Here is a 71551-nt window from a genome sequence, read left to right on the forward strand (position 1 = left end):
ACAACAGGTCTACATAGGGTGGAGGGGAGAGAGGACGGAGAGAGGTCAACCAAGCAGCCATGAACAACAGGTCTACATAGGGTGGAGGGAGAGAGGATGGAGAGAGGTCAACCAAGCAGCCATGAACAACAGGTCTACATAGGGTGGAGGGGAGAGAGGACGGAGAGGGTCAACCAAGCAGCCATGAACAACAGGTCTACATAGGGTGGAGGGGGAGAGAGGACGGAGAGAGGTCAACCAAGCAGCCATGAACAACAGGTCTACATAGGGTGGAGGGAGAGAGGACGGAGAGGGGTCAACCAAGCAGCCATGAACAACAGGTCTACATAGGGTGGAGGGGAGAGAGGACGGATAGGGGTCAACCAAGCAGCCATGAACAACAGGTCTACATAGGGTGGAGGGAAGAGAGGACTGAGAGAGGTCAACCAAGCAGCCATGAACAACAGGTCTACATAGGGTGGAGGGGAGAGAGGACGGATAGGGGTCAACCAAGCAGCCATGAACAACAGGTCTACATAGGGTGGAGGGGAGAGAGGACGGAGAGGGGTCAACCAAGCAGCCATGAACGATAGGATTACACAGTAACTACATCAGCCCATCGGAACTGAACTTTGGATATTGAGCTCATAGAACTATAGTTGAACCACCCTGACCTCTAGTGGAGACAGAGGAAAGATACAACTGGAGTCTGAGCAACAGTCTTCATCCAAGCTCTTCCCTGGTCCTGTTTCAGTTCAAATATTTCTTACTAAAAGTAGATACTCACCCCTCCATCTGAACCAGCCCCCTCTCTACCAACCTAATAGAGTAGATAGATACGTGACAGAAAGAGAGAGAGAGGTGTGAGAGTGGGAGTTAGGAGGTGAGGGATTCTGAACTGAGGGCCATGGCCTCCTACCTGGTCACTGAGTTGTCTGTATGAGGAGTGCATCCTGGGAGGGGAAAGAGTATCTTACATCAGCTGCAACATCCCAGTAGAAACTTATTTTTTTATTATTATATATATTTTAAACTTCCGCCTGCCTGTTCATCTTTGTTCAAATCACCACTAGAGGGAAGCCAATGCACAGGAATGGCAGAGCAGTTACCGTGGCAAGAAGAAGTATGTGAACCCTTTGGATTTACCTGGATTTCTGCAGAAATTGGTCATCAAATTTGATCAAATCTTTATCTAAGTCACAACAGACAAACATAGTGTGCTTAAACTAAAAATGGCACAGCACACCAACATCAAAACCTCATCCCAACTGTAAAGTATGGTGGAGGGAGTGTCATGGCTTGGGGCTGCTGTACTGCATCAGGGCCTAGACAGCTTGCTATCATCGATGGGAAAATGATTTCCCAAGTTTATCAAGACATTTTCCAGGAGATTGTATGGTTCTGTCTGCCAATTGAAGCTCAACAGAAGTTGGTTGATGCAACAGGACAACGACCCAAAACACAGAGGGAAATCAACAACAGGATGGCTTCAACAGAAGAAATACACATTCTGGAGTGGCCCAATCAGAGTCCTGACCTCAACCCAATTGAGATGCTGTGGCATGACCTCAAGAGAGCAGTTTTATAAAGGCTTTCAATTACAAAAAGAAAATGCAATTGAAAACATTCCTGAAAGGTCAGGTAAATGAATCCACAAATGTTGCATATTTGAATGAACATATTCATAGAGTACCAGGGTGTTATTCTATATGGCGAATGCATCTAATTCATCATTTACATATTGTGGCTTCAATACAAAACTGTTGTTTTAAACCCACCTGGGTAGCGTTTGTAGTTCTCATAGTCCTCAGAACACTCTACAGTGTAGACCCTGGGCTGAAACACCTCAGCATGTCTGACCAGGGTCTCTATGACATAAGGCCAGGTCGAGCCAGGTGAGGGTCCCCAACACAGCCAGGGCTGCCACCGTCACTACTAGCAGAGAGCCTAGTGGTTAGAGCGTTGGACTAGTAACCGAAAGGTTGCAAGATCGAATCCCCGAGCTGCCAAGGTAAAAATCCGTCATTCTGTCCCTGAACAAGGTCCAGCACCTCAATCTGTTTACATTGATATGTGTGTCTGCTGCAAGTCATTTGAGGATTGTAGCCGGGGGGGGTGAGTTCATAGCTGGTCCTTGTATCAACTTTCAAATGTGTTAGTAGCAAACTTGATAACGGATAAAGGCTTCTTCCATGGTTGACCAGTGAATCATTTATAGAACACAAATGATTTCATGATTATCAAAAAGCTAATTTAATTCCCTTTCATTTTTTTTTTACAAAAAAAAATGCACAAATAAATGTATGAAAGTTTTTCTTTTAAAAGAAGGTAAATCAGTACCTGCAGTCATCCAGCAGGAACTGGACACATAAAACAACGTTTAAACCTACAAATCTCTCAGTCATCGTCTTTCTTTCAAGCAACACAAGGCATCGTCACTCACCTTCCTCTCATTAACAGACACAGTAGTTATTACCGTCCATATGCAATGTAATACAGCATTCCTGTCAAATATACACATTATTACTAACACATTACAGTCTATGGACAGGAATGTTACCTGAGACAATCTGTAGCGTTCTCTATGAATATTAAACCATGTCAGATTATATGGAGATATTTTTAAGATGTATCGTCCTTCCCGGATTCTGTTCGGCCCTAGCAATAAGACCTATGAATGCTGACAGACACATGAACATGCAAGTATTGACATTTATAAATATTCTTAACTTGATCCCTGGAAATTATTCATGCTTGATTATAGTTTATGGTCACATGCATTCAGATGGATGGTTGTAGTGAGCAGAGTCATGCTCTTGGGTGGTCTCAAACACACCAATGTGTTGCCTATCCTGTTGGCATGTCAGAAGTTTTGAGTTTTTCCACACAAATAATGATTACATTTAAATAAAAAGGCACTGTAACTATAAGGATAGGTGTGTAACGCAGATACTATACAGTAATGATAATTTGTTTTTTTTAAGAACAGGCCAGACACCAAACTATGATTTAGTTTAAATCTTCTGTGGAAAACAACCACTCAAGAGAGTACTTCAGGCCATTTACAGTATCAGGGATAATACTACGAAATGCTGTAAAATATGTTTGTGTGCATTTCAAGTCTACAGTGGCTTCCTCTCCTCATCACTACCGCACTGAGGGTTCAAAGTCCCCCTCTTCTTCTGAGTCAGTGCTGGGGTCATCTTCCTCATCTTCCTCCTCTTCCTCTTCCTCCTGCTCCCAGTGACTCTGCAGCTCCTCCAGACCCAGGAAACGCTTGAGCAACGAAGCCACCGCCTCCACATCACTGACAAAGAGGGAGAAATAAAACGATCAAACAACAAGTTGTGATCAAGAATAGACAGCGTGGCTGATTATACTTCTGCTCCATACCCTTCTTGGAATATTCTACAATATTCTCCTATCCTGGGAAACCTGTGTTCTGATCCTTTAACACAGCATCTTCCATGTTAGATCTATTACAAGACCCTATGTCTTCCCCCTCCAGAACCCAGTCGTACCTGCGTCCCCCCATGGTGGCGCTCTGTGTGAGGGGGTAGGAGAAACCGGTTGTCAGCCGCAGCACCAGCAGGTAACCCTTTCCCAGGTAGCGCACCTTCTCCTCCTGAACACACACGGCACGCAGGTGCCTCATGTCCAGCACCACTGAAAGATAGAGACAGGATGAGGGGATGGGATGGGAGGGAGAGGCAGGGGAAGGGACAGTGGTGGGAGGAGGCAGAGGGGATGGGAGGAAGCAGGGAGGGAGAAGGGAGGAGGGAGATGGGAGGAGGGAGATGGGAGGAGGGAGGAGGGGAAGAGGCGGGAGGAGGTGGAGGGGATGGGGTCAGGAGGGGAGAGGGGATGGAAGGAGACGGGAGGAGGGGATGGGGGAGGGGATGGAAGGAGACGGGAGGAGGGGATGGGGAGGGGATGGAAGGAGATGGGGGAGGGATGGGGGGGAGGGGATGGGGAGGAGGGGGGATGGAAGGAGGGGATGGGGGAGGGGATGGAAGGATTGGGAGGGGGGTTGGGAGGGACGGGAGGAGGGGATGAGGGGATGGGGGAAGAGATGGAGACGGGAGGAGGGGAGGGGGATGGGATGGAGATGGAAGGAGGGGAGGGGATGGGAGGGAGAGGTGGCAGAGGGAATGGGAGGAAGGGGAGGGAGAGATGGAAGGAGGGGAGGGAGACGGCAGAGGGGATGGGAGGGAGACAGGAGGGGATGGGAGGGAGACGGGAGGGGATGGGAGGGAGACGGGAGGGGATGGGAGGGAGACGGGAGGGGATGGGAGGGAGACAGGAGACAGTAGGAGGGATAAGAGATGGAGATGGGAGGAGGGGACGGAGACAGGAGGAGGGGGAGGGGACGGAAACGGGAGAAGGGGATGGAGACGGGAGGACGGGGAAGAGATCGAGATGGAGACAGGAGGAATGAGAAGAGATGGAGATGGAGACAGGAGGAGGGAGAAGAGATGGAGATGGAGACAGGAGGAGGGGAAGAGATGGAGATGGATACAGGGAGGGGATGGAGATGGAGACAGGAGGAGGGAGAAGAGATGGAGATGGAGACAGGAGGAGGGGAAGAGATGGAGATGGGAGGAAGAGATGGAGACAGAAGGAGGGGGAAGAGATGGAGACAGAAGGAGGGGGGGAAGAGATGGAGAAGGGGAGGGATGGAGATGGGGGAAGGGATGGAGGCAGAAGGAGGGGGAAGAGATGGAGATGGAGACAGGATGGGACAGAAATGGGAGAAGGGGAGGGGATGGAGATGGGAGGACGGGGGTAGGGGATGGAGGCAGAGGAGGAGGGGGAAGAGATGGAGATGGGAGGAGGGGAGGGGATGGAGGCAGAAAGGGGGAAGAGATGGAGATGGGAGGAGGGGGAGGGGATGGAGGCAGGAGGGGGAAGAGATGGAGATGGGATGAGGGGGAGGGGATGGAGGCAGAAGGAGGGGGAAGAGATGGAGATGGGAGGAGGGGGAGGGGATGGAGGCAGGAGGAGGGGGAAGAGATGGAGATGGAGACAGAAGGAGGGGAGGGAAGGCAGACGGGAGGAGGGGGAAGAGATGGAGATGGGAGGGAGGGGAGGGATGGAGATGGAGAAGGAGGGGGAAGAGATGGAGATGGGAGGAGGGGGAAGAGATGGGATGGAGGCAGGAGGAGGGAAGAGATGGAGATGGAGACAGGAGGAGGGGGAGGGAACGGAGGGAGGAGGGGATGTGACAGATGGGAGGAGGGGAGGGAGGAAGACGGGATGGAGATGGGAGGAGGGGGAGGGGATGGAGGCAGAAGGAGGGGGAAGAGATGGAGATGGGAGGAGGGGATGGAGGCAGAAGGAGGGGGAAGAGATGGAGATGGGAGGAGGGGATGGAGGCAGAAGGAGGGGGAAGAGATGGAGATGGGAGGAGGGGATGGAGGCAGAAGGAGGGGGAAGAGATGGAGATGGGAGGAGGGGGAGGGGATGGAGGCAGAAGGAGGGGGAAGGGATGGAGATGGGAGGAGGGGATGGAGGCAGAAGGAGGGGGAAGAGATGGAGATGGGAGGAGGGGAGGGGATGGAGGCAGAAGGGGGAAGAGATGGAGATGGGAGGAGGGGATGGAGGCAGAAGGAGGGGGAAGAGATGGAGATGGGAGGAGGGGATGGAGGCAGAAGGAGGGGGAAGAGATGGAGATGGGAGGAGGGGGGAGGGGACAGAAATGGGAGAGGGGGAAGGGATGGAGATGGGAGGAGGGGTTGGGACAGAAATGGGAGAAGGGGGGGGGATGGAGATGGGAGGAGGGGTTGGGATGGATGGGAGAAGGGGGAAGAGATGGAGATGGGAGGAGGGGTTGGGGATGGAGCAGGGGGGGGATGGGATGGGAGGAGGGGTTGGGGCAGAAATGGGAGAAGGGGGATGGGATGGAGATGGGAGGAGGGGATGGGACAGAAATGGGAGAAGGGGGAGGGGATGGAGATGGGAGGAGGGGATGGGACAGAAATGGGAGAAGGGGGAGGGGATGGAGATGGGAGGAGGGGTTGGGAGGGAGACAGGAGGAGAGGGAGGGGGATGGGAGGGAGACGGGAAGAGAGAGGGCGAGTTTGTGAAGCAAAATTCCTATAGATCTCCAAGAGCAGGGTTGAAGACCTCTGGGTTTACCAGATCTGGAAAGTCATCCCATCATCCTACCCATATTGTTAAAGGAGAGTGATAGTACAGGACACATTACGTGATGATGTTACTCACCTTTCTCCTGGCCTCTCCTCCACATGGTGAGAATCACAGTGTACAGACTGAAGGTCTTCAGCTCTATCACATTCTTGGTTTTATCAAACACTGCCTCCTCCCACTCCTCCATGTTCTGCATGGCCACAAACAGACAGCCCGTCACGTAGAACAGCTTCCACAGGATACTGTCTGGAAAGACAAGAAAACAGAGGGGTGAGAGACAGGCAGGAAATCTGTCTTAATTATGTCAATGATGACTGGCCTAGGTACCAGACTGTTTCTGTATTCAACTAAAGCAGTGAGAGGCTGACACTGTAAATTGGGTTATATCTGATCTGTAGTATGGTGATGCCTGTAAATTGGGTTATATCTGATCTGTAGTATGGTGATGCCTGTAAATTGGGTTATAGGGGGATCTGTAGTATGGTGATGCCTGTAAATTGGGTTATATCTGATCTGTAGTATGGTGATGCCTGTAAATTGGGTTATATCTGATCTGTAGTATGGTGGTGCCTGTAAATTGGGTTATATCTGATCTGTAGTATGGTGATGCCTGTAAATTGGGTTATATCTGAGATCTGTAGTAGTGGATGCCTGTAAATCTGGGTTATATCTGATCTGTAGTATGGTGATGCCTGTAAATCCTGGGTTATATCTGATCTAAGTATGGTGATGCCTGTAAATTGGGTTATATCTGATCTGTAGTATGTGGATGCCTGTAAATTGGGTTATATCTGATCTGTAGTATGGTGATGCCTGTAAATCAGGGTATATCTGATCTGTAGTATGGTGATGCCTGTAAATTGGGTTATATCTGATCTGTGGTATGTGGATCTGTAAATTGGGTTATATCTGATCTGTGGTATGGTGATGCCTGTAAATTGGGTTATATCTGATCTGTAGTATGGTGATGCCTGTAAATTGGGTTATATCTGATCTGTAGTATGGTGATGCCTGTAAAGTTATAATCTGAGGGGTGATGCCTGTAAATTGGGTTATATCTGTCTAGTATGTCTGTAAATGATGATCTGTAGTATGGTGATGCCTGTAAATTGGGTTATATCTGATCTGTAGTATGTGAATGCCTGTAAATTGGGTTATATCTGATCTGTAGTATGGTGATGCCTGTAAATTGGGTTATATCTGATCTGTAGTATGGTGATGCCTGTAAATTGGGTTATATCTGATCTGTAGTATGGTGATGCCTGTAAATTGGGTTATATCTGATCTGTAGTATGGTGATGCCTGTAAATTGGGTTATATCTGATCTGTAGTATGGTGATGCCTGTAAATTGGGTTATATCTGATCTGTAGTATGGTGGTGCCTGTAAATTGGGTTATATCTGATCTGTAGTATGGTGGTGCCTGTAAATTGGGTTATATCTGATCTGTAGTATGGTGGTGCCTGTAAATTGGGTTATATCTGATCTGTAGTATGGTGATGCCTGTAAATTGGGTTATATCTGATCTGTAGTATGGTGATGCCTGTAAATTGGGTTATATCTGATCTGTAGTATGGTGATGCCTGTAAATTGGGTTATATCTGATCTGTAGTATGGTGATGCCTGTAAATTGGGTTATATCTGATCTGTAGTATGGTGGTGCCTGTAAATTGGGTTATATCTGATCTGTAGTATGGTGGTGCCTGTAAATTGGGTTATATCTGATCTGTAGTATGGTGATGCCTGTAAATTGGGTTATATCTGATCTGTAGTATGGTGATGCCTGTAAATTGGGTTATATCTGATCTGTAGTATGGTGATGCCTGTAAATTGGGTTATATCTGATCTGTAGTATGGTGATGCCTGTAAATTGGGTTATATCTGATCTGTAGTATGGTGATGCCTGTAAATTGGGTTATATCTGATCTGTAGTATGGTGATGCCTGTAAATTGGGTTATATCTGATCTGTAGTATGGTGATGCCTGTAAATTGGGTTATATCTGATCTGTAGTATGGTGATGCCTGTAAATTGGGTTATATCTGATCTGTAGTATGGTGATGCCTGTAAATTGGGTTGTACCTGAAGTGTAGTACGCAGCAGCCAGGCCAATGGACGCAATACCTGGTATCAGAAAAATGACCAAATGCTGGGTCACTTTATTTCATTACATTGCATTCAAACAAATAAATAAATCCATATTTACACACACAGAATGTCCACACACACACACACACACACACACACACACACACACACACACACACACACACACACACACACACACACTACCTACCTACAAGCAGCGACCAGGAGCGGATGCCAGGTGACCTTTTCAGATGTAACATGTTGGAATTGTGCTCCTCTACCTGCATATACCCCATCTGCCAGACAGACATTACAGTTGTAAACAGGAAGGATAGGCAAAAGCTATGTGATATAGAAGAGCCGTTGCTTACACTTGAATATCTATGATAGGTCAGTGGTTACTTCAAGGAAACAGGGAGAAGGGAGGATGTCTGTCAGGAGTAGGGCTTTTTGTACTTCAGATCTGCTTCCACATTCAGTCATCTCTAACTATTTCCCGGTTCAAACATCCGGCATTGCATTCATCCGTAACCATAACTTATTATTAATATTAAACCTACATCCCCAGCGGATATGTTTTTTTGCTGTTGTTGTGCCAAAGCCCCTAAAAGACAATCCTACCCCAGAGCATTGAAGAACGGTATGGTACACTATTTACGATCACTCATAATCTCGCCTATATGATACTTTGAATTAAATCATGTGTGCCATACATATTAATTGTTGTCTTACCTTACTTACACTCTTCAACGAAATTCCCGAAAATGATACGCACCGGAAACAATGTAACAAATCGGATTGATGATAGTGAAATTTACATTTACAATTTTTAGAGAAGTTTCAATTCATTTCATTTTACAGCAACAACACACGGTGGGTGGGGTGTTGCTTCCTTCCGGGGTAAGTCTTCACTGATTGGATGATGACATGAGCAGTTTAACGTTGTTGCAATGAGGGGATTCGATTAGTGTTTCGCGGGTGCCCGGGTAGGCGTGTCTGAAAGATGATTGGATTCGTTATGGAGCTGAGCTGCCTCCCGGGCGTGAGCCAGGTGCCCGATTCAATGTGAAGGCGAAATAAACCCATAACAAAATGTACGTAATTAAGCACGTGGAGTAATGAGTATGATTATGTGTTTTCTGGTGCAAAATGTATTGCTTATGATAAAAACAAACTATTTGACTGCCATCTCAGTAAAACTAGAAAATTCTAACATATATTTTATTGAAAAGATACGTATCTTGCCGAACAGTGCACGATGCTGTGGTGTTGACAACACGACTGAGCAGGGGAGATTACTGTTGCATTTCAGACGGGCGCTCTCAGACAGTACAGTATGGAGATAGGCTAAAACTGCTTCTCCAATCACACTTGTAGGGGACGTTGGCAAACTGAACTCTTGCGTCGGACATCTACACGTTTAACAGTCGTCTCAGGCCAAAGTGCGCATGTGCAGGCCTTCCAACGAAAAAGGCACTCTTTCATAAAATGTTGTTTTCGACAACAACAAATGAAAACGTGTAAGTGTATTACTTTCACGAGACCCGAGTAATAACATGTTCAACTATTTAAGACATTAGCTCGAATCTAGGTCGTGCCTTTAGATTTTGAGAAAATTAACTAAGGAATATATTTTTTCTCTCATAGATTTGTCAAAGGCGAAAAACCAGGCACGGTCTGTTTGGTTTGTTTCACAAGCGTTCCCGGAAGTCTCGCAATATTGCACCTCTGGGTTTGAAACTGTGTCGCTCCTCCCTCGCCGCTTTTGCCAGTGACGTCACGCGCCATAGACCGTCGCACAGTAACATAATCGAATCAAACAAAGTTGAAGAGATTATAGAGTCTATCAAACATCTAAAGAACAATAAATCACCAGGTGTTGATGGAATTACATCAGAATTTTACAAATTATTTTCTGAACAAGTAGCTCCCTTCCTATTTGAAGTCTTTTTAGAGAGTATTAAAAACAATGTTCTCCCTCCTACAATGAGTCAGGGGTTAATAACACTGATACCTAAGCCTAAAAAAGAAGTGCTGCTCATCGATAACTGGCGTCCAATTTGTCTTCTTAATAATGACTATAAGATATTAGCCTCACTAGCAAAAATAATTAAAGAAGTTCTGGATGCAATCATTGATGAAACACAGTCTGGCTTCATGAGGAACAGACATATTTCTAACAATGGCAGACTAGTATTAGACGTACTTGACTACTCAGACCTAATAACTGGGGATAGCTTCATATTATTTTTAGATTTTTATAAAGCATTTGACACAGTTGAGCATCAGTTTCTCTTCCACTCCCTTGAGAGACTTGGCTTTGGGGATTTTTTCTGTAAGGCTATTAAGACTCTCTATGCAAATGGTAACAACTCTATCAAATTGAAATATGGCACCTCACCTAGATTTGAGTTAAAGAGAGGAATTAGGCAAGGTTGTCCTATCTCTCCGTACCTGTTTTTATTAATCTCCCAACTTCTTGCAAATTCTTTAAATAATAGACCTGTACAAGGTATTTCCATAGCTGGTAAAGAAATTATTATAAGCCAGCTGGCTGACGATACTACACTTTTTCTGAAAGACGCTAACCAAATTCCCATATCGATCAATGTGATACAATCCTTTTCCAAAGCGTCTGGTCTATTTCTTAACATTAAGAAATGTGAACTCATGGCTGTCAAAGATTGTGTGACACCTTCATATTATGGTATTCCAGTAAAAGAAGAACTTACATATTTAGGCATAACCATTACAAAGGATCAGAAGTCTAGAGGCTTACTAAATTTTAACCCTCTTATTAAAAAAAAACCCAGAAGAAACTAAATCAATGGCTACAGAGGGACTTATCTTTAAAAGGTAGAGTCCTAATAACCAAGGCTGAAGGTATCTCTAGACTAACATATGGTGCTCTATCTTTATATCTTGACCGTAAAATAAGCAAGGAGATAGACCAGATGCTTTTCAACTTTCTTTGGAGAAACCGTACCCATTACATTAGGACAACTGTTGTAATGAACACTTATGAGAACGGTGGACTGAATTTTCTGGATTTTACTACTTTAAATAATACTTTCAAGATCAATTGGATAAAACAATTCCTAAGAAGACCCACTTCTATCTGGAATTGTATTCCTCATCATGTCTTCTCTACTTTTGGTGGCCTTAACTTCATGTTGTTTTGCAATTATAATATTGACAAAGTTCCAGTGAAACTTTCTGCTTTTCATCGGCAGGTTTTCTTGTCATGGTCCTTAATTTATAAACACAATTTTTCTCCACACAGATATTATATATGGAATAATCGGGATATATTGTATAAAAATACCTCTCTGTTTTTAGAATATTGGTTCAGAAATAATATCCTATTGGTGAGCCAACTGGTAAATGCAGAGGGTATTTTACTCAGTTATAAAGAATTATTATCACTTTACAAGGTCCCTGTAACACCTAAAGATTTTGCAATTGTTTTAGATGCCATTCCCTCAGGTGTTGCTATGTTATTCAGGAACATGTCAAGACCTGACCCTCAGTCTATTGACCCTGTTGACTCATCAGTAGGGAAGATTTGTTTCTCTTTTGGTCCATTCAACAACAGAGCGATACGAACCTTGTTTCAGCAGGATGTTGTATCTATACCTTATGTCATGCCTTATTGGAATGGATTTATTGATAATATCTGTTGGAAAAAAGTTTGGATGTTGCCACAAACATACCTACTTGTTAACAAAATTAAGGAAGTTTCCTTTAAAATTATTCATAAATATTATCCTGCCAACCACTATATGAAGAAGTTTAAGGAAAACATCAACTCAAATTGCTCCTTTTGTAATGACCACCCAGAAACAGTGTTGCATCTTTTTTGGCATTGTATGCATGTAAGAAAACTGTGGCAAGACATCAGTAGGTTTATAATTGAACACATTTATGAAGATTTTACACTATTGTGGAGAGATGTACTGTTTGGATTCTTTACATACAATAGAAATAAGCGGAATCATTTTTATGTAATTCATTTCATTATTCTTTTGGCCAAATTTCATATACACAAATGTAAATTTACAAACAGAAAACCACATTTTCGTATCCTACAAAAATAAATTGAACTGTATTTTAAGACGGTTAAATGCTCTACTAACAAAAAAGCTGTTAGAATTGTAAGTATATGCATGTCCCTTAAGGTCCTTGTGTAATTGTAATGTGATATTGTACCCCCTAGCTCGATTGTCCATTGTTTGTAATCTATGTATGCTTTTGTTCCCTCATGTGCTTTATGTATTGATTTGTTGTTAATTTAAAAAAAATAATAATAAATTTTTTTATAAAAAAACATAATCGAATCCGCCCAATATTTCTAACATCTTGTGTCTCTAATATTTAAAAAATCACACAAAAACGTAGAAGAAAAAAACGCACAGTCTCTTTTATTTTCTGTTTATTTCATCATATACTATTTATGTCAAGTCTACGCATACAATTTGATGCATAGGTTGGAAATCCAACGTGCAACACACAGAACACGCTACACTCCTTCTGCAACGCAATGGTGCAAAGCAAACGCAGCGTCCCATTGGAATCTTTGGTATACCAAAAAGCAATGACGATATCTGTCGAGGCGGGGAAGGTTTTACGCATGCGCTCTTCAATGACCGGTGAACACAATGGAGTCACGTATTCTGAAGTCAAATCGTCGTGAAAACTTGTCTGGAACCCCGGACTAATTTCAACATTAGCAGGTCTTGTGACCGAAACCGTGGCCGAGTCGCATGTTGACCGTTGTTGCCTTTCAGCTGTACGGTAATCGCTCCAGATATTGCTGAGCAAGTTCTATGAGATCACCTGCTATATCTAGAACACTGCTCGAACTCCCCCTTTCTTCTTGAAATGTTTTTCAACTATTTGGTTTCAAAGCAGAACAGTAGAAAACGTCCAACCGGTGAGTGCACTGATAGAATATTCAGGTATTTATTGAAATATACAATTTTACTAATACGTGACTGACGATGGACCCTGGTATAGACGTCATAGATGTAGCTCGTGTCGCCTTCATAGACGCTCGGGTTCTGGAGAGCAAGGTTGTCTTTTGGGCAAGCAAGAAATTACACATTTGATGATAAGAAAGGAATATTTTTTCTCCTGCCTCCAATTAGTGTTTAGTTAGGGATTTAAGACTTACCAGAAAGCATAATAATAGATCCTTTAACCATATTACCAGGATATGAATACTAATTTCCACCACAATTGCTGTTTAAATTTGTTCCTGATAATAGGCCGATATGTTCTCACAGATGCTTCAACTGTTATTTACTATTTATTGCATAATATATCAGACAATTATAATAGTAGATTATTATTATATATCGTTATGTTATTTGTGTCTATAGTTACTGTATGATATGTAAGCCAATATTGAATACAGTAGCCCAGGATTCTCCGTCCTTTTCGAGCACGAGAGATACTTTATAAATAAATGAAACATGTGGCGCGAGCTACTCATTTGTTGTTGTTGTTGTTTTAGTAGCCTACCAAGAGCACAGATGCTTTGGGTCTTCATCAACATAGGTACATTATGAGAACTATGTAATAGCATATAAAAGAATACGGCTTTATCGCCTGCCTGTTCACACATTTGGTGCAATTATGTGTGCTATTTCGTGATGACAGGACGCTGTTATGTCGCAACAGGCAGTTTAAAATCATTATAATATGCTGCTGTTGAGATAAGAAGAATGATCCTGATTGGTTAGGACAGGGTTAACAATGTAGAAGTTGGGTGGAGTTGAGTCACACACACACACAAAAACAAACTCTAGCAATTTCGTTTGGATCTTAGTAGTGGGCAGTTGCCCAAGGAGAATCTGTAGAGGTGTTGTGAAGATTCAAGGTCTACTGTTGAGTTGGATGGATAATGCAGGGTTAGGTCTACTGTTGAGTTGGATGGATAATGTAGAGTTAGGTCTGCTGTTGAGTTGGATGGATAATGCAGGGTTAGGTCTACTGTTGAGTTGGATGGATAATGCAGATTTAGGTCTACTGTTGAGTTGGATGGATAATGCAGGGTTAGGTCTACTGTTGAGTTGGATGGATAATGTAGAGTTAGGTCTGCTGTTGAGTTGGATGGATAATGCAGGGTTAGGTCTACTGTTGAGTTGGATGGATAATGCAGATTTAGGTCTACTGTTGAGTTGGATGGATAATGTAGAGTTAGGTCTGTTGTTGAGTTGGATGGATAATGTAGGGTTAGGTCTACTGTTGAGTTGGATGGATAATGCAGTGTTAGGTCTACTGTTGAGTTGGATGGATAATGTAGAGTTAAGTCTACTGTTGAGTTGGATGGATAATGTAGAGTTAGGTCTGCTGTTGAGTTGGATGGATAATGTAGAGTTAGGTCTGCTGTTGAGTTGGATGGATAATGCAGGGTTATGTCTACTGTTGAGTTGGATGGAGAATGCAGATTTAGGTCTACTGTTGAGTTGGATGGATAATGCAGATTTAGGTCTACTGTTGAGTTGGATGGATAATGTAGAGTTAGGTCTGCTGTTGAGTTGGATGGATAATGCGGGGTTAGGTCTACTGTTGAGTTGGATGGATAATGCAGTTAGGTCTACTGTTGAGTTGGATGGATAATGTAGAGTTAGGTCTGCTGTTGAGTGAGATGGATAATGCAGAGTTAGGTCTGCTGTTGAGTTGGATGGATAATGCAGAGTTAGGTCTGCTGTTGAGTTGGATGGATAATGTAGAGTTAGGTCTACCGTTGAGTTGGATGGATAATGCAGAGTTAGGTCTACTGTTGAGTTGGATGGATAATGCAGAGTTAGGTCTACTGTTGAGTTGGATGGCTCACTGACCTTGCTCTTGTGTTTGTGTGAAATCCAACAGCATTAATCATTTAATAATGTCAGAAGAGAACATCGGAAGACGCAAGGAGAAGTGTGAGAATTGCACTAAACAGGTAAAGCTCATGTAATGTTTGTGGTTTCACTGTGCAGTGTGGAAGTGGCTCACTGCTACAGAAATTGTCATTCCAATCGTATCTGGTGTTGCTGAGTATCTGTCCCAGTTGTTTGAGTGTGTTACTTTTAGCATATGATAGTCAAACATTTTACATCGTGGCCAATTCTAACCTTGATCGATGTATTGATTGATCATTTCCAGTGCAACAAGAAGCAGAGTGGTGCAGGCGTTCGCTCCCTTCCGGAGGCAGATGTAGCCAACAGAGAGGTCCCCGCCTCCTCGCCTACCCTCCAGCAGCAGGTGTTGCTGAGTGCCTGTCTGTCCTGTGAGGGCTGTGTGTCAGAGGAGGAGAGCCTAAAGATCTCCCAACAGAACCTGGAGGAGGTGGCCCGGGTCCTGGGCCAGAACAAGGTACTACTGGACCACTGACTGGGCTACCTGGGTCATATTCAATAGGCACCAAGCGGAAACAGGGGGGGACTACCTGGACTTATGAAGGAAAAAGGAAACCACACACTGCTCTTGATAGTATCACTGATATTTAATAAGCTTTACATATCGGCCTCGCGGCCTTCGTCATTTGGGATACATTTTTTTTTAAATGAGCACCCTTATGTGGACTTCAACCACATCCGTTCCACACATCGAAAGGGGTTGGAGGTGAAGGAAAACAAATAAGTGCTGCCAAATAGGTAGATTTTGTGGCATAGAGAAAGTTAAGATATCAGACAGGGGAGGTGATATTAATAATACTCTGAGTTAAAGGGAATGTTTTGGGATTTTCACCCTCCAGACATTATTTCCTAAAGGACATATTGGTGAAATGCCCATGTATGTTATGTTGTGAATTTGAACATGAATTATGTGCCTATTTAAGATTACTCTGATGTTTTTCGTACGATGTACCCAATGACTAATGAAAACTTGCCATGCCCTAATTTTGGTTTTACAGACGTGTTTAATATGTTTTATTTACACACTTTATTTTAATATTTATGAAAAGCATGTTGTTATATTTGGCAGCACTTATTTGTTTTCCTTCGCCTCCAACCCTTTTCGATGTGTGGAACGGATGTGGGAGGGACGAGGTCCACATAAAGGTGCTAATATAAAAAAAATGGCATTGTGGCTATGCTATCTAGTGGAAGTCAAGCGCTTGTGGAGATCTGAGTAGCTTTGTGATGTCAATGCTTCAATGGTAACGAAAGAGACAAGGGCTAACGCTGTCTGGGAGGACAGAGGAATGGTTGGGTTATCTTCACTGTACTTTCCAGGTCACCTGGTGTCAGGTTGGTTTTGATGTGTGTTGTTAATACGGGTCTTTTTGCCTGCCTTGCCTACTGATGGTTTGGTTAGACTTTGTTTCACTTCACTGAAATGTATGGGGCATTTAATGTGGATGTCAGGCAAATGGTCTCTCTCTTCCTGGATGAAGTGTGACATATCTCCCTCTATGTACTATTACAGAAGTGTGACGTGTCTCTCTCCCTCTATGTACTATTACAGAAGTGTGACGTGTCTCTCTCTATGTACTATTACAGAAGTGTGACGTGTCTCTCTCTCCCTCTATGTACTATTACAGAAGTGTGACGTGTCTCTCTCCCTCTATGTACTATTACAGAAGTGTGAACGTGTCTCTCTCCCTCATGTACTATTACAGTCAAGTGTGACGTGTTTCTCTATGTACTATTACAGAAGTGTGACTTTGTCTCTCTCTGCCTCTATGTACTATTACAGAAGTGTGACGTGTCTCTCTGGATCTCTCTATGTACTATTACAGAAGTGTGACGTGTCTCTCTCCCTCTATGTACTATTACAGAAGTGTGACGTGTCTCTCTCTATGTACTATTACAGAAGTGTGACGTGTCTCTCTCTCCCTCTATGTACTATTACAGAAGTGTGACGTGTCTCTCTCCCTCTATGTACTATTACAGAAGTGTGACGTGTCTCTCTCCCTCTATGTACTATTACAGAAGTGTGACGTGTCTCTCTCTATGTACTATTACAGAAGTGTGACGTGTCTCTCTCTCCCTCTATGTACTATTACAGAAGTGTGACGTGTCTCTCTCTCTCTATGTACTATTACAGAAGTGTGACGTGTCTCTCTCTCTCTATGTACTATTACAGAAGTGTGACGTGTCTCTCCCTCTATGTACTATTACAGAAGTGTGACGTGTCTCTCCCTCTATGTACTATTACAGAAGTGTGACGTGTCTCTCTCTATGTACTATTACAGAAGTGTGACGTCTCTCTCTCTATGTACTATTACAGAAGTGTGACGTCTCTCTCTCTATGTACTATTACAGAAGTGTGACATATCTCTCTCTATGTACTATTACAGAAGTGTGACATATCTCTCTCTCTCCCTCTATCTACTATTACAGAAGTGTGACATATCTCTCTCTCTCTTTGTACTATTACAGAAGTGTGACGTCACCAAACACCAGGTCCTGGTGGTGTCAGTGTGTTCCCAGTCTCTGCCTTTCTTTGCTGTCAAGTTCGGTCTGGACATTCCTGAGGCCACACGCAAACTCTGTGGCTTCCTCAAGAGCCTCGGTAAGGGAGTGTGTATCTATGTCTCTGTGGTAGATTTCAATTGGCATTTCCAGAGACAAACCCTGTAGTTGCATTGGAGTGTGCGTGTGTGTGTGTGTGCGTGTGTGTCTGTCCGTCCGTTTTACTATAATTCTGACCAAAAGTCCCCATCTGAATAGTAATCCAAGGAGAAGGCTGACAGGTTTAGGGTTAGGTTTAGGGATAGGGGTAAGGTTTAGGGATAGGGGTAAGGTTTAGGGATAGGGGTAAGGTTTAGGATTAGGTTTAGTGATAGGGGTAAGGTTTAGGATTAGGTTTAGTGATAGGGGTAAGGTTTAGGATTAGGTTTAGTGATAGGGGTAAGGTTTAGGATTAGGTTTAGTGATAGGGGTAAGGTTTAGGATTAGGTTTAGTGATAGGGGTAAGGTTTAGGATTAGGTTTAGTGATAGGGGTAAGGTTTAGGATTAGGTTTAGTGATAGGGGTAAGGTTTAGGGTTAGGTTTAGGGATAGGGGTAAGGTTTAGGATTAGGATTAGGGATAGGGGTAAGGTTTAGGATTAGGTTTAGTGATAGGGGTAAGGTTTAGGATTAGGTTTAGTGATAGGGGTAAGGTTTAGGATTAGGTTTAGTGATAGGGGTAAGGTTTAGGATTAGGTTTAGTGATAGGGGTAAGGTTTAGGGATAGGGGTAAGGTTTAGGATTAGGATTAGGGGTTGGGTAAGGAGTTGTTAGTTTTTGTATTTAACTTTTTATTTTTATAGGGTGGATCACCAGCGTGTCATTTACAAGGGAGCCTTGTGAACATGAACATAGACAATTTAATACACATCATGCAAGATAATACCAATACAATGAATACCACATGATTCATCAAAACAAACACAACTCTCACACATCCCCTCCCTTATACCTGATCTGAACTGGCCAATGGAAAACAGCAAGTCTAATTTCAAGGTGGCCTTAACCATAAAGACGATGTCAGCGCCCCCGCAGAAATCCAATTGGCGTAATACAAACGTCTCCGTTAAAAATCTGTCAGTTTAAACTAGAGATATGTATGTTCTGCACTTCCTCATCCGCCCATGTTGCACTTCCTCATCTGCCCATGTTGCACGCCCTCTTCCTCATCCGCCCATGTCGCACTTCCTCATCCGCCCATGTCGCACTTCCTCATCCGCCCATGTTGCACTTCCTCATCCGCCCATGTCGCACTTCCTCATCCGCCCATGTGGCACTTCCTCATCCGCCCATGTCGCACTTCCTCATCCGCCCATGTCGCACTTCCTCATCCGCCCATGTCGCACTTCCTCATCCGCCCATGTCGCACTTCCTCATCCGCCCATGTCGCACTTCCTCATCCGCCCATGTCGCACTTCCTCATCCGCCCATGTCGCACTTCCTCATCCGCCCATGTTGCTCTTCCTCATCCGCCCATGTTGCTCTTTCTCATCCGCCCATGTTGCTCTTTCTCATCCGCCCATGTTGCACTTCCTCATCCGCCCATGTTGCACTTCCTCATCCGCCCATGTTGCACTTCCTCATCCGCCCATGTTGCACTTCCTCATCCGCCCATGTCGCACTTCCTCATCCTTTCACTTCCGCTGTGAAAGATGACTGCACTCAAGTGGTGTTTGTCAGAACACCAGACATCCTGAAAATTGGTCTTCTCATCAAATCGTCTAGCGTCCAAACCTTCAGACGAGTCACAAGACTCAAGTCCCGCGGTACCAGTTGAAAACAGTTACGGAAGTATACAGTACCAGTCAAAAGTTTGGACACACATACTCATTCAAGGGTTTTTCTTTATTTGTACTATTTTTTACATTGTAGAATAATAGTGAAGACATCAAATGAAATACATATGAAATAACACATATGGAATCATGTAGTAACCAAAAAACAAATCAAAATATATTTTAGATTCTTTAAAGTAGCCACCCTTTGCCTTGATGACAGCTTTTCACAAGCTTGGCATTCTCTCCACCAGATTCACCTGGAATGCTTTTCCAACAGTCTTGAAGGACTTCCCACATGCTGAGCACTTGTTGGCTGCTTTTCCTTCAACTCATCCCAAACCATCTCAATTGGGTTGAGGTCAGGTGATTGTGGAGGCCAGGTAATCTGATGCAGCACTCCATCACTCTCCTTCTTGGATGGCGTATCTCTGCAGAGTTCTGTGGTAGCCATGCTGGTTAAGTGTGCCTTTTTAATTCTAGATAAATCAGACAGTGTCACCAGCAACACATCATCACACCACCTCCTCCTCCATGCTTCACGGTGGGAACAACGCATGCAGAGATCATCCGTTCACCTACTCTACGACTCACAAAGACACAGCGGTTGGAACCAAACATTTCTAATTGGGACTCATCAGACCAAAGGACATATTTCCACCGATCTAATGTCCATTACTCATGTTTCTTCTTATTATTGGTGTCCTTTAGTAGTGGTTTCTTTGCAGCAATTTTACCATGAAGGCCTGATTCCCACAGTCTCCTCTGAACTAGAGGTCGACTGATTAATCGGAATGGCTGATTAATAGGGCCGATATCAAGTTTTCATAACAATCGGAAATCTGTATTTTTGGACACCGATTTGGCCGATTAAAAAAAAAAAATGTATTACATTTTTTATTTTACACCTTTATTTCATCTTTATTTAACCAGGCAAGTCAGTTAAGAACACATTCTTATTTTCAATGACGACCTAGGAGCAGTGGGTTAACTGCCTGTTCAGGGGCAGAATGATAGATTTGACCTTGTCAGCTCGGGTATTCAATCTTGCAACCTTACAGTTAACTAGTCCAACGCTCTAACCACCTGCCTCTCATTGCACTCCATGAGGAGACTGCCTGTTACGCGAATGCAGTAAGCCAAGGTAAGTTGATAGCTAGCATTAAAATTCTTATAAAAAACAATCAATCAATCATAATCACTAGTTAACTACACATGGTTGATGATATTACTAGTTTATCTAGCGTGTCCTGCGTTGCATATAATCAATGCGGTGCGTATTTGCGAAAAAGGACTGTCGTTGCTCCAATGTGTACCTAACCATAAACATCAATGCCTTACTTAAAATCAATACACAAGTATATATTTTTAAACCTGCATGTTTAGCTAAAATAAATCCAGGTTAGCAGGCAATATTAACCAGAAAGATTAAACAACTTGTTTTCGAGATGATAGTTTCCGGATTCGGCCATATTAATGACCTAAGGCTCGTATTTCTGGGTGTTATTATGTTATAATTAAGTCTATGATTTGATAGAGCAGTCTGACTGAGCGATGGTAGGCACCAGCAGGCTCGTAAGCATTCATTCAAACAGCACTTTAGTGCGTTTTGCCAGTAGCTCGTCGCTGTGCTTCAAGCATTGCGCTGTTTATGACTTCAAGCCTATCAACTCCCGAGATTAGGCTGGTGTAACTGACGTGAAATGGCTAGCTAGTTAGTGGGGTGCGCGCTAATAGCATTTCAAACGTCGCTCGCTCTGAGACTTGGAGTAGTTGTTCCCCTTGCTCTGCATTGGTTTCGCTGCTTCGAGGGTGGTTGTTGTCGAGCCCAGGTAGGGGCGAGGAGCCCAGGTTCGTGTCCAGGTAGGGGCGAGGAGAGGGTCGGAAGCTATACTGTTACACTGGCAATACTAAAGTGCCTATAAGAACATCCAATAGTCAAAGGTATATGACATACAAATGGTATAGAGAGAAATAGTCCTATAATTCCTATAATAACTACAACCAAAAACTTCTTACCTGGGAATATTTGAAGACTCATATCAAAAGGAACCACCAGCTTTCATATGTTCTCATGTTCTGAGGAACTTAAACGTTAGCTTTCTTACATGGCACATATTGCACTTTTACTTTCTTCTCCAACACTTTGTTTTTACATTATTTAAACCAAATTGAACATGTTTCATTATTTATTTGGATTTTATTGATGTATTATATTAAGTTAAAATAAGTGTTCATTCAGTATTGTTGTAATTGTTATTATTACAAATACATTTAAAAAATTGGCCGATTAATCGGTATTGACTTTTTTTTTGCTCCTCCAATAATCGGTATCGGTATCTGAGTTGAAAAATCATAATCGTTGAGATGTGTCTGTGACTTGAAATCTGTGAAGCATTTATTTGGGCTGCAACTTATCCTATGCAACAGAGGTAACTCTGGGTCTTCCTTTCCTGTGGCTGTCCTCATAGAGCCAGTTTCATCATAGCACTTGATGGTTTTTGTTACTGCACTAGAAGAAACTTTGAAATGATCCTGATTGAATGACCTTCATATCTTAAAGTAATGATGGACTATCGTTTTGCTTTGCTTATGTGAGCTGTTTTTGCCATAATATGGACTTGGTCTTTTACCAAATTGGGTTATCTTCTGTATTGCAATCCTACCTTGTTACAACACAACTGATTGGCTCAAATGCATTAAGAAGGAAAGAAATTCCACAAATTAACTTTTAACAAGGCACACCTGTTAAATTAAATGCATTCCAGGTGGCTACCGAGTGGCGCAGTGATCTAAGGCACTGCATCTCAGTGCTAGAGGCGTCACTACAGACACCCTGGTTCGAATCCTGGCTGTATCACAACCGGCTGTGATTGGGAGTCCCATAAGACGGTGCACAATTGGCCCAGCGTCGTCCGGGTTTGGCCGGTGTAGGCCGTCATTGTAAATAAGAATTTGTTCTTAACTGACTTACCTAGTTAAATTATTATTACACCTTTATTTCAACAAGGAACACAGACTGAGACCACGGTCTCTTTTACAGCTGTGCCCTGCGTATACATGTTTACACATACAGTTTAGGTACAATGATTAAGAAACTACACCAGACAAACAAAACCATCACAGATAACACAAAAACATACAGCCACAGATTACATTTACACACAGGTTATTCTACTAACAGCACAAGAACGTGCATTACCTGAAACAGTTAAGAAGCAATACAAAAATGCTCCAATAAATATTTAAAATGGGCGACAGGGGGACAAGAGTCTCAAGTTGAAGTTTAGTCTGCAGGCTATTCCATAGGCAAGGAGCGTAACAGGAAATGGCAGCCATACCCAACTCTGTGGAAATCACATGGGCCTCAAGTGTAATCCATGCTTGAGACCTGGTTTTAGGAATTCTACTTCTAATATAGATGAGTGATAATAAATAAGAAGGTAGCTTATTCAGAAGTGCTTTAAATCAAATCAAATCGAATTTTATTTGTCACATACACATGGTTAGCAGAGGTTAATGTGAGTGTAGCGAAATGCTTGTGCTTCTAGTTCCGACAATGCAGTAATAACCAACGAGTAATCTAGCTAACAATTCCAAAACGACTACCTTATACACATAAGTGTAAAGGGATAAAGAATATGTACATAAAGATATATGAATGAGTGATGGTACAGAGCGGCATAGGCAAGATACAGTAGATGGTATTGAGTGCAGTATATACATATGAGATGAGTATGTAAACAAAGTGGCATAGTTAAAGTGGCTAGTGATACATGTATTACATAAAGATGCAGTAAATGATATAGAGTACAGTATATACGTATACATATACGGTTTTGTTGTCGTCTCACGGACAGCGAAGTCCAACTCACATGTTGATATAAAACACAATGGTGAGTTCTGTAGCTTAGCACCTGTAATAAACCTAAGTGCGCAATGATAAGTAGCATCCAGCGATTTTAAGTGTTGATGCCGTAGCATGTAAATAATATCCCCATAATCTATAACAGGCGTAAAAGTAGCTTGCACAATTTGTCTTCTATTTGTATAGAGGACAAACATGTCCTGTTTCTACAGAGGAAGCCTAGCTTGATTATTAGCCGTTTACAAAGTTCATCAATATGCATTTGAAAAGAGTATTGATACATGAAGGTTAAACAGAAACGACAACAAAACCTAATGAAGGTGGTTGAGAGAATGCCAAGAGTGTTCAAAGGGGGGCCACTTTGAAGGATCTAAAATATTGAATATATTTTGATTTGTTTAACACATTTTTTGGTTACTACATGATTCCATATGTGTTATTTTCATAGTTTTGATTATCTTCACTGTTATTCTACAATGTAGAAAATAAAGAAAAACCATTGAATGAGTAGGTGTGACAACTTTTGACTGGTACTGTGTGCGTGTGTGTGTGTGTGTGTGTGTGTGTGTGTGTGTGTGTGTGTGATGTGATGTGATGTGATGTGTTAATGATTCTGCAATAACTGGGGAAGAAAGCTACAGCAAAAAGGCATCACGTGAATCAGCCCCAGTGGAATGTTTTACATCGATCTTCAATAAGGCACTTAGTACATCATAGGCATCAAATGAGCGTATCTGTATCAATGTGTATCTGTATCAATGTGTATCTGTATCAATGTGTATCTGTATCAATGTGTATCTGTATCAATGTGTATCTGTATCAATGTGTATCTGTATCTGTATCAATGTGTATCTGTATCAATGTCTATCTGTATCAATGTGTATCTGTATCTGTATCAATGTGTATCTGTATCAATGTGTATCTGTATCAATGTCTATCTGTATCAATGTCTATCTGTATCAATGTCTATCTGTATCAATGTGTATCTGTATCAATGTGTATCTGTATCAATGTGTATCTGTATCAATGTGTATCTGTATCAATGTGTATCTGTATCAATGTGTATCTGTATCAATGTGTATCTGTATCAATGTGTATCTGTATCAATGTGTATCTGTATCAATGTGTATCTGTATCAATGTGTATCTGTATCAATGTGTATCTGTATCAATGTGTATCTGTATCAATGTGTATCTGTATCAATGTGTATCTGTATCAATGTGTATCTGTATCAATGTGTATCTGTATCAATGTGTATCTGTATCAATGTGTATCTGTATCAATGTGTATCTGTATCAATGTGTATCTGTATCAATGTGTATCTGTATCAATGTGTATCTGGGAATCTATCATTCTCTGCAACCTAGCTCGAGGTGAGTAAAGGACTCCCTCTACTGGAATCAAGAGTTTTCCAAATATATTTCATCAAATAGGTGGCCTGAAGAGGCAGAGCGGTTATTAAATGCACCACAAATGTTCATCTTATCTGTTACGGGACCAGAGTCTGTCATAACCTGCTGGGTTAATGAGGGCGTGGAGTTTTGTTTCAGAGATTTGACTGCCTTCTAGAAGGCAGCTGGATTCCCACAATTCTCAGATACACAGTTGAAGTATGTCAATGTTGCTTTACTAACCTCAGTATGTCTCAAGCATCTGAAGGACTGCCAGTCAAACATGGAATCAGTCAGCCCAAGCTAAATGCTTCTTCTGAAGTTTCTCTGGCAGTTTCATGTGTGAACCAGGAAGTACCTCTTATCTTTTAGTGTCTTGAACGGTGCGTGCTTATCTGCAATAGAGTTGAGCAAAGAAGTTAAACAATGAGTCAGATATCTGACACCCCCCAATTCTCAGACAGAATTGTTGCTCATTGAAATTCCTGTAATTTGTCTTTGTAAATAATGCGAGGGTGAGATTTAGCTTTGCATCTCTTATGCAGGAAACAGGTAAGTGGTCACTGAACTCATTAGCAAAAATTCCATTGGCTGTATACTCATGAGGGTCGTTTGTCAAAATAATATTTAAAGCAGCTTTAAGCTACGGGTATTTTTCAGGGTGTTTTTAAAGTTGGGACAGGTTGGTTGAGTTAGATATCTGCATTGAGCAAAATCTGTCAGTCTGTCAGAAGCTGGCATCAACCAATTCAGATTTAGATCACAAAGAATTCAGATGTAGCTTAGTTTGATAGGAAGTCAGATAATCGACTAAGAGCACATGTTGAGGCAGAGGGAGGACGATAAATTCCCACTAGCGCGAGTTAGGCATTATTACCAAAGCCCACATTTTATGACTAGACATTAGGGGTTAGGGAAAATAGCTTTTGAATTGGTACCAATTGTTGGTCCCCAAAAATCCTCACAAGTATAGTAAAACAAATGAGTGTGTGTGTGTGTGTGCGAGAGATTCTGTGTGCGTCTGACTTAGTACAACGTAGCGTGTGTGTGTGAAGTATATGCGTGCGGTACATTCACAGGCATCTACCAGCTGAATCATCGTCTTCCCCTCCACCTGTCTCCCTCTGTAGGGGTGCAGTATGTGTTTGATACCACTCTAGCTGCAGGCTTCAGTATCCTGGAGAGCCAGAGAGAATTTGTCCAGAGGTACCGCAAGAGGAACCATGACAACCAGGCCCTACCCATGTTCACCTCCTCCTGTCCAGGTAATATTTACACCTTTACATATTTACAGTGTAGGGAGTCATTGAACCATCTAAACCGCTGTGCAATGTCATTTCCATAACAACAAAATGTTTTCAGCTGTTTGAAGCTGTTGTACAAAATCTGAAAGTAAAAAAAAAAAAACGCAAAAATGAAACTTAATAACAGAAAGCATAGTAATAGTGCTCATAGAAAAGATCTATCGCTTCTTAGACTTGCTTTCAATGAGAATGACAGATCTATAACTCACATTTCTATGTGGAAATGATCAGCTCACCCAAAAAGGGACACATTGCAGCTTTACACTACAAATTAATCAAATCAACTGTATTTATAAAGCCCTTTCTTACATCAGCAGATGTCAAATAGACCTTCTTACATCAGCTGATATCTCAAAGTGCTGTACAGAAACCCAGCCTCAAACCCCAAACAGCAAGCAATGCAGGTGTAGAAGCACGGTGGCTAAGGAAAAAACCCCTAGAAAGGCCAGGAACCTAGGAAGAAACCTAGAGAGGAACCAGGCTCTGAGAGTTTGTTCAGTGTTCTTCTGGCTGTGCAGGGTGGAGATTCATTCATTCAACGTTCATAGATGACCAGCAGGGTCAAATAATAATCCGTGGTTGTCGAGGGTGCAACAGGTCAGCACGTCAGGGAGTAAATGTCAGTTGGCTTTTCATAGCCGATCATTCAGAGGTTGAGACAGCAGGTGCGGTAAAGAGAGAGAGAGTCGAATACAGCAGGTCCGGGACAAGGTAGCACGTCCGGTGAACAGGTCAGGGTTCCATAGCCGCAGGCAGAACAGTTGAAACTGGAGCAGCAGCATAACCAGGTGGGTTGGGGACAGCCAGGAGTCATCAGGCCAGGTAGTCCTGAGGCATGGTCCTAGGGCTCAGGTCCTCCAGGAGGAGAGAATTAGAGGAAGCATTCTTAAATTCACATAGGACACCAGATAAGATGGGAGAAGTACACCAGATATTACAGACTGACCCTAACCCCCCGGCACATACACTATTGCAGCATAGATACTGGAGACTGAGACAGGTGTGGGGGGAGACGACGATACTGTGGCCCCGTCCGACGATACGCGCGAACAGGGCCAACCAGGCAGGATTTAGCCCCACCCACTTTGCCAAAGCACAGCCTCCACACCACTAGAGGGTTATCAACAGACCACCAACTTACTACGCTGAGACAAGGCTGAGTATAGCCCACGAAGATCTCCTCCACCGCTCAAACCCGAGGGGGCGCAAAAAACGGACATGAAGATCACGTCAGTGACTCAACCCACTCCTAGGGACGGCATGGAAGAGCACTAGTAAGCCATCCACAGGAGACAAACTGATATTTTTCCGACAGATAAGATCTAAACCAGGCCAGAACTTGCCCGTGTCGACCAATTAGGGTTTTCCAATCTCTCCAAAAGAATGTGGTGATAGATGGCGTCAAAAACAGCACTAAGGTCTAGGAGCACGAGGACAGAGCCTTGGTCTGATGCCATTAAAAGTTAATGTATCAGTGCGGTCTCAGTGCTATGATGGGGTCTAAAACCAGACTGAAACGTTTCATATACATTATTTGTCTTCAGGGAGGCAGTGAGTTGTAGCGCAACAGGTTTTTTTTTATTTTTGTTGTTGTTGAGTAATGGGAGATGTAATATAGGCTGATAGTTTTTTTTTACATAAGGGTTGGACCCAGCTCCCATTTGAAAGTAGAAACAGCTGGGCTGGGAGGGAGAGAGACCGAGACGGGATGGAGAGAGACCGAGATGGGAGGGAGAGAGAGAGAGCTACAGAAGGAGACACAGAAGGGAGGGAGAGACAGCTGGGAGGGAGGGAGGGAGGGAGGGAGATTGGGCTGGGAGGGAGAGAGGGAAGGGGAGATTGGGCTGGGAGGGAGGGAGGGGAGATTTGACTGGGAGGAGAGAGAGATTTGGCTGGGAGGGAGGGAGGGGGAGATTGGGCTGGGAGGGAGAGAGGGGAGATTGGGCTGGGAGGGAGAGAGGGGGAGATTGGGCTGGGAGGGAGGGAGGGAGATTTGACTGGGAGGGAGGGGGAGATTGGGCTGGTAGGGAGGGAGGGAGGGAGGGAGGGAGATTTGGAGGGAGGGAGGAGATTGGGGTGGGAGGGAGGGAGAGATTTGGCTGGAGGGGAGATTGGGCTGGGAGGGAGGGAGGGATTGGGCTGGGAGGGGGAGATTGGGGTGGGAGGGATTGGGGAGGGATTGGGCTGAGAGGGGAGATTGGGCTGGGAGGGAGATTGGGGTGGGAGGAGGGGCTGGGCTGGGAGGGGGAGCAAGAGAGAGAGATTGGGCTGGGAGGGAGGTAGATTGGGCTGGGAGGGAGGGAGGGAGCAAGAGAGAGAGAGATTGGTCTGGGAGGGAGGTAGATTGGGCTGGGAGGGAGGGAGGGAGCAGAGGAGGGAGAGAGGGAGGGAGGGAGGGAGGGAGGGTGGGAGGGAGGGAGGGAGGGAGCAAGAGATTTGGCTGGGAGAGGGAGCAAGAGAGACTGGGCTGGGAAGGAGAGAGGGAGGGAGCGAGAGAAACTGGGCTGGGAGGGAGCGAGCGAGAGAGATATTGGGCTGGGGGGTAGCGAGAGATTGTGCTGGGAGGGAGCGAGAGGGGCTGGGAGGGGGAGGGAGCAAGAGAGGTAGATTGTGCTCGGAGGGAGGGAGCGAGAGAAACTGGGCTAGGAGGGAGCGAGAGAGAGGGAGAGAGAGAGTTTGGGCTGGAACGGGGAGTTAGGGACCGAGAGAGAGAGAGAGATTGGGCTGGGAGGGAGGAAGCGAGAGAGACTGGGCTGGGAGGAGGGAGGGAGGGAGCGAGAAAGATTGAGCTTGGAGGGAGGGAGGGAGGGAGAACTGGGAGGGATGGAGGGAGAGACAGAGCTGGGAGGGAGAGACAGAGCTGTGAGGGATGGATGGATGGAGGGAGAGAGAGAGAGAGAGAGAGAGACAGCTGTGAGGGAGAGACAAAACTGTGATGGATGGATGGATGGATGGCGGGAGAGAGAGAGACAGAGCAGGGAGGGAGAGACAGAGTCAGCCTGATGCCGCTCCCTTCCCTAGAGATAGGACCTGCAGGAAGGGAGTCGCTCTTCCTTTCCTGCTCTCTCATTCGCTCACTCTTGCGCTCATCCTCAGTTTCACGTCTGTTTTAGTTTTGCTCTACATTTTTCTCCGACCTTAATCAACCCTTTAGAAAAACATGAGCTTTAGGACTCAAAGGAATTTCAGAAAGCTTTATCATGTATTGTGTTTCTTCCAGGGTGGATCCGGTATGCTGAGCGTGTCCTGGGCAGTCTGGTCACTCCTCACATCTGTACGGCCAGGTCTCCTCAACAGATCATGGGCTGTCTGGTTAAAGACTACTTCACCAAACTAAAGGTCAATACGTTCAGCTGTTATAACAGCCCATCCAATATGATTCAATGAAACTCATTACAACATGTGAATACTGATTGAGCCCACACTACTCATCTATTATAACAGTGTTATATCACCTCACACAGCAGGTGAATACTGATTGAGCCCACACTACTCATCTATTATAACAGTGTTATATCACCTCACACAACAGGTGAATACTGATTGAGCCCACACTACTCATCTATTATAACAGTGTTATATCACCTCACACAACAGGTGAATACTGATTGAGCCCACACTACTCATCTATTATAACAGTGTTATATCACCTCACACAGCAGGTGAATACTGATTGAGCCCACACTACTCATCTATTATAACAGTGTTATATCACCTCACACAACAGGTGAATACTGATTGAGCCCACACTACTCATCTATTATAACAGTGTTATATCACCTCACACAACAGGTGAATACTGATTGAGCCCACACTACTCATCTATTATAACAGTGTTATATCACCTCACACAGCAGGTGAATACTGATTGAGCCCACACTACTCATCTATTATAACAGTGTTATATCACCTCACACAACAGGTGAATACTGATTGAGCCCACACTACTCATCTACTATAACAGTGTTATATCACCTCACACAGCAGGTGAATACTGATTGAGCCCACACTACTCATCTATTATAACAGTGTTATATCACCTCACACAACAGGTGAATACTGATTGAGCCCACACTACTCATCTACTATAACAGTGTTATATCACCTCACACAGCAGGTGAATACTGATTGAGCCCACACTACTCATCTATTATAACAGTGTTATATCACCTCACACAACAGGTGAATACTGATTGAGCCCACACTACTCATCTATTATAACAGTGTTATATCACCTCACACACCCCACACTACTCAGGTGAATACTGATTGAGCCCACACTACTCATCTATTATAACAGTGTTATATCACCTCACACAACAGGTGAATACTGATTGAGCCAGTGTTATATCACACTACAGGTGAATCATCTATCTTATAACAGTGTTATATCACCTCACACAGCAGGTGAATACTGATTGAGCCCACACTACTCATCTATTATAACAGTGTTATATCACCTCACACAGCAGGTGAATACTGATTGAGCCCACACTACTCATCTATTATAACAGTGTTATATCACCTCACACAGCAGGTGAATACTGATTGAGCCCACACTACTCATCTATTATAACAGTGTTATATCACCTCACACAGCAGGTGAATACTGATTGAGCCCACACTACTCATCTATTATAACAGTGTTATATATAACAGTGTTATATCATCTATTATAACAGTGTTATATCACACAGCAGGTGAATACTGATTGAGCCCACACTACTCATCTACTATAACAGTGTTATATCACCTCACACAGCAGGTGAATACTGATTGAGCCCACACTACTCATCTATTATAACAGTGTTATATCACCTCACACAACAGGTGAATACTGATTGAGCCCACACTACTCATCTATTATAACAGTGTTATATCACCTCACACAGCAGGTGAATACTGATTGAGCCCACACTACTCATCTATTATAACAGTGTTATATCACCTCACACAGCAGGTGAATACTGATTGAGCCCACACTACTCATCTATTATAACAGTGTTATATCACCTCACACAGCAGGTGAATACTGATTGAGCCCACACTACTCATCTATTATAACAGTGTTATATCACCTCACACAGCAGGTGAATACTGATTGAGCCCACACTACTCATCTACTATAACAGTGTTATATCACCTCACACAGCAGGTGAAACCGTGTTTTCATCTATTATGTGTTATGCTTCACACAACAGGTGAATACTGATTGAGCCCAGATCTATTATAACAGTGTTATATCACTCACACATAGTGAATACTGATTGAGCCCCACTACTCATCTACTATAACAGTTATATCACTGGAGGCAGTCTGATTGAGGAGTTCTATTATAACAGTGTTATCTACTGGACAGCAGAATACGTGGATTATGTGTCACCTCAACAGCAGGTGAATACTGATTCAGGTACTGCTGCTCCATCCATCTATTATCTATCACCTCTATACTATCCTCTCTCATCTATTATAACATCTATCCTCTCTACCCTCATCTATTATCTGTCCTCTCCTCTAATATCTATCCTCTCTACACTCAGGTGAATATTTATCCTCTATTATAACCTCTATATCTATACTGATTCTCTACCTCTATATCTATCCTCTCTACCTCTATATCTATCCTTATATCACCTCACACTATATCTATTGAGCCCTCTCTACTCATCTATTATCTATCCTCTCTACCAGGTGAATACTGATGAGCCCTCTCTACCATCTATTATCTATCCTCTGATTCTACTCATCTATTATAACATTTATCCCTCTACCTCTATATTTATCCTCTCTACTCATCTATATCAGTGTTATATCCTCTCTACCAACTGAATATCTATTCCTCTCTACTCATCTATTATCTATCCTCTCTACACTCTATATCTATTGAGCCCTCTCTACCATCTATATAACTATCACACAACTCTCTAGCCCCTCTATATCTATCCTCTCTCACCTCTATATCTATCCTCTCTACCTCTATATCTATCCTCTCTACCTCTATATCTATCCTCTCTACCTCTATATCTAGTATCTATCCTCTCTACCTCCCATATCTATCCTCTCTCTCTACCTCTATATTTACCCTCTCTACCTCTATATTTATCCTTTCTACCTCTATATCTATCCTACCTCTATATCTATCCTCTCTACTTCTATATTTATCCTCTCTATATTTATCTATCCTCTCTACCTCTATATCCTCTATATCCTCTCTCTACCTCTATATCTATCCTCTCTACCTCTATATCTATCCTCTCTACCTCTATATCTATCCTCTCTACCTCTATCTATATCTATCCTCTCTACCTCTATATCTATCTCTCTACCTCTATATCTATCTCTCTACCTCTATATCTATCCTCTCTACCTCTATTTATCTATCTATATTTATCCTCTCTACCTCTATATCTATCCTCTCTACCTCTATATCTATCCCTACCTCTCTATCCTCTCTACTTCTATCTATCCTCTCTACCTCTATATCTATCCTCTCTACCTCTATATTTATCCTCTCTACCTCTATATTTATCCTCTCTACCTCTATATCTATCCTCTCTACCTCTATATTTATCCTCTCTACCTCTATATCTATCCTCTCTACCTCTATATTTATCTATCCTCTATTTATCTATCCTCTCTACCTCTATATCTATCCTCTCTACCTCTATATCTATCCTCTCTACTTCTATATCTATCCTCTCTACTTCTATATCTATCCTCTCTACTTCTATATCTATCCTCTCTACCTCTATATCTATCCTCTCTACCTCTATATCTATCCTCTCTACCTCTATATCTATCCTCTCTACCTCTATATCTATCCTCTCTACCTCTATATCTATCCTCTCTACCTCTATATCTATCCTCTCTACCTCTATATCTATCCTCTCTACCTCTATATCTATCCTCTCTACCTCTATATCTATCCTCTCTACCTCTATATTTATCCTCTCTACCTCTATATTTATCCTCTCTACCTCTATATTTATCCTCTCTACCTCTATATCTATCCTCTCTACCTCTATATCTATCCTCTCTACCTCTATATCTATCCTCTCTACCTCTATATCTATCCTCTCTACCTCTATATCTATCCTCTCTACCTCTATATTTATCTTCTACCTCTATATTTACCTACCTCTATATTTATCCTCTCTACCTCTATATTTATCCTCTCTACCTCTATATCTATCCTCTCTACCTCTATATCTATCCTCTCTACCTCTATATCTATCCTCTCTACCTCTATATCTATCCTCTCTACCTCTATATCTATCCTCTCTACCTCTATATCTATCCTCTCTACCTCTATATTTATCCTCTCTACCTCTATATTTATCCTCTCTACCTCTATATTTATCCTCTCTACCTCTATATTTATCCTCTCTACCTCTATATTTATCCTCTCTACCTCTATATTTATCCTCTCTACCTCTATATTTATCCTCTCTAGCTGTAAAGTATTTGCCCCCTTTCTGATTTTCACTGTTTTTGCATATTTTTTATACTGAATTTGATCAGATCTTCAACCAAAACCTAATAGTAGATAAAGGGAACCTGAGTGAAAAAATAACACAATAATTGCATACTTTCTTCATACACAAAGTTATGCAACACCCAATGCCCATGTGTGAGAAAGTCATTGCTCCCTTACACTCAATACTTGGTTGTACCACCTTAAGCTGCAATGAATCCAACCAAACGCTTCCTGTAGCTGTTGATCAGTCTTTCAGCTCGCTGTGGGGGAATTTTGGCTCATTCTTCCATGCAGAACTGCAGTAACTCAGCGACATTTTGTGGGTTTTCAAGCCTGAGCTGCTCGTTTCAAGTCCTGTCATCTCAATTGGGATGAGGTCTGTATTTGGACTAGGCCATTCCAAACCTTCACATTTGTTGCTTTTTTAGCCATTTTCATGTAGACTTAATTGTGTGTTTTGGATCATTGTCTTGCTGCATGACCCAGCTGCACTTCAGCTTCAGCTCCCTGACTGCATGACCCAGCTGCACATCAGCTTCAGCTCCCTGACTGCATGACCCAGATCCCTGACTGCATGACCCAGCTCCCTGACTGCATGACCCAGCTCCCTGACTGCATGACCCAGCTCCCTGACTGCATGACCCAGCTCCCTGACTGCATGACCCAGCTCCCTGACTGCATGACCCAGCTGCTGCCTGACTGCATGACCCAGCTCCCTGACTGTATGACCCAGCTGCACATCAGCTTCAGCTCCCTGACTGCATGACCCAGCTCCCTGACTGTCAGCCCAGCTCCCTGACTGCATGACCCAGCTGCCCTGACTGCATGACCCAGCTCCCTGACTGCATGACCCAGCTCCCTGACTGCATGACCCAGCTCCCTGACTGCATGACCCAGATCCCTGACTGCATGACCCAGCTCCCTGACTGCATGACCCAGCTCCCTGACTGCATGACCCAGCTGCACATCAGCATCAGCTCCCTGACTGCATGACCCAGCTCCCTGACTGCATGACCCAGCTCCCTGACTGCATGACCCAGCTCCCTGACTGCATGACCCAGCTCCCTGACTGCATGACCCAGCTCCCTGACTGCATGACCCAGCTCCCTGACTGCATGACCCAGCTCCCTGACTGCATGACCCAGCTCCCTGACTGTATGACCCAGCTGCACATCAGCTTCAGCTCCCTGACTGCATGACCCAGCTCCCTGACTGTATGACCCAGCTCCCTGACTGCATGACCCAGCTCCCTGACTGCATGACCCAGCTCCCTGACTGCATGACCCAGCTCCCTGACTGCATGACCCAGCTCCCTGACTGCATGACCCAGCTCCCTGACTGCATTACCCAGCTCCATGACTGCATGACCCAGCTCCCTGACTGCATGACCCAGCTGCACATCAGCTTCAGCTCCTGACTGCATGACCCAGCTCCCTGACTGTATGACCCAGCTCCCTGACTGCATGACCCAGCTCCCTGACTGCATGACCCAGCTCCCTGACTGCATGACCCAGCTCCCTGACTGCATGACCCAGCTCCCTGACTGCATGACCCAGCTCCCTGACTGCATGACCCAGCTCCCTGACTGCATGACCCAGCTCCCTGACTGCATGACCCAGCTCCCTGACTGCATGACCCAGCTCCCTGACTGCATAACCCAGCTCCCTGACTGCATAACCCAGCTCCCTGACTGCATGACCCAGCTCCCTGACTGCATGACCCAGCTCCCTGACTGCATGACCCAGCTCCCTGACTGCATGACCCAGCTCCCTGACTGCATGACCCAGCTCCCTGACTGCATGACCCAGCTCCCTGACTGCATGACCCAGCTCCCTGACTGCATAACCCAGCTGCACTTCAGCTTCAGCTCCCTGACGGGTGGCCTGACATTCTCCTGTAGAACTCTGATACAGAGCAGAATTCATGGTTCCTTCTATTAAGACAATTTGTCCAGGTCCTGAGGCAGCAAAGCATCCCTTAAACCATCACACTACCACCACCATGCTTCACCGTTGGTATGAGGTTCTTACTGTGGAATGCAGTGTTTGATGTTCGCCAGGCATAACGGGACCCATGTCGTACAAAACGTTATACTTTTGACTCATTTGTTCACAGAACATTCTTCCAAGAGTCTTGATGATCATCCAGGTGCTTCCAGGGGCTGTTCGGGAAACTCCAGTCAACTTTTGGGATGTGATGGGTCCCATTTATGTCTGATAAAAAATCAAACACTGCATTCCATATAAGTTGTCTGTTGTTTTAATGTGAGTCTGAATGTGTGTGTGTTCCAGGGGAGGTGTTCCTCATGATGGAACAGATGAAGGTGTCCGTAGCAGACCTGGACTCTGCCCCTCTAGACCACGTGTGAGTGTTTCAATGTTCACTGGGCTCTTAACCAGGAAGTGTTTGTCAGTGCTCAATGTCAGGCTCATTGCTCAGTGAGGTGGCGATGTGTGTCTGTGAGTGTATTTCTGTCTGTTAGGTTCAGCTACTCCGAGTGTGTAACGTTCTTCTCTTTATCTTCATGTTAGGCTGAGTGAGGCAGGGGGCCACGCCTTGGTGAGACATGAGGGCAAAGGATCCGAGGGCTTCCTGGAACACGTCTTCAAATACGCTGCGAAGGAACTGTTTGGTCTGGATGTAGACCAGATCACATACAAGACTCTCAGGTGAGGATGGGAGAGAGATGGAAGACCTTGAACTGAGACCGTTGGAGAGGGAAGAGCGCTGACCTGGGTTCAAATACGCGTGGATTTGATTATTGTTTATTTAAATAATTATTTTCTGTGTGTTTTTTTTATTTTATTTTTTAGATAATGTGGCTTGAATCAATTACATCTATTCAAATTATTTTCAAATACATTATTTAAACCAGCAAAACAGATCTGGGCCTGCATCCACAAAGCGTCTCAGAATGGAACATTGGCCCCAAGCGCTGAGAATAGAGACATTTTACTCTTCTGGGTCAAATTTAAACCAGCTATGCATGAAGCCTCTTTAGTCATGAGAGTCACTCCAAGTCAACAGATATTTAGGAGACCTCGTGAGCTGCTCTAACCAGTTAAGAGTTACCAGCAGATGTCTTGGTAACAGAACATTGCAGTGAGTCAGTGATTCCTGCATCACATGCAATTGCTTTTGAGTTGTTAAAATGATAAATGATCTAGACCTGTAACATACCTCTTTCACATGACATATACTAAATACTTAGAACCACCAGGCTAATAAATAAACATGTTTTACTTTTGATTATTTAATGACCTACTTCATGTTATTTCAAGTTCCATTTGGAACGCAACATCACGTTGTTTAAAATATCTCTAAAATTGGGAATTGAAGGCATCTGTAGTGTCAACTTCGATAGTGTTAGATGAAAATGACAGCTCTTTCAAAAAGTTGCAGCGTTATATGCAACATTATCGGCAAGTGACTTGATGCCTACTGTGCCAAAGCCATTTAGAGTAGTTAAACGGGAGTGACGACGAGTGTGTTGACAATGGTAATATTATAAAATTCTGCTTTTAACAACGTTCAAAATGTGTATTATCAAAAAAGGTTATGCATGCCAACATGTTAGGCAATAAGAGTAGGAAAAGTGATCGTGTCAGGCAGATATGATATCTACCTTTTTACCATTACAACATTTGATGTACAGTCACATTCACTGTAGTTGTCTGGAGCCTGCTATAGAGTTCACAGCGGGCGATGCCTCATCGTGATTGGTTATTCACCATCATTTGCAGCAATGTCAATGCACGTCATCACTATCTTTCCTTTGGGGTACCTCAAACTGTCGTGATGACCAGCTGAGATATACTTTTATAAGTCTTAAAACAGGTTTTAACAGGATTCCTAGGACCTTTTCTGAGATGCTTTGTGGATACGGGCCCTGGTCCAAAATATATCCCATCTCCCTCTCTCTGACCTCCCTGCCTCCCTCCATCTCAACCCTTTCCTGCCCCCCCCCCTCCTCTCCCCCTCCTCCCTTCCTCTCTCCCCCCTCCTCCCTTTCTCTCCCCCCTCTCCCCCGCCTCCCCCTTCCTCTCTCCCGCCCCCTCCTCCCCCCCCCCCTCCCCTCCCTCCCTCCTCCTCCCTCCTCCCTTCCTCTCTCCCTCCTCCCCCTCCTCCCTCCCTCTCTCCCCCTCCTCCCTCCCCTCGCCTCCCTTCCTCTCTGCGTCCCTCTCTCCCTTCCTCTCTCCCTCCCTATCTCCCCCTTCCTCTCTCCCTCCCTCTCTCCCCCCCTCCCTTCCTATCTCCCCCTCCCTCTCTCCCCCTCCTCCCCCCTCCTCCCTTCCTCCTCCTCCCTCCCTCCCCCCCCCTCCCTACCCCTTCCTCTCTCCCCTCGCCTCCCTGCCTCCCTCCCTCTCTCCCCCTCCCTATCTCGCCTCCCTTCCCTCCCTCCTCCCTTCCTCTCTCCCTCCCTCCTCCCCCTCCTCCCTTCCTCTCTCCCCCTCCTCCCTACCCCCCTCCCTTCCTCTCTCCCCTCGCCTCCCTACCTCCCTCCCTCGCCTCCCTGCCCCCCCTCCCTCCCTCCTCTCTCCCCCCCTCCCTCCCTCCTCTCTCCCCTCGCCTCCCTTCCTCCTCTCTCCCCCTCCCTCCCTCCTCTCTCCCCTCGCCTCCCTTCCTCTCTCCCCCTTGCCTCCCTCCTCTAGGAACCGTGACTTCCAGGAGGTGTGTCTGGAGCGGGATGGGGAGGTGCTGCTGCAGTTTGCATCCGTCTACGGCTTCAGGAACATCCAGACTCTGGTCCACCGCATGAGGACAGGACAAATCCCCTACCAACTGGTGGAGGTGCTGTCATGCCCAGGCGGTAGGTCACATCTACTTCCTGGTCCGGTTTTGGGTTAAAGTGATGAGGCAGCTGTCAACCTGTTTGTGTTGAGCTGAACTGGATATAGAAACTAGAAAAGGGATTTAGTGTAATCTTTATTTTTGTATTTTATGCTTTGTTTGACCGCCGTTCTCCCCCTCTCTCTCCCCCCTCTTTTTCCCCAGGCTGTGTGAGTGGTCGTGGGCAGGCGGAGGGAGAGACAGGGGGTCGGGTGGACAAGGCCTTGGTTCAGCAGATGGAAGACGCCTACAGCAGTCTAACAGTCAGGCTGCCTGACACAAACCCTGACCTACTCATACTCTACCAGGACTGGCTGGAGGGACAGGACTCAACGCATGCCAACACACTCCTACACACGCAGTACACACAGCAGACCCCCAGCCAGACACAGACACACATACAGTGGTGAGACACACACACACACACAAACCCAAACACACCTCAACATCCAAAAGCCCAATCAATCACTGACCCTCTGTCTTCTAAGGACCCACTGCAGTGGTTTCCATAGGTACCATTGTATAGGCGGGGATGGCCAGAGGGCCTGGATGCTGTGTTTGTGTTCCTTTGCTCCCTGCCTAAAGAATCATCTCTGGAAAACACCCATATATCCAAGACTTGATTCTGAACTTCCTTACTCGACCAGAAGGTGGTGCTGTTATTCCATCCGATGTACTGCTCTCGAGTGTTGTGGAGGCTGATCCACTGCTTTCACCATTGAGGGGAAAGAGCAAATATTTGTGCTTTGTTCCAGAGGGAATTCATGATGTGACAGACACATTTGTGACATTGGGAAAACAATTGTATCTGATCCAAGGGGATGAAGCAGGAAAAATATCAAACAAACTGTGTCCTGTTAACATGTAGTGAATGTGAAATCTGTAAGTAGGACTAAAAGCATTCTTAGAGGTGATCCAAACACTTGAAATAAAACCAGTTGTACTTGTATCAACTGACAAATGGACACGTTGTTTTGTCTCCTGTGATTCCAACATGCTGAATGATCAATCAAGCGATTGAAAGTGCTAGTAGCTCTTCTCACTAATAATGCTGGTAGTGTGGCTGCCATTTGCAATGCACGAGTTCATCCATGTCATGAGCACTGGAATTATCTTAGCTATATGATGTCCATATGAGATCCACTCACCGGACAGTTTATTAGGTACACCCTGTTCACAAAAATGGATCACTTCTACAGACAGTGAGTCACGTGGCCGTGGCTTACTATATAAAGCAGGCAGACAGACATCGAGGATTTCAGTTACTGTTTGATTGAACGTTAGGATGGGCAAAACAAGTGACCTAAACGACTTTGAGCGTGGTACGATCGCTGTTTCCAGGCACACCGGATTCAGTATCTCAGAAATGGCCGCCCTCCTGGGATTTTCCTGCACCATAGTGTCTAGGGCAAAGCTCTGCAACTGGTCGATCGCGGACTACTAGTAGCTTGCAGTCCACCTACCAGTAGCTCACAGTCCACCTACCAGTAGCTCACAGCCCACCTACCAGTAGCTCGCAGTCCACCTACTAGTACAATAGCTCACAGTCCACCTACCAGTAGCTCACTACCTTCATGAACCAACATCCATGAGGAACGTTTTTGACTTGAAGAATCTATTCCCCAAAGATTTCAGGCTGTTCTGGAGACAAAGGGGTGTCCGATCCGGTAATAGATGGGTGTACCTAATAAACTGTCTGGTGAATGGATAATCAGGGCCATGAGTTTTACCTGTACAGGAACAACTCCTGATTCAGGCTATTTAGTGTAGCTAGCTCTTCAAAGTGGTACAAAACACGTTTAAGTTGTGTTTTGTTCATGTTCCAACAAGGAAGACCAAGTCATGTTTTTTAAAAGGGGTAATCTGCAGTTCGGACAATAACAAAGCCACCACTGATTTGGTAAACAGCTGAGGAATGGGGATGGAGGAATTGAACCACTCTCAAATTGCTAGATCAACTATGGATACAAGGACTGACCACTCATGATATAACAATTATAGTTTTAACCATGTTTTGAGGCAATAAATTTTTTTACGTGTGCTTTGTTAACAAACAAATAAATAAAACAACTTTACATTTGGGGTTCTGATGTGACAGTTGAACTAAGCTCATGCGGCATCTATAAGTTATATTCTTCAAGAAATATTGGTTAGATTTCAATCATTTACAAGGCCAATAACAGAGGTACCAATTGCAGAATGCTTTTTATTTTAACGTGTATTTATAGCGTCATTGTCACATGTTGAGCATGAATACAATTCAGTCTGATTTGAATTCATTCTGAAATCTGACGGGGATTATCTCTCTCGAATGCTATAGAATCTAGATCCTAGAATTGAGAAAATGTATGGAAAATCATCCACATCAAATCATACACCTCTGCTCTGACTAAAGTAAAGTGGTATAAACATAGCATTTTAGTAGTGTAGTCTGGAAACTCCACTTTCGTCTGGTGTTCTTTCCTGTCGAAGAAAAAAAAACTTGGTGAAAGTGAAATGACTGTAGCTTTGTCCTCCCTCAGCTCCCATATTAGGACTGTTGGGGATCTGTCCGAGAGAGAGAAGAGAAAGAGAAAGAGAGAGAGAGAGAAAGAGAATGTGTTGCATTCCTTCTCAACAGTTGGCATCATGTAGGGTAGAGGTTGTGAAAGGGGGTTTCCACTGTCTCCACCCAATCTCTTCTCCCACAGTTATTTTCTGGGACACTGCGCAATACAACTTTATTTGATGGCAGAACATTCAGAGGCTGTAAGCTTGTAAGTACAGTATCCTTACCTACTTAGATTATTGTGTGCGTGCCTGCCTGCCTGCCCGCCTGTCCTTAAAACACGCATGAGTGAGTGAGTGTGTGTGTCAGGATTTGTTAGTCATGTCTGTAACGGCGTTCTTCGTTTGTTGAAAGAGAGTCGGACCGAAATGCAGCGTGGTGGTTACTCATGTCTTTAATGAAAAAAAACGGAACGATACATGAAATAACTAATAAATACAAAAACATATTACAGCCTATCTGGTGAACACTACACAGAGACAGGAACAATCACCCACGAAATACACAGTGAAACCCAGGCTACCTAAATACGGTTCCCCATCAGAGACAACAAGAATCACCTGACTCTGATTGAGAACCGCCTCAGGCAGCCAAGCCTATACTAGACACACCCCTAATCAACCACAATCCCAATGCCTACAAAAACCCCAATACGACAATACAATAAACCCATGTCACACCCTGGCCTGAACAAATAATTAAAGAAAACACAAAATACTAAGACCAAGGCGTGACAATGTCACCTCGACGGACATCTCATGATTACTCTCAGAGTCTCAATTTCAGAAGGTTATTTTGTTTTCCTCAGCGCTAATGACAGTCTGTGTTAGATGGTGAATTCATATGAACTCTGGGTGTTTCTTTGGTAGGCCTACTAAGGCTGTGGAGAGAGGAAATGCATAAATGTGGAGAAGTTCAGGCTTTGCAGATTGCTTGCAGGGGGGTAGAAGTTTTGGTGCGGGGGGAGCCCCAGGTTGCAATTCAGAACCTCTCATACCCATTTTACAACGCCAAAGTATTTTTTAACTCATTGACTTTTGCAGTTAAGTCTAAACAGCTCTATTTTTCTCAATGTCTATTCTAAAGCTTAAGTGTGTATACACTACTGTATTTATACTTTGGATATGGTCTTTCAAAAGGGAAATTCATTTAAAAAACTGCTTGAGTGGGACTTGAAAACTATTCAGATTCACCCAGAATTTCTCCTAACCTGTTCTTAATTAAATATCACTACAGCTCCACAGTTGCCACGACTACAGAGCAGGGCTGTGGTTAATTCCAGTCCTTCAAGACATAGAACTACTGCTTGAAGCATACAGTCTATGTCCAATCTGATGTAGGTTAATGTAGGTTAATGTATAAGCTATTCATGTTTTGTTCTTTGTGCTTTAGGACACATGGCAAAATGCTTCTGCTGTTTCTGAGTCTCGGTTTGTTCACTTCTAATGTCCAGTCAGAAAAACAAGGTAAACTGCACACTTTATACATTATTATGGTTGTTATGAGTGAGAAAGTTATAGGTTCAAAGATCATAACCCCGAGACATACTAACCTCCCCTGTTATTGTATTGGTGAGGGGTTAGCATGTCTTGGGGGTAAGATCTTTGACCCTCTCATCATTATTCACAATTAAATCAGGAGTATTCATCATTGTGGTAGCAAACACATTATTGTAGAAGTGTTTAGAAACATATGCTGTTCTTATTTATAATAAAAGTGACTCCAAAATGACACAATACATTATTTACCATTAATTTCTATTGAGCAGAAAATAACTGAAACACAACCAAAACTAACAACAAATGCATCCAACAAGTTTGAAGAGTCAAATTGCATTCTAGGAATCTGGGACCAAATACTAAACCTTTCAATACTTTATTAATAAGAATCTTCATTGGTGTCAATATTTATGAACCCTGCCATGTTGAGAGAAAAAAAGACATTTGATTAAAAGTCATTGTATTGTCGTGTTCAGATTGAACACAGCCAGTTTTGTAGCTTCATTGATGCTGACAGAGGTGTATAAATTCCAGTGGTGGAAAAAGTACCCAATTTCCATACAAGAAAAGACTCCTTTTAACCAGCTCGGGAGTTTTATTCCTCTGCTGGTAGCGTGACTACAGCTCAAGCTCATTACCATAACGCACAATGCGCAAAAATATTCCTAAAAATATTTAACCTCCACACATTAACAAGTAAAATAGCTCAAATGAAAGATAAACAAGTTGTTTATCTAGCCAGCAAGTCAGATTTCTAAAATGTTTTACGGCGAAAACATAGCACATATTTATGTCAAACCACCACCGCAGACATAGCTCATTAGCATAGCCAAGTAGGAAAAAATATGCAATCAACAAACGCAGGATTAAAAGAAAAATAATTTCACTAACCTTTTGAAATCTTCATCAGATGACAGTAATATAACATGTTACACAGTACATTCATTTTTTTCAATAATATGCTAAATATATCCATAAATCTCTGTTTACAATGATGCATCGTTCAAAAAATGCTACCCAAATGTCCTGAGAAATGACGATAGCCCCGGCAGATAACGTCAGCTAACAAGGAATACACATCATAAACTTTGACTAAATATGCATGTTTTACATATGTATAGCAAGATACACTTCTTCTAAATGCAATTGCATTGTTACATTTAATTTTAACGTTACATTTTGCGTTCACTAGACTATAATATGGAGTCGGCGCTCCCACAGTAGCATAATGACTCCTCTATCTTGGAGTCGACAGAAACCCAAAATGAATACATTAAATATTCCCTTACCTTTGTTATTCTTCCATCAAACGACCTGTAAGGGATTATACTCACCAAATTAGCGTTCAGTTTTCAAGTCTGCATCTTTCTGTTCTCAAAATAGCCTGATTTTGGTAAAAATGTAGTCAAAATTGAAGTGGTTGCGCACCAAAACTTCGAAAGAATATATAATATGTCGAGTAAACTTGTCAAACTAACTTCATAATCAAGCTTTAACATGTTATAAAGGTGTACAGCAATTTTGAGAACAAACAGAAACACAAGCACTGTTCAATCGATCTTGGAAAAGAGAGAGGACTTGACCATTGCGCACAGGTTTTTTTGAGTGACTGAGAGAGCGTGCTCAAACTCTGGGAGCAGGCGATTCTCACAATGAGAAGTCCCATTGAAAGCTGAGATCACGCTGAACACGTGGAGACTGTTCCGGGTGCTGTGACTGTTTGGAAAGGGTGTTTGCGATGAGGTCAAAGGTGACCCAACTTTTCAGATGAGAAGAGATATTTTGGGAAAATGCAGATTTTGAGAGTTCTGCTATACATAGAGACATAATTTAAACGGTTTTAAAAGCTTTAGAGTGTTTTCTATTCGATAATATTTTTGATTTGCATATATTAGCAACTTTTGACAAAAATGTATCATGTTTTATATGGGTACCCAAATCCTCCAGAAGGGGCAGTAAACCATGGTATCCTGAACAGGTTAATAGAAAACGACTGAAGTAAAGTGAATGTCACCCAGTAAAATACTACTTGATTAAAAGTATTTGGTTTTAAATATACTTCAGTATCAAAAGTAAAAGTTAAAATAATTTCACATTCCTTATTTAAGCAATCTAGACGACAAGATTTTGTATTATATATTGTTTTACTGCTAGCCGGGGGCACACTCCAACACTCAGCGTTTGCATTGGGTAGAATTACCCTCTTACATGTTTGTGCATTAAACAAGAGGGGGGTTCTACTAAGCTACAGTGCAGTCGGAAAGTTTTCAGACCCCATTCCACATTTTGTTACTTTCCAACCTTATTCTAAAATGATTTAAATGAATAAAAATTAATAATCAATACACAATACCCCATAATGACAAAGCAAAAAGAAGTTATGTACATTTTTGCAAATGTATTAAAAATAATATCAGAAATACCTTATTTTCATAAGTACCCAGACCCTTTGCTATGAGACTTGAAATTGAGCTCAGGTGCATCCTGTTTCCATTGATTATCCTTGAGATGTTTCTACAACTTGATTGTAGTCCACCTGTGGTAAATGATATTTATTGGACATGATTTGTAAAGGCAACATTTTTATTTTTATTTTTTATTTCACCTTTATCACCTTTATCACCTTTCACCTTTTTCACCTTCACCTTTTTAGGCCGGTTAGGGGTTAGGGTTAGGGTTAGGGTTAGGGATAGGGTTAGGGGTTAGGGGTTAGGGGTTAGGGTTAGGGGTTGGGGTTGGGGTTAGGGATAGGGATAGGGTTAGGGTTAGGGGATAGGGTTTGGGGTTAGGGTTAGGGGTTGGGGTTAGGGGTTAGGGATAGGGTTTGGGGTTAGGGTTAGGGGTTGAGCTTAGGGTTAGGCAATAAATAGGCAAAAGTGGCAAAGTAATTACAATTTAGAAATTAACGTTGTAGTGATAGATGAAAACCCCATTTTTTTCTTTCTGAGCTTGCGAATTTGCTTGTTTGATCTTACCAGCAACAGTGTGTGAAAACCTTGTGAAGACTTACAGAAAACGTTTGACCACTGTCATTGCCAACAAAGGGTATATAACAAAGTATTGAGATATCCTTTTGTTATTGACCAAATACTTATTTTCCACCATAATTTGCAAATAAATTCATTAAAAATCCTACAACGTGATTTTCTGGATTTTTTTCTTATTTTGTCTGTCATAGTTGAAGTGTGTCTATGATGAAAATTACAGGCCTCTCTCATCTTTTTAAGTGGGAGAACTTGCATAATTGGTGGCTGACTAAATACTTTTTTGCCCCACTGTACATGTGAATGTACATGTTTGTCATTGTATGTACAGTATATGTACACATTTGTCATTGTATGTACAGTATATGAACATGTTTATCCTAATGTAAAATGTACTGGAACAATGCTATGATATTATGTTGCATGTTCATTCCTTGATATAGTTTGATACCCAATATTATCCATTGATATCCTTTCATTCATTGACATCCAATATTATGTTGCTTGTTGATTAATTCATGTCCTTGTTTGTTTTCCAGGGGTTAATGTAACATGTGAAAATCAATCGGTTGTAGCAGGACAGAACCACAACCTGACATGTAGAGTGGATTACAGTGATGCATATCAGAATAAGAAGGGTGATGTAGGTAACAGTGAGACGGGATGTAAAACTGAAAAGTATTTCTGGAAGGATAAATCAAAAACTCCAATACGAAGTTGTGATTGTACAAAAGATTGTAACACTACGATAACAACCAACACCTACTTTTGTGAGATCAAAAATGTTACCGAAGCTGATGAGGGAAACTACACTTTTACCATTAACACAAACTGTGGCAATGGACTTGGCACATTGAATGTTTCCGGTACATGTGAGTACAATGTTAATATACAGTGACCAGTGTTACACAGGTTAAATGGGTTCATGTGATATGACCAGGAAAAGGTCCAGTAATTCAAATTAAATGTGATAATACAGTATTCATATACACGGAGTTAACAAAACATTAGGAACACCTGCTCTTTCCATGACATAGACTGACCAGGTGAATCCAGGTGAAAGCTATGATCCCTTGTTGATGTCACTTGTTAAATCAACTTCAATCAGTGATGATGAAGGGGAGGAGACAGGATAAAGAAGGATTTAATTTATTTAGCATTGAGATAAATGAGACATGTCTTGTGTATGTGTCCCATTCAGAGGGTGAATGGACAAGACAATATTTAACTGCATTTCAATGAGGTATGGTAGTAGGAGCCAGGAGCACCGGTTTGAGTGTGTCAAGAACTGCAACGCTGCTGGGTTTTTCACGCTCAAAAGTTTCCGGTGTGTAACAAGAATGGTCCACCACGCAAAGGACATCCAGCCAACTTGACACAACTGTGGGAAACATTGGAGTTTATTTTTATTTTATTTTTATTTTACCTTTATTTTACTAGGCAAGTCAGTTAAGAACAAATTCTTATTTTCAATGACAGCCTAGGAACAGTGGGTTAACTGCCTGTTTAGGGGCAGAACGACAGATTTGTACCTTGTCAGCTCGGGGATTCGAACTTGTAACCTTTCAGTTACTAGTCCAACGCTCTAACAACTAGGCTACCCTGCCGCCCCAGAGGAAAGATGGGCCAGCATCCCTGTGGAACTCTTTCGACACCTTGTAGGGTCCATGCCACAACGAATTAAGGCTGTTCTGAGGGCAAAAGGGGGTGCAACTCAATATTAGGAAGGTGTTCCTAATGTTTTGTACACTCAGTGTATACATTCCATATGGGGCTTGATACTTTCACATTTGTGCTAACTTCTCTTTATTTTCTCAGCGAGAAATAAGAAACCAGAGCTGTTCAAAGGGGGATCGTCAGGTCACATTTCACCATTATCATCACTGTTCTGGGTGTTCTACTGTTTCTCATCACTTCTGGTTCTGGCAGAAGATTGATGGGTCGACTTAAGTTCCTTGAGAAAAATGACAACACTGACCAGAGCCCTGAAGCTACCAGAAAGGCTCTAAACCTGGAGCCTGGATAACATTCAGTTCATGGAGGAGCCGTGTGTGTGTGTGTGTGTGTGTGTTAATTATTCTATCCTTGTGGAGACATCCCACGTCCTCATGAAGACACAGGCTATTTTAAGCTTAGTTTTAGGGTTACAATTAGGGTTAGGAGTTAGGTTTGGGTTAGTGTTAGGGGTTAAACTTAGGGTTATGGTAAGGGTTAGGAGTTAGGTTTGGGTTAGTGTTAGGGGTTAATGTTATGTTAAGGGTTAGGTTTGGGTTAATGTTAGGGGTTAAAGTTAGGGTTATGGTAAGGGTTAGGAGGGAGGTTTGGGTTAGTGTTAGGGGTTAAAGTTAGGGTTATGGTAAGGGTTAGGAGTTAGGTTTGGGTTAGTGTTAGGGGTTAAAGTTAGGGTTAGGAGTTAGGTTTGGGTTAGTGTTAGGGTTTAAAGTTATGGTAAGGGTTAGGGTTAGGAGTTAGGGTTGGGTTAGTGTTAGGGGTTAAAGTTAGGGTTCTGGTAAGGGTTAGGAGTTAGGGTTGGGTTAGTGTTAGGGGTTAAAGTTAGGGTTAGGAGTTAGGGTTGGGTTAGTGTTAGGGGTTAAAGTTAGGGTTATGATAAGGGTTAGGAGTTAGGTTTTGGTTAGTGTTAGGGGTTAAAGTTATGGTAAGGGTTAGGAGTTAGGGTTGGGTTAGTGTTATGAGTTAAAGTTAGGGTTATGGTAAGGGTTAGGTTTGGGTTAGTGTTATTGGTTAAAGTTAGGGTTATGGTAAGGGTTAGGAGTTAGGTTTGGGTTAGTGTTAGGGGTTAAAGTTAGGGTTATGGTAAGGGTTGGGTTAGTGTTAGTGGTTAAAGTTAGGGTTATGGTAAGGGTTAGGAGGGAGGTTTGGGTTAGTGTTAGGGTTATGGTAAGGGTTAGGAGTTAGGTTTGGGTTAGTGTTAGGGGTTAAAGTTAGGGTTAGGAGTTAGGTTTGGGTTAGTGTTAGGGGTTAAAGTTAGGGTTATGGTAAGGGTTAGGAGTTAGGGTTGGGTTAGTGTTAGGGGTTAAAGTTAGGGTTGGTTTAGTGTTAGGGGTTAAAGTTAGGGTTAGGAGTTAGGTTTGGGTTAGTGTTAGGGGTTAAAGTTAGGGTTATGGTAAGGGTTAGGAGTTAGGGTTGGGTTAGTGTTATGAGTTAAAGTTAGGGTTAGGAGTTAGGTTTGGGTTAGTGTTAGGGGTTAAAGTTATCGTTATGGTAAGGGTTAGGAGTTAGGGTTGGGTTAGTGTTATGAGTTAAAGTTAGGGTTAGGAGTTAGGTTTGGGTTAGTGTTAGGGGTTAAAGTTAGGGTTAGGAGTTAGGTTTGGGTTAGTGTTAGGGGTTAAAGTTAGGGTTATGGTAAGGGTTAGGAGTTAGGGTTGGGTTAGTGTTATGGGTTAAAGTTAGGGTTGGGTTAAAGTCAGGGTTATGGTAAGGGTTAGGAGTTAGGTTTGGGTTAGTGTTAGGGGCTAAAGTTATGGTAAGGGTTAGGAGTTAGGTTTGGGTTAGTGTTATGGGTTTAAAGTTAGGGTTAGGAGTTAGGTTTGGGTTAGTGTTAGGGGTTAAAGTTAGGGTTATGGTAAGGGTTAGGAGTTAGGTTGGGGTTAGTGTTATGGGTTAAAGTTAGGGTTATGGTAAGGGTTAGGAGTTAGGTTTGGGTTAGTGTTATGGGTTAAAGTTATGGTAAGGGTTAGGAGTTAGGTTGGGGTTAGTGTTATGGGTTAAAGTTAGGGTTATGGTAAGGGTTAGGTTTGGGTTAGTGTTAGGGGTTAAAGTTATGGTAAGGGTTAGGAGTTAGGGTTGGGTTAGTGTTATGGGTTAAAGTTATGGTAAGGGTTAGGAGTTAGGTTGGGGTTAGTGTTATGGGTTAAAGTTAGGGTTATGGTAAGGGTTAGGTTTGGGTTAGTGTTAGGGGTTAAAGTTATGGTAAGGGTTAGGAGTTAGGTTGGGGTTAGTGTTATGGGTTAAAGTTAGGGTTATGGTAAGGGTTAGGTTTGGGTTAGTGTTAGGGGTTAATTTTATGGTAAGGGTTAGGAGTTAGGGTTGGGTTAGTGTTATGGGTTAAAGTTAGGGTTATGGTAAGGGTTAGGAGTTAGGGTTGGGTTAGTGTTATGGGTTAAAGTTAGGGTTATGGTAAGGGTTAGGAGTTAGGGTTGGGTTAGTGTTATGGGTTAAAGTTAGGGTTATGGTAAGGGTTAGGAGTTAGGGTTGGGTTAGTGTTATGGGTTAAAGTTAGGGTTATGGTAAGGGTTAGGAGTTAGGGTTGGGTTAGTGTTATGGGTTAAAGTTAGGGTTATGGTAAGGGTTAGGGAAAATATGACTTTGAATGTAAATAAATGTTAGTTCCCCACAAGGATAAAATAATGTGTGTGGCTTGTTAGTAGTGGTTTAAAAAATATGTTTTACTCTGTACAGGCGTCCATCTTTTCTCTCTGTCAATTATTATTATTTATATCGCTTATTTAACTAGGCAGGTCAGTTTAGAGCTCATTTTAATTTACAATGACAATCTACTGGGGAACAGTGGGTTAACTGCCTTGTTCAGGTGCAGAACGACAGATGTTTACTTTGTCAGCTCAGGGATTCAATCCAGGAACCTATTGGTTAATGGCACAACACTCTAACCACTACGCAACCTGCCGCCCCATCAAACTAGTCAAGGTTAGTATTGTGGAGTAACTACAATGTGTTTGATCCATCCTCAGTGTTCTCCTGTCACAGCCATTAAACTCTGTAACTGTTTTAAAGTCACCATTGTTCTCATTGTGAAATCCATGAGCGGCTTCCTTCCTGTCTGCCAACTGAGTTAGGAAGGACACCTGTATCTTTGTAGTGACAGGATGTATTGATACACCACCCAAAGTTAAGTTAGTAGCTCCACCAAGCTCAAAGGGATATTCAATGTCTGCTTTTAGTTTTACCCATCTACCAATAGGTTCCCTTTACAAGGCATTTGGAAAACCTCCTTGAATCTGTGTTTGAAATTCCCTGCTCGTCTGAGAGACCTTACAGATAATTGTATGTGTGGGGTACAGAGATGAGGTAGTCATTAAAAATCATGTTAAAACACTATTATTGCACAGAGTGAGTCCATGCAATGTATTATGTGATTTGTTAAACAAATGTTTACTCATGAACTTATTTAGACTTGTCATAACAAAGGGGTTGAACACTTTTTTACTCAAGACATTTAAGATGTTTATTTTTTCAATTATTTGTAAAACTTTTGAAAAACCGAATTCCACTTTGACATTATGGGCTATTGTGTGTGGACCAGTGACCCACACATCTCAGTTGAATCTATTTTCAATTCAGGCTTTAACACAACAAAATGTGGACAAAGTCAATGGGTGTGAATACTTTCTGAAGGCACTGTGTCATTTGATGTTGTATTATTCTGTAAAACTCACAAGCAGTGATTTACCACTAAGCTTGGTTTGTATAATAGATGTCATATTCTGCATTATTGATTCATGTACAAATACACCTTTGGAAATAACCAGTCGTTATAATGTTACTTCTATCATATAGAGCTTGTTGTCTTGTATTTAATTATTATCTACACCAATAATGTATATTTCAGACATCACAGTACATACAGTATCTCGCAGGTTGACATTTATTTGAATGACTCATGTATGTGGAGGCAGTTCTGCAGAGTGGTTACTAGCTGGCACAACAACACAGTCATAAAACCTAACCATAACTTTAACCCTAAATAGCATTATTCAAATCAACATTTTTACATCTACAGTGTTAAATGTAACACTTAACGTGTATATGTGACCCATCAAAATAGTTGTATTAAATAAACACTGTTCAAAGTGTTGACAAACTAACACTCCTAGATCGTTGGTTCCCTAACACCATGCGTGTTGTAAATTCAGACTTTAAAACTATTAGAGATGATGCTGCTACACTTTGTAGTTTTATTCCATAACACAGTATTTGGGGGGAGAGTGTTGTTTTAACACTGTAAGACCATCTGCATTTTTAACTCAAATAGACCTGCACCAGGCTAGGAAGACTGAATCTGCAATAGGTAAGCAGCTTGGTTTGAATAAATCAACTGTGGGAGCAATTATTAGAAAATGGAAGACATACAAGACCACTGATAATCTCCCTCGAGCTGGGGCTCCACGCAAGATCTCACCCCGTGCGGTCAACATGATCACAAGAACGGTGAGCAAAAATCCCAGAACCACAAGGGGGGACCTAGTGAATGACCTGCAGAGAGCTGGGCCAAAGTAACAAAGCCTACCATCTGTAACACATTACGCCGCCAGGGACTCAAATCCTGCAGTGCCAGACTTGTCCCCCTGCTTAAGCCAGTACATGTCCAGGCCAGTCTGAAGTTTGCTAGAGAGCATTTGGATGATCAAGAAGAAGATTGGGAGAATGTCATATGGTCATATTTTGGTAAAAACTCAACTCGTCGTGTTTGGAGGACAAAGAATGCTGAGTTGCATCCCAAGAACACCATACCTACTGTGAAGCATGGGGGTGAAAACATCATGCTTTGGGGCTGTTTTTCTGCAAAGGGACCAGGACGACTGATCCGTGTTAAGGAAAGAATGAATGGGGCCATGTATCGTGAGATTTTGAGTGAAAACCTCCTTCCATCAGCAAGGGCATTGAAGATGAAATGTGGCTGGGTCTTTCAGCATGACAATGATCCCAAACACACCGCCCGGGCAACGAAGGAGTGGCTTCGTAAGAAGCATTTCAAGGTCCCGGAGTGGCCTAGCCAGTCTCCAGATCTCAACCCCATAAATCTTTGCAGGGAGTTGAAAGTCCGTGTTGCCCAGCAACAGCCCCAAAACATCACTACTCTAGAGAAGATTTGCATGGAGGAATGGGCCAAAATACCAGCAACAGTGTGTGAAAAACTTGTGAAGACTTACAGAAAACGTTTGACCTCTGTCATTGCCAACAAAGGGTATATAAAAAAGTATTGAGAAACTTTTGTTCTTGACCAAATAAAAACATAAAAAATCCTACAATGTGATTCTCTGGATTTTTTTTCTCATTTTGTCTGTCATAGTTGAAGTGTACCTATGATGAACATTACAGGCCTCTCTCATCTTTTCAACCTCTTGATTCTAGCCATCCCGGATCCGGGATCGTGTATACAGCCTCAAGCTCATTACCATAACGCAACGTTAACTATTCATGAAAATGCAAATGAAATGAAATAAATATGCTAGCTCTCAAGCTAGTTAGCTTGAGCTCAGTTAGATAGCAAATGTTCAGTTTTTCCAAAAATATTATTTGCTTAGGACAAATCGCTCCGTTTTGTTCATCACGTTTAGCTACGAAAAAAACCTGTATCCAGGAGTGTAATTATCCCGCAAGCTCATTAGCATAACACAACGTTAACTATTCATGAAAATCGCAAATGAAATGAAATAAATATATTAGCTCTCAAGCTTAACCTTTTGTTAAGAACACTGTGATCTCAGATTTTCAAAATATGCTTTGCAACCAACGCCAGGGTAGTGGGTTCGATTCCCGGGACCACCCATACGTAGAATGTATGCACACATGACTGTAAGTCGCTTTGGATAAAAGCGTCTGCTAAATGGCATATATTATAGCAAAACAAGCATTTGTGTAACAGTATTCATAGCATTTAGCGTTAGCATTCAGCAGGCAACATTTTCACAAAAACAAGAAAAGCATTCAAATAAAACCATTTACCTTTGAAGAATTTCGGATGTTTTCAATGAGGAGACTCTCAGTCAGATAGCAAATGTTCAGTTTTTCCTGAAAGATTCTTTGTGTAGGAGAAATCGCTCCGTTTTGTTCGTAACGTTTGGCTACCAAAAAAAACGAAAATTCAGTCATCAAAACGCCGAACTTTTTTCCAAATTAACTCCATAATATCGACTGAAACAAGGTAAACGTTGTTTAGAATCAATCCTCAAGGTGTTTTTCACATATCTCTTCGATGATATATCGTTTGTGGAAGTCTCCTCTCTCCTCTGAATCACATGGATGAATGCGTGCAGCTGGAGATTACGCACCAATTTCGACAAAGGACACCGGGCGGACACCTGGTAAATGTAGTCTCTTATGGCCAATCATCTAATGATATGCCTACAAACACGTCACAATGCTGCAGACACCTTGGGGAAACGGCAGAACGTGTAGGCTCGTTCAGGGCGCATTCACAGCCATATAAGGAGACAATGGAAAACAGCGCCTCAAAATTTTTGCTCATTTCCTGTTTGAAGTTTCATCTTGGTTTCGCCTGTAGCATTAGTTCTGTGGCACTCACAGATAATATCTTTGCAGTTTTGGAAACGTCAGAGTGTTTTCTTTCCAAAGCTGTCAATTATATGCTTAGTCGAGCATCTTTTCGTGACAAAATATCTTGTTTAAAACGGGAACGTTTTTCATCCAAAAATGAAATACTGCCCCCAGAGGTTCAAGAGGTTAAGTGGGAGAACTTGCATAATTGGTGGCTGACTAAATACACTGCTCCAAAAAATAAAGAGAACACTAAAATAACACATCCTAGATCTGAATGAATTAAATATTCTTATTAAATACTTTTTTCTTTACATAGTTGAATGTGCTGACAACAAAATCACACAAAAATGATCAATGGAAATCAAATTTATCAATCCATGGAGGTCTGGATTTGGTGTCACACTCAAATTAAAGTTGAAAACCACACTACAGGCTGATCCAACTTTGAAGTAATGTCCTTAAAACAAGTCAAAATGAGGCTCAGTAGTGTGTGTGGCCTCCACGTGCCTGTATGACCTCCCTACAACGCCTGGGCATGCTCCTGATGAGGTGGCGGATGGTCTCCTGAGGGATCTCCTCCCAGACCTGGACTAAAGCATCCGCCAACTCCTGGACAGTCTGTGGATGGAGCGAGACATGATGTCCCAGATGTGCTCAATTGGATTCAGGTCTGGGGAATGGGCGGGCCAGTCCATAGCATCAATGCCTTCCTCTTGCAGGAACTGCTGACATACTCCAGCCACATGAGGTCTAGCATTGTCTTGCATTAGGAGGAACCCAGTGCCAACCGCACCAGCATATGGTCTCACAAGGGGTCTGAGGATCTCATCTCGGTACCTAATGGCAGTCAGGCTACCTCTGGCGAGCACATGGAGGGCTGTGCGGCCCCCCAAAGAAATGCCACCCCACACCATGACTGACCCACCGCCAAACCGGTCATGCTGGAGGATGTTGCAGGCAGCAGAACGTTCTCCACGGCGTCTCCAGACTCTATAACGTGATCAGCGTGAACCTGCTTTCATCTGTGAAGAGCACAGGGCGCCAGTGGCAAATTTGCCAATCTTGGTGTTCTCTGGCAAATGCCAAACGTCCTGCACGGTGTTGGGCTGTAAGCACAACCCCCACCTGTGGACGTCGGGCCCTCATACCACCCTCATGGAGTCTGTTTCTGACAGTTTGAGCAGACACATGCACATTTGTGGCCTGCTGGAGGTCATTTTGCAGGGCTCTGGCAGTGCTCCTCCTGCTCCTCCTTGCACAAAGGCGGAGGTAGCGATCCTGCTGCTGGGTTGTTGCCCTCCTACGGCCTCCTCCACGTCTCCTGATGTACTGGCCTGTCTCCTGGTAGCGCCTCCATGCTCTGGACACTACGCTGACAGAAACAGCAAACCTTCCTGCCACAGCTCGCATTGATGTGCCATCCTGGATGAGCTGCACTACCTGAGCCACTTGTGTGGGTTGTAGACTCCATCTCATGCTACCACTAGTGTGAAAGCACCGTCAGCATTCAAAAGTGACCAAAACATCAGCCAGGAAGCATAGGAACTGAAAAGTGGTCTGTGGTCCCCACCTGCAGAATCACTCCTTTATTGGGGGTGTCTTGCTAATTGCCTATAATTTCCATCTGTTGTCTATTCCATTTGCACAACAGCATGTGAAATGTATTGTCAATCAGTGCTGCTTCCTAAGTGGACAGTTTGATTTCACAAAAGTGTGATTGACTTGGAGTTACATTGTGTTGTTTAAGTGTTCTCTTTATTTTTTTGAGAAGTGTACTTTTTTGCCCCACTGTATGTGTGTGTATTTCTGATACTCACTCCCATTAATAAAAGCAATATCCTTTATTATAATTATAGTATTACCATACTAAGTGGATTGTACAACCCAGAATGAAGGGTTTGAAATGATGAAGTGTCTGATTGTTTTTGTGTTTATTTCCATTACTTTATTAATAGGAGTATATCATTTTTTGATATAGAAGCTAAAATCTAAATGCTTACATTAAAATGTTATGATTATTATCACACGTGAAAAGAGGATGGAATGGAATGGGAATTTTCATCTTTGTGCTTTTCTGATAAATTCTTGTTAATCTAACTTCGATGTCCAAATCAAATCAAATCAAATCCAATTTACAGTAGCTATTACAGTGAAATAATACCATGCTATTGTTTGAGGAGAGTGCAGAATTTTGAACATGAAAAGTTATTCATAAACAAATTAGGCACATTTGGGCAGTCTTAATACAACATTTTGAAATACAATTGTTCATTGGATCAATCTAAAACCTTGCACATACACTGATTCCATCTAGTGGCCAAAATCTAAATTGCACTGGAACAAAACATGATGGCCTTTCTCTTGCATTTCAAAGATGATGGTACAAAAAAATACAAAATAACGATTGTTTTTTCTTTATATTACCTTTTACCAGATCTATTGTGTTATATTCTCCTACATTCCTATCACATTTCCACAAACTTCAAAGTGTTTCCCTTCAAATGGTACCAAGAATATGCATATCCTTGCTTCAGGGTCTGAGCTACAGGCAGTTAAATTTGGGTATGTGATTTTAGGCGAAAATTGAAAAAAAGGGGCGGATCCTTCTTAACAACACTATCAACAAGGCAGGTCCTACAGGCCCTGGTTTTGTCTCACCTGGACTACTGTTCAGTCGTGTGGTCAGGTGCCACAACGAGGGACTAGGGAAAATTGCAGTTGGTTCAAAACAGGGCAGCACGTCTGGCCCCTTAAAAGTACAAGGAGAACTAACATTAATGACATGTCAATCTCTCATGGCACAAAGTGGAAGAGAGACTGACTTCCTCATTACTTGTTTCTGTAAAATGTGTTGATAAGCTGTAGGTACCTAGCTGTTTAAAATACTAGCACACAGCTCGAACACCCATGCATACCCCACAAGTCATGCCACCAGTCCAGAACAGTCCAGAACAGACTATGGGAGGCGCAAAGTACTAGATAGAGCCATGACTACGTGCAACTCTATTCAACATCAGGCAAGCAGTAGAATCAGATTCAAAAAGCAGGTAAAAATACACTTTATGATAACATATGCACTAAACACACACACGTACATATGGATTTTGCTTTGTAGGTAAGTAGTACTGGAGTATGGGCCTGAGGTCACACACTTAGCATGTTATGAATTCTGTAATGAATATATTGTAATGTTTTTAAAATTGTATAACTGCCTTCATTTTGCTGTACCCCTGGAAGAGTAGCCTGGGCCTGGCCAGCAGCTAATAGGGATCCATAATATATACAAATACAAAACACAATCTGGGAACCATTCCTATCCTACATTTCCCCCAGACAACCCTCCAAAAAGTAGCCAAGGCAGGAAGACAAACAGTCAGTCTAGCTCTGTCCCCATATCCTAGTGTTTTAACACTGTCCCTTCAAATAAAAACAATGAAAGGGCAACTCGCTCTGTCACAAGAGGATGCTCCGGCACCACTGGTGAGTGAGCGCAAACCAAACTATGGACTACTCACCACAAGAGCAGGGAATTGGTGCACATGCGTCAAATAAAGGTGACCTCCGCATGTCCCTCGGCTCTCCATCCCTGGAAGAGCCCCTTGATCTTTGTTCCTGGCACTCCCCTAGGGATTGTGGCAACAAGGAAAGTGATGACGACAGAAGCTGGGGCGCAGTTTCACGAGGAGAATGCAATAAACAGAGACCCCACAAGTCTGCAATGCTCACATAAATTACCTTGAATTCCTGACTGTGTTTCAAACACACCAAGACAGTCGTGAATAGGACACGACAACACCTTTTCCCCCTCAGGAGACTGAAGTACGGCCCAGTACATCACTGGGGCCAAGATTATTGCCATCCAGGACTAGGCGGTGTCAGAGGAAAGCCCCAAAAATTGTCAAAGACTCCAGTCACCCAAGGCATAGACTGTTTTCTCTGCTACCGCACGGCAAGCGGTACCGGAGGGCCAAGTCTAGAACCAAGAGGCTCCCATAACAGCTTCTATCCCCCAAGACTTAAGACGGCTGAACAATTAATCAAATGGCCACCGGACTATTTACATTGACACCCCCCACCCATTTGTTTTTATACTGCTGCTACTCACTGTTTATGATCTATGCAGAGTCACTTTATCCCTACCTACATGTACAAATTACCTCGAATAACCTGTACCCCCGCACATTGACTTGGTACCGGTACCCTCTGTATATAGACTCGTTATTGTTATTTTATTGTGTTACTTTCGTTTATTTGGTAAATATCTTCTTAATTCTTTCTTGAACTGCATTGTTGGTTAAGGGCTTGTAAGTAATCATTTCAAGGTAAGGTCTTCAACCAGTTATATTCGGCTCATGTGACAAATAGTTTGATTTGATTTGATTTGCTTCCTTTGTAAACGGTGTCCGAGTGTTGGAGAAGCCCCTGGCCATCCGTAAATAAATAAAAACTAGAATATGGTCCTGTCTGGTTTGCTTAATATAAGGAATTTGAAACTATTTATACTTTTACTTAAAAAATATATTTTAGCAATACAATGTACTTTTGATACTTAAGTATATTTTAAACCAAATACTTTTAGACTTTTACTCAAGTAGAATTTTACTGGGTGACCTTCACTTTTATTTGAGTCATTTTCTATTAAGATATCATTACTTTTACTCAAGTATGAGAATTGGGTACTTTATCCACCCCTGCTTTCTTCTACCTTCTGAAAATACCTAATATTTTGTGACAGCTGATGCATCCTCTCCTTCAGTGTCAAGTAAGCATGTAACTGCGTTGACAGTCATTGATCTGCAAGTCATTTTTCATGCCGAACAATCCCAGGCAATATCAGTAGCCTAGTGATACTCTGTGATACTCTGTGATACTCTGTTATACTCTGTGCACAGTGCTGCGACATATGCTGACCAACCAGAGGCAAGCCTATTCCTGATCCTGATCACCTTCAGCATTCAAAATGCTTGTACAAATGGCTTGCGCATAATTAGGCTTCATTAGTAGAGTGACAACCAATGTAACTTGCTATGTTATTGTTATCAAATCAGCTGTTGAAAATGCTTTTTTTTACCAGAATATAAGTAGCGTACGCTACCGGTTCGGAGGTACAACTCTGGTTACCTGCTGATCAAGGCTTAGCCTACATACAGTATAGATTTTATTTTGATTGTTCAGGTTCACCATCAGCAGCAGTTTTGATAGTTCTGCTATAAAAAAAAAATCTGAATACTTTTTAGATATACAGGGTAATGTCGATAATTTCATAACGAGGACATCAATCATTTTGTAAGTGGGTGATGGGGATTTCAGATCAAAGGTGGGGGGACAAAAAGCATAACTTGCCTCCACTATGGTTCAGTTCAGGTGCCTACCGGGGTTGTGCTCAATTCAGAATTTTGGAATTTAATTCCATTCAACTCATGAGTTGAAAATCAAATTGAATTGGATGTAGAATTTGAGTTTGAGTGACAGGAAGTTGAATTTAATAAAAATAAATTCCAGTCACAGAATCTGTCAAGTCACACTTCCAGATAGATAATAATATATACCCTTTCTCTGGAAACAATGCTCATATACTCTTATAACCTTAGTGCTTAGAATAGCCAATTACATTTCAACCAACCATTTCATTTGTTTGGCCTCTTTGTGAAAGCTTCAGGGTCAACTTGAGGGTTAAACAAATATTGAACAAAATTGAAGTGATTCATGAAATGTAATAACTTAGATAACAGGGTTAGTTTTTCCCTGATCATTCATTTTAAGGGTTAGTCCTGAAAATCAATTGTTTCTAAAATATTCATGTACAAGATCTTTATGTACAAGATGTATATTTGTAGACTACACCTAATATAGAATAGTAGAAGCATTTGAATTTCATTGAATTTCACTGAATTCAATTCTATTTTCTTTTTTTCAAATTTGAATTGCAAATCTGTATCCTGTTTACTACTTCAATACAACTAATTGAATAGGAATTTAGGAGGTCTTCTCAATTCGGTTCTGAATTTAGGAGGTCTTCTCAATTCAGTTCTGAATTTAGGAGGTCTTCTCAATTCGGTTCTGAATTTAGGAGGTCTTCTCAATTCAGTTCTGAATTTAGGAGGTCTTCTCAATTCGGTTCTGAATTTAGGAGGTCTTCTCAATTCGGTTCTGAATTTAGGAGGTCTTCTCAATTCAGTTCTGAATTTAGGAGGTCTTCTCAATTCAGTTCTGAATTTAGGAGGTCTTCTCAATTCGGTTCTGAATTTAGGAGGTCTTCTCAATTCAGTTCTGAATTTAGGAGGTCTCTCAATTAGGAGGTCTTCTCAATTCGGTTCTGAATTTAGGAGGTCTTCTCAATTCGGTTCTGAATTTAGGAGGTCTTCTCAATTCGGTTCTGAATTTAGGAGGTCTTCTCAATTCGGTTCTGAATTTAGGAGGTCTTCTCAATTCGGTTCTGAATTTAGGAGGTCTTCTCAATTCGGTTCTGAATTTAGGAGGTCTTCTCAATTCGGTTCTGAATTTAGGAGGTCTTCTCAATTCAGTTCTGAATTTAGGAGGTCTTCTCAATTCAGTTCTGAATTTAGCACAACTCTGGTGCCTACATACACTATAGAAGTATCCGTCATTTATATATGTACACTCAGTTGACAAAACGTTAAGAATACCTTTCTAATTTTGAGTTGCATCAACATCTGCAACCTTGTCTATGTTTTACCTTGAAGGACAACGTTTACCCTCCAGTGGTATAAGTGCAGGACTATAGCAGAGAGAAAGACAGAGTCACCCTTACATACCTTTCAAATAATCATTCAACTTTCAGAAAGGAGTAGACAAAGGTGTTTTACAAATTTTATAACCTTGTTAATTGAAAACAAATCAGCTGAATACTACCACGACAGATAGCAGGACCAACCAACTGCAAATGGGAATTGCAGATGCTCTGCTCAAGTCACAGCTGCAGTCTTTTCCCCTTGGATGAGGATTGGCTGGAAGGTGGGGTGTAGGTGTGGGTACATGTGGACACCTGAGCCAATCCACCGCAATGGATTTTGGAGTGACATTATCTTGGTCCAGTCCTCCTATCTGCTTGACCCAATAGAGGTTGTCCTTAAAGAAGTAAGCATCTCCTAGAAGGTAACATAATCAAACAATTGGTTTAAAATGCTGTGAAACACAGGTGGGCTGTTTAATGATTGTGTATGACATTGCAAGCTAAGATGCAGACTTAGATCATATATTTGGTTGGACTTTAAGCAGAGTTGAGGTCTAGAAAGTATTTTGCTCACTAGTTTCAACCAACTGAATAATAACTAACTATAGTTTTAGAGCTCAACGGCGGTTACATGTGATCAAGGTGTCCAAAGCAGAGACTTTCCCTGACGCGTCACATGGCTCAGAAAATCAACTGGCCCTAGCTATGTAGAACAACACTGAACTATCGCGTTCTCTACATTAACACTGCAGCCCACCTTCATCTCATCAAGGCTCAAGTCTTTTTCAAGGCCTCACCTTCTCCCCAGCTGATGATGTCATCGGGGTCCGTTGGCACCCCTCTCCAGAGAGCTGCGTCTTTGGGGTAGCCCCCCTCTGGCCTCCTCCCCTCCTCCTTTCGGCCCTCGTCGAACTTCCAGAACTCACCCATGCTGAATAGATAGGTCTTCCCGTTGTGGGCCCACACGAAGGCAGCCTCCACTCTTTGCACTTTACCGCCGTCTTTTGTCCTCATCCCCCACTCTGCCAGAGGCCTGGGGTAGCCGGGGCGGGCCACATTGTCTTTGAACACCCAGTACTGAGCTCCTGCACAGGAAAATATAGGAGGAGGAAATCACCTTTGTTTTACATCACAACAACAATGAAATTCATAAGGATATTAGCCACTGTAGCATAGTTCTTATGTTTTCAATTCTAACTAGGGGCATGTTCATTAGGCACCAAACAGAAGAAAACTGACTGAAACAGGGAGGGAAGGGAGTACCTCCAATAAGAAATGCTTATTTTAATTTTCCTTTGCAAAATGTTTCCATTGCGTCCCATAATGAACATGACACAAGGCTACAACAGTGCTGTTGTCTTTCCCACCGATGAAGAAGATGATGATGCCATCGCTCTTCCTCTCGTAAACGGCATCGATCTTGTTGGTTTCAGGGGGGAGCCCCATCCAGAAGTTTCTAATCAGGGCTGGGTTGAGGGAGACAAGATTACCTGTCCTCTGCATCCTCCAGAAATGTGGACCTGACACAAACAACATAATAATTAAAGAGGCTGTGTGGAAAATGAGATGCTAATTGTTAACGTCAAATTTGGGCTTGAGTGTTGCCTGTATGGTTCATATACAGGTCGTTCTTGAATTGCTGTGGCATTTGGGCAAGGCAACAACAACAAAAATGACTTCCAGATGCTGTATTTTATTTAAATGTATTTGGGTACATTTTGCCATTCTAAATCAACTAATTTGACAGCTTAATGACTTACAATATTGTTTAACCATCATGATAACATTGTGCCACCAGACAGAGTAGTAACAGCAATGAGGGTCACACCAATGACACATTTTTGGTAATTCAGGATTTTCTTAAAGCTTACATCTATGGTCATTAATAACCCCTTTAAATGCATTTACTAAAGTGATTTGGTTAATCATTTCGATCACAATAAAAAGCAAGTCTTGCAGGCCCTAGTTTTGTCTTATCTTATTATTGTCCAGCTGTGTGGTTGAGTGCAGCAAGGAAATACCTACCAAAATAGAGCAGTATGTCTTGTTCTTCATTGTAATCGGAGGGCTGATATAAATACTATTGATGCCAGTCACTCTTAAGAGTTGAGGAGAGACTGACTGCATCACTTCTTCTTTTAATAAGAAACATTAATGTGTTGGAAATCCCAGATTGTTTGCATAGTAAACTTACACACAGCTCTGACACACACACTTACCCCACCAGACCCTTTTTCCCCCCAACCCTTTTACAGTCCCCAAATCCAGAACAAATTCAAGGAAGCGTACAGTATTATATAGAGCCGATGTTGCATGGAACTCCGTTCCCTCTCATATTGCTCAAATGAACAGCAAATCTGGTTTCAAAACAGATAAAGTGACACCTCATGGCACTTCTTCTCTTCCCTATTTGAACTAAATAGTTTGTGTGTATGTATTGATATGTGTATGTATTGATATGTGTATGTATTGATATGTGTATGTATTGATATGTGTATGTATTGATATGTGTATGTATTGATATGTGTATGTATTGATATGTGTATGTATTGATATGTGTATGTATTGATATGCAGGCTATGTGCGCTTTTTGTCATTATTTTACATTCATGTAGTTCTGTCCTTGAACTGTTGTCTATTAATGTTCGGTATTATTTCACATTTCATGTTTTGTGTTGAACCCCAGGAAGAGTAGCTGCTGCTTTTGCAACAGCTAATGAGGATCCAAATAAAATACCAAAATACCAGAGGTATGGAAAGAAATGAAGCAAATCCACCTTGACTGACACAAAGACAAGGTGCCCATCCAGCTCCCCTGTTCCTTATGACCTTTTGGGCATCAGTGATGATAAGAAATCATCTTCATCAGATTAGGTAGCGCGTCTGTTGCTCTGTCTCGTCACCTATCAATGTGTCAAATGATGCTTCAGGTAGACTAAACCTTTATGGTGGCAAATGCACAACATACACATATTGAATATTTCAGCAAATTGTGCTTTATGTGGTAATTTAGATCATCATATCACTGACAGCTCAAACAAACACTTTCCATACTTATTCTCAGATATTGAGACTGAAGTAAGTTTTTCAGATGTTCTCAAACCTAAAAAGTTGTCTAATGTTGAGATGAGTCCATGTTTAGCTGTACCTATTGTGTAGACTCACACAGTTGCATGCACGGTTTGACTTACTGATTCTGTGGCTTTTAGATTAACGTTATCCTAATTTACACACACAAAGCACAATACATAGCTAAATATCCGAGGTCTCTCTAAATCCTATGTCTCTCTAAATGCATTAGCTAGCTAGCTCGCTAGCTAGTTATTTCATTTAACTAGCTAGCTCACTTGCTGACTTTAGTCTAATGTTGTTAGCCAGCCCAGATAACCTCCATCGATAGCTAGCTAGCTAGCCATCACCACACATAGGGACATGCTAGCCACAATGGCTATCATCATCAGGTGATAGTTAACCATTTAGCTAACAGGCTAACTTAGCTGCAAGCAGAGTTGTATTTGCAATAAGTATTTTAATTACTTAATTTAATTACAAACTTTGTTATGCACATGCACTGTATGAGCCTTAAACCTGTACATTTCCACTGTCTGTTTCTCTCATGTAAGAAGAAGCCAGTGTTTTTCCTTGTTTCTGAGTAACTTAGTCAGGCGGCCAAAGACAAAGGGCCATTTGAGAGTCACCAGTTTTTGGTCCCTCCTGTTCTTTTTATATCTTTCAAGGGCATAGCTGTGTGGAGATATGAAGAGAACAGAGGCTAGTTTGAGTAGAAGTGGCACTATCAGTTGTTTGTACACTATGTTCACATCATGATCTCACACACCTGCTAAACTGCCACGTAGACAAAGGTTATAAAAGCTGAGAGCCAACTCTTGTTCGTTGGGCTCTTAACTCTGCACTGTTGAGTGGATTGATCACTGCTCCAGATTTGCAAATCTCATAATAAAGTTTGAAGAATCTACAGTCTCTCTTCCTTTCGAATTTGAATTTCCACGCCATTTTGAAATTGGAATTACACTGGGATAAACTACACTCCAACGTATTTTGTATATTGTATTTTCAAAATACTGTAATTTTTATTTTCAAAATACAAAATACTTTTCCAGACCATTTTTTTAAAGCATTCAAATTTTGTGACCCACCCTTTCACCTGTACATTAATATCAGAAGTGTGAAGCACTATGGTGTGATAAGAGCATCTGGGAAATCAACTAAATATACATGTATATTGTTGAGGGAAAATGTAATTGATCCGATTGTGATATGTTGTTGTATCACCTAGAAAAACTATCAATGTACTAATTGTAAGTCGCTCTTGATAAGAGCATCAGCTAAATAAGTACAATGTTAATGTAATGAAAAAATTAACAATTGCAAAGCACCCTGAGTATTATTGAAATGAGCTCTGCCTCGAAACAAGGCCAATAATAATACCCAGTGTGCTTTGTAGTTGATTTTGGTTTGTTCATTTTCACATACACATGTACTTTTTGGTCATTTTGCAGACACTCTTATCCACTCTTTTTAAAGTAGATAAACAACAACATATCACAGTCACAACAAGAAAAATGTTTCTGTAACTGTTACTGAGAATGCTGTTGTTGTTGCTGTTACTTGCTACTTGCAAAAACATTTTATAATTTCAAATACAAAGTCTCCATTGGTTTCACACATGTCACTTTGATAAAAACGTTTCCTCTTTTTCATGATACATCTTGAACGAAACTTAAGTTATTTTAGCCTTTTTGAAAACCTTCCCGACCATCATCACTCATATTGTATGCATAGCTTGGTTTGATTCGCCTGTACTGGTGCGACGTGTGACATTTGATTTGATTGGTCACTGACTTGAGCAGTTTTTTTCTGGCTCCGAGAGGGATCTACTATTATGGATAACATACAAAATTGCATTCTGTAATGGATGGTTTTAAAAAGGTAGCGAAGTACTTCATTCAAAACGTGCTTAAGTGAAAGTTAAATTACAGACTTAGAAAGATAATCTAAAAAGTACAAGCACTCAAAAAATATCTCAATTACAGTAACGAGAGTATTTGCAATTCGTTACCTCCACCCCTGGTAACTATTTTTTCATTTTAAAGTGTTTATCATGGATGTAAAGGTGAGAGATGCAAATGCCACCGCAAGAATGTCCCATACACATAAGCTATAACATTTATCAATGTTTTAAATCATGAAACCACACCATCCTTAGTTGTTAGGCTAGTTATCATGGCTGTGGGTATGTGTGCCCCTTTTTAGTTCAAGTAAGTCATTTCTGGGCAGTATTTCTGTCACTGTAGGGGATCCCATTTTAGCTGAAGAGCACTTCTGTTTAAAAACTCTTTACTGTTAAGAAAAACCCTCCCCTGTGAAGATTTATTTTGTGACGACGGTAACTCTGCAGACAAAATAGGCCGTTCGACAAAGCATTTATGTTTGTGTAATTGTGTAAACACATTGTCACGGCTGTTGTATTTCTCTTACCCTTAAAAAAGAAGACCTCTCCTCTGATATTTGCCACGGCATCAAAGCCGCCCTCACAGCGACTTTGGGTAGAGCGGTCCGAACTGGTCATGGAAGAAAGACAGAGAAGGAAGGGTAAGACACTGGACTTCAGTGGCAACCTGACACTCAATACTGTGAGTGATTTGAGTGATTGATTAAGGACACAGTTACTGTATACTCTGAGTATACAAAACATGAAGAACAGCTGCTCTTTCCATGACATTGACTGACCAGGTGAATCCAGGTGAAGGCTAAGATCCCTTATTGATGCCACTTGTTAAATCCACTTCTATCAGAGTTGATGAAGGGGAGGAGACAGGCTATTAACAAATATTTTTAAGCTTTGAGACAAATGAGACATGGATTGTGTATGTGCTCCATTCAGAGGGTGAATGGGCAAGACAAAAGATTTAAGTGCCTTTGAACGGGGTTTGGTAGTAGGTGTCAGGTGCACCGGTTTGTGTCAAGAACTGCAACGCTGCTGGGTTTTTCACGCTCAACAGTTCTCCGTGTGTATCAGGACTGGACTACCACACAAAGGACATCCAGCCAATACAACTGTGGGAAGCATTGTAATCAACATGGGTCAGCATCCCTGTGGACTGCCCTGTGGACTGCCACCTTGTAGAGTCCATGCCCCAATGAACTGAAGCTGTTCTGAAGGCAAGGGGGGGGGTGCAACTCAATATTACAAATGTGTTGTGTCATAATGTCAACATCAGCTACACTTATGGAATATCTAATAACGATTTTCTTATCAGGTTAAATCTCAGCAGCTACAGTATCATTTATGTATCTCGCTAGGTAACATTTTGAATTTATGATGCACGTGAAAAAAGATGGACAAAAATGTTTGATGCCTGTCCTTCGTGTCCGTCACACATCTGCGTCTGAGAACCATGGAGAAACAATTCGCTTAATCCTGTTTGGACAGATAAGAAATATTGTACCCATTTCACACTACTCAGTCAAACCGAGCTGAGCCAAGCCAAGCTGTACTGGGATGGCCTGGTTAACATAGTTGCTGGAAACGTGCTGGAAAGGACAATGTGAAAAGAAACCATTCCGGCCAGAATAGTATGGTTCCAGTCTGGTCTATAGTGTGAATCAGGCATAGACATGTTTTCACTCACTGTTTTGTTGGCCTTGGAGGTGGAGGACTGGGCAGGCGAGGGTGACTGGGAGTTGAACCACTGCCACCAGGGTGCACTGTAGGCTTGCTCTCCTTCCTCCCTGGGGAGAGAGAAAGGGTGAATCGTACTCTCTCCTCGCCTCCTTCTCAAAACGCATTGGCGGAAAAGGTCAAAAGGGAGGAACCTTGGATCTTCTCCAACGCGTTATGACTTAACCCTTTACACTCATATCAAATCAAATGTTATTTGTCACATGCGCCGAATACAACAGCTGTAGACGTTACAGTGAAATGCTTACTTACAAGCCTTTAACCAACAATGCTTTAAGTAGTTAAGAAAAAAGTAAAACATTGAAAATAAAAGTAACAAATAATTAAACAGCAGCAGTAAAATAACAAGCAGGACTATGTACAGGGGGGTACCGGTACAGAGTCAATGTGGAGGCTGTGTACAGGGGGTACCGGTACAGAGTTAATGTGGAGGCTGTATACAGGGGGTACCGGTACAGAGTCAATGTGGAGGCTGTATACAGGGGGTACCGGTACAGAGTCAATGTGGAGGCTGTATACAGGGGGTACCGGTACAGAGTCAATGTGGAGGCTATATACAGGGGGTACCGGTACAGAGTCAATGTGGAGGCTGTGTACAGGGGTACCGGTACAGAGTCAATGTGGAGGCTATATACAGGGGGTACCGGTACAGAGTCAATGTGGAGGCTATATACAGGGGGTACCGGTACAGAGTCAATGTGGAGGCTGTATACAGGGGTACCGGTACAGAGTCAATGTTGAGGCTGTATACAGGGGGTACCGGTACAGAGTCAATGTGGAGGCTATATAGGGGGTACCGGTACAGAGTCAATGCGGAGGCTATATACAGGGGGTACCGGTACAGAGTCAATGTGGAGGCTATATACAGGGGGTACCGGTACAGAGTCAATGTGGAGGCTATATACAGGGGGTACCGGTACAGAGTCAATGTGGAGGCTATATACAGGGGGGTCGGTACAGTGTCAATGTGGAGGCTATATACAGGGGGTCAGTACAGAGTCAATGTGGAGGCTATATACAGGGGGTACCAGTACAGAGTCAATGTGGAGGCTATATACAGGGGGTACTGGTACAGAGTCAATGTGCGGGGGCACCGGTTAGTTGAGGTAACTGAGGTAATATGTACATGTAGGTAGAGTTAAAGTGACCGAGAGTAGCAGCAGCTTAAAAGACGGGTCTGGGTAGCCCTGTGATTAGCTGTCCAGGAGTCTTATGGCTTGGGGGTAGAATCTGTTAAGAAGCCTTTTGGACCTAGACTTGGCGCTTCTGTACCGCTTGCCGTGCAGTAGCCGAGAGAACAGTCTATGACTAGGGTGGCTGGAGTCTTTGACAATTTGCAGGGCCTTCCTCTGACACCACCTGGTATAGAGGTCCTGGAAGCTTGGCCCAGTGATGTACTGGGCTATACACACTGGCCTCTGTTTGGGCCTTGTGTTTGGTGGCTGTGCAGTTGCCATACCATTCAGTGATGCAAGCAGTCAGTATGCTCTCGATGATGCAGCTGTAAAACCTTTTGAGGATCTGAGGACCCATGCCAAATCTCTTCAGTCTCCTGAGGGGGAAAAGGCTTTGTCGTGCCCTCTTCACGACTGTCTTGGTGTGTTTGGACCATGATAGTTTGTTGGTGATGTGGACACCAAGGAACTTGAAGCTCTCAACCTGTTCCACTGCAGCCCCATTGTTGAGAATGGGGGCATGCTCGGTCCTCCTTTTCCTGCAGTCCACAATCATCTCCTTTGTCTTGATCACATTGAGGGAGAGGTTGTTGTCCTGGCACCACACCATCAGGTCTCTGCCCTCCTCCCTATAGGCTGTCTCATTGTTGTCGATGATCAGGCCTACCACTGTTGTGTCATCGGCAAACTTGATGATGGTGTCATGAGGGAACAGGGAGTACAGGAGTACTCTGACCTGGCACCCTTGAGGGGCTCCCATTTTGAAGATCAGCGTGGTGGTTGTGTTGTTACCTACCCTCACCACCTGGGGGAGGCCAGTCGGGATGTCCAGGATCCATTTTCAGAGGGAGGTGTAGTCCCAGGGTCCTTAGCTTAGTGATGAGCTTTGAGGACACTATAGTGTTGAACGCTGAGCTGTAGTCAGTGAATAGCATTCTCACATAGGTGTTCCTTCTGTCCAGGTGTGAAAGGGCAGTGTGGAGTACAATAGAGATTGCATCATCTATGGATCTGTTGGGCTGGTATGCAAATGGGAGTGGGTCTAGGAATTCTGGGATAATGGTGTTGATTTGAGCCAACCTTTCAAAGAACTTCAGGGCTACAGACGTGAGTGCTATGGGTCAGTAGTCATTTAGGCAGGTTACCTTGGTGTTCTTAGGTACAGGGACTATTGAGGTCTGCTTGAAACATGTTGGTATAACAGAGTCAGTCAGGGACAGGTTGAAAATGTCAGTGAAGACACACCCATATATGGGTTGAAAATGGCAGATTTGGACACAGGCTAAATTGGAACGCAGTGGGTGTACAGTGACATGATCTATATGACTCTGGCTCAAACGCTCCAAATATGCACTTCACATTTTCATATCATAAAACTCATGTCAAATTAAATAACATTTTATTTGTCACATGCGCCAAATACCACCTTACCGTGAAATGCTTACTTACAGTCAGGTGTTGCTTGTATGACATCAAAGCGGTCTTTCTTATAATACTCAACGTCTCATCTTTCAAACTGCATAGAGTCGTCTTAATTTACAGCATTTCCCTCAGTGTCAACGTTTACGATCACTATGTTTGATGTAGATAAGATGGCATCATACTTTGGATTTTTCTGAACATAATGAGCCTATGTTTTGTCTATTTTGAAGAACATTTGTTGCGGCACACACACCTGAATGCACTCAGGACTCCTTTCTATGTGCACCAAAATTAGGATCTGTTTCCCTGAATTGCATTGTGAAATCCTAACACTGTAATATCGTATTTTATAACTGCAGCGAGTTCGTAAACAACAACAGTAGCGTAAGGGCAGGAAATAACCCCACCACTGTTAAGCCAGAAAGAGGAAGGAAAAGGGTTGAGGAAAGAGGGAGGTTTGGGTTATGCAAATAGAGGTGGCGTAAAAGACAAGGACAGATGTGGCACCAAGGGGAAAAACTAAGTGACATGACTGACCAAGAAACCTACATTGAATTTCCCATTTAGTTATGGTTAGCTTATGTTGGTTTATGGTGTTGTAGTTTTTGTTACATATAGAGACAGATATGACACTATTGAGCAAAGATACGTATACATTAGACCACAAACAGAAAGCGGACAGGAAACCAAAGATTAACCAGACATAAGTGTAATGGCCGAAGCCATACGTGCTTTACTGTGCATAAGGGCTTAGGGCAAAGAGGAGGAGGTGACCCTTAAATACATGATCTATTATGGAAGGAGCAGGACATCATTATAAAGATTAGATAGAGAGGCTAAAGGACATAAGTGCTTAGATTAAAGGCCATAAGTGCTTAGGGTAAAATAGATATACATTAATTTTAGGACATGAGAGGGTCCTGCCACCTTTGTAATCTAATCAAGAGCGGATACAGGCGTTATTAGGCATGAACATGGAAGAAGCCTGGAATGAAAGATAATGGTGACCGATGACTTGAGGGAAGTAACTCCATTAACATATGGAATGGACTCATATACTGTGTGTGTATAAAGACAGAGCCAGTGCTCTGGGAAGGTGTGTGTTCCGCGGACCATCTAGGCTTCTGATATGTTTGTATTAGAGGCCTATATTGAATTCACAAGTTCTTGTAAGTGTTACATTTTGTTACGATTCTCCACGACAATGGTTAGTGTTAAGGTTCTGGGGTTAGGGTTAGAATTAGAGTTGGGGTGGGTTTAGGGTTAGTGTTATGGGTTGGTGTGGCCTGGGTGGTCTAGCGGTTTGTGCCGCTGCATACTCCACACACGTTGGTCGGATTCCGGCGTGGGTTTTGAATCCAGCCCACTGCCTTTGTGACACATTTTCTGTCTATCTTTCCCACAACTCTCAACATAATATAGAATCCTTAAAGAATCTATTTTAAAAAAAACAGTCCATCAAATAAGACACCCTACCGTAGAGCTCTTGAATGGCCATCCTGTCATCCAGAGGGAGGTTGTAGGAGGAGATGTCTTTCACAGCTCCCTGGTAGTAGGGCCTCATAATGGAGGGATCCGAGGAGGAGTGGGACAGACCCAGGGCGTGGCCAAACTCATGCACCGCCACTGTGAAGAGGTCTGTGCTACTGCTGTCCCCTGAGAAACCAGCAGGTGCTGTGTTAATCAGTCGGTCAATAGCATCTCTCTCTCTGTCTGTATTTATTGTGGTAATTGAAGATCCATCCTTCCACCCACCCATCCATGCATCCATGCATCCATCCATCCATCCATCCATCTGACTATCTTTAAATACCTCCATAGCTCCAGTACTCATCGTCATCGAAATGCGTGTCCCCGGCGACGTCATCCCTCCCCGGGAAGAAGGCGTGGGCAAGGGTGCCCCCTCTACCGTCGAAAGGGTACCCGTCGTCATGGAGTGAGCGGGTAAAAGACACTCGGATG

At 42.7% G+C, this 71551-nt stretch overlaps 3 protein-coding genes and 3 long non-coding RNA genes across 7 annotated transcripts in view; 3 read left to right on the top strand and 3 right to left on the bottom strand.

Moving 5' to 3' along the window:
- Window positions 1–2228: 2228 nt before the first annotated feature.
- LOC118368633 (cytochrome b-245 chaperone 1 homolog) lies at window positions 2229–9225 on the bottom strand. The gene is made up of 6 exons (XM_035752902.2): window positions 8948–9225; window positions 8424–8511; window positions 8210–8251; window positions 6205–6375; window positions 3501–3645; window positions 2229–3286 (listed from the first exon to the last, which is right to left on the bottom strand). The coding sequence occupies exons 2-6, from the start codon at window positions 8509–8511 to the stop codon at window positions 3127–3129; spliced, it is 606 nt and encodes a 201-aa protein (XP_035608795.2). The 5' UTR covers window positions 8948–9225; the 3' UTR covers window positions 2229–3126.
- Window positions 9226–12814: 3589 nt separating this feature from the next.
- On the top strand, window positions 12815–39270 carry LOC118363455 (nuclear prelamin A recognition factor-like). The gene is made up of 11 exons (XM_052485876.1): window positions 12815–13148; window positions 15092–15164; window positions 15368–15577; window positions 17590–17722; window positions 25825–25959; window positions 29219–29362; window positions 34436–34668; window positions 35745–35839; window positions 36007–36144; window positions 38128–38285; window positions 38471–39270. Exons 2-11 carry the CDS (start codon window positions 15108–15110, stop codon window positions 38713–38715), a joined length of 1548 nt encoding a protein of 515 aa, XP_052341836.1. The 5' UTR covers window positions 12815–13148; window positions 15092–15107; the 3' UTR covers window positions 38716–39270.
- Window positions 29834–30899, top strand: LOC127915024 (uncharacterized). The gene is made up of 3 exons (XR_008089867.1): window positions 29834–29920; window positions 29986–30180; window positions 30764–30899. It is a non-coding gene; the product is annotated as an uncharacterized LOC127915024 (long non-coding RNA).
- On the bottom strand, window positions 32489–34158 carry LOC127915023 (uncharacterized). The gene is made up of 3 exons (XR_008089865.1): window positions 33133–34158; window positions 32934–32992; window positions 32489–32578 (listed from the first exon to the last, which is right to left on the bottom strand). It is a non-coding gene; the product is annotated as an uncharacterized LOC127915023 (long non-coding RNA).
- A 1375-nt stretch (window positions 39271–40645) lies between the features above and the next one.
- LOC118368644 (uncharacterized) lies at window positions 40646–52395 on the top strand. The gene is made up of 5 exons (XR_004822397.2): window positions 40646–41061; window positions 42246–42319; window positions 45876–46208; window positions 47155–49089; window positions 49650–52395. It is a non-coding gene; the product is annotated as an uncharacterized LOC118368644 (long non-coding RNA).
- Window positions 52396–60413: 8018 nt separating this feature from the next.
- The window catches only part of mmp25b (matrix metallopeptidase 25b), a 15113-nt gene continuing 3975 nt past the window's right edge, over window positions 60414–71551 (bottom strand). For both annotated transcript variants that reach the window (XM_035752920.2, XM_035752931.2), the window contains 7 exons: window positions 71403–71551; window positions 71066–71245; window positions 66943–67042; window positions 65789–65871; window positions 61657–61809; window positions 61087–61374; window positions 60414–60704 (listed from right to left, as the gene is read on the bottom strand). The exon at window positions 71403–71551 is cut by the window's right edge and continues 162 nt beyond it. In XM_035752920.2, the coding sequence (XP_035608813.1) occupies window positions 60454–60704; window positions 61087–61374; window positions 61657–61809; window positions 65789–65871; window positions 66943–67042; window positions 71066–71245; window positions 71403–71551 (1204 nt within the window). In that variant the 3' untranslated portion in view covers window positions 60414–60453. The remainder of the gene's footprint in view (window positions 60705–61086; window positions 61375–61656; window positions 61810–65788; window positions 65872–66942; window positions 67043–71065; window positions 71246–71402) is intronic.

Source organism: Oncorhynchus keta, chromosome 3, assembly GCF_023373465.1.
Source record: "Oncorhynchus keta strain PuntledgeMale-10-30-2019 chromosome 3, Oket_V2, whole genome shotgun sequence".
NCBI classification, from domain to species: domain Eukaryota; kingdom Metazoa; phylum Chordata; class Actinopteri; order Salmoniformes; family Salmonidae; genus Oncorhynchus; species Oncorhynchus keta.

Excerpts from the sequence above, each read along its gene's own strand:
- LOC118363455 (XM_052485876.1), top strand. The coding sequence starts at position 15,108 with ATGTCAGAAGAGAACATCGGAAGACGCAAGGAGAAGTGTGAGAATTGC. Across the intron at positions 15,578-17,589 it reads GGGTCCTGGGCCAGAACAAG|AAGTGTGACGTCACCAAACA; the intron begins GTACTACTGGAC and ends GTACTATTACAG. Across the intron at positions 34,669-35,744 it reads TCAGCTTCAGCTCCCTGACT|TCTGAATGTGTGTGTGTTCC; the intron begins GCATGACCCAGC and ends TTTTAATGTGAG.
- LOC118368633 (XM_035752902.2), bottom strand. The coding sequence starts at position 8,511 with ATGGGGTATATGCAGGTAGAGGAGCACAATTCCAACATGTTACATCTG. Across the intron at positions 8,252-8,423 it reads CTCCTGGTCGCTGCTTGTAG|GTATTGCGTCCATTGGCCTG; the intron begins GTAGGTAGTGTG and ends TTCTGATACCAG. Across the intron at positions 3,646-6,204 it reads GAGGAGAGGCCAGGAGAAAG|TGGTGCTGGACATGAGGCAC; the intron begins GTGAGTAACATC and ends TCTATCTTTCAG.